The following is a 72,089-nucleotide window of genomic DNA, read 5'->3' on the forward strand; positions in this document are numbered from 1 at the left end:
GAAATTCAATTCCTTCGAGGGTTTCTAGAATGTAGGCATTACCAGGAGCCGATCGACTTATCCGATAAGGACCCTCCCAATTAGGAGACCACTTTCCAAACTTCGAACTTTTGGTCCCAATTGGTAAAATTACTTTCCATACCAAATCCCCATCGGCAAACTCTTTAGCCTTCACTTTCTTATCATACCATCTAGCAACTCTCTTCTTATTTTCTTCTATACTCATTAAAGCTTTTAACCGATGCCCTGCTAGATCATCCAATTCATCGGTCATCAAAGTGGCATAATCGTCGGAAGTTAATTGATCTTGAAAAGATAATCGCCTAGATCCAGCCTTAATTTCCCAAGGCAACACTGCATCATGTCCATACACCAATTGATAGGGTGATACCTTGGTCGATCCATGACAAGCCATCCGATAAGACCACAATGCTTCATTTAATAATGTATGCCACCGCCTAGGATTTTCTTCAATCTTTCGTTTAATAAGCTTGATAATTCCTTTGTTAGACGCTTCGGCCTGCCCATTGGCTTGAGCATAATAAGGAGAAGAATTCAACACTTTAATTCCCATACCGATTGCGAATTCATCGAACTCCCCTGATGTGAACATGGTGCCCTGATCGGTAGTAATCGTTTGGGGAATCCCAAATCGGTAAACAATATGCTCCTTCACAAAATCAATCATATTGGCCGATGTGACTTTCTTCAAAGGAATAGCTTCAACCCACTTAGTGAAATAGTCAGTGGCAACTAGAATGAACTTATGCCCTTTGCTAGATGGTGGATAAATCTGGCCGATCAGATCGATGGCCCATCCCCGGAACGGCCAAGGCTTTATTATAGGATTCATAGCCGATGCGGGTGCTCTCTGGATATTACCAAACTTTTGACAACCTTGACATCCCTTGAAATATTTAAAACAATCTTCAAGTATGGTCGGCCAGAAATATCCATTCCTTCGAATCATCCACTTCATCTTAAAAGCTGACTGATGCGCTCCACACACTCCTTCATGGATTTCCCCCATCAAACCTCTAGCTTCATCATCACCCAAGCATCGGAGAAGAATTCCGTCGATAGTTCGATAATACAATTCATTTTCAAGGAGCACATACTTGGTTGCTTGAAATCGAACCCGTCTTTCAACTTTTTTGGATGGATCTGTTAGATAATCAATAATTTCTTTCCTCCAATCACCGGCACCGACTGCCGATGTCGCATTAATCATTGGCTGATATCCCGAGGCATGCTGAGCTAACCGATTAGCGTCTTCATTATGCAATCGGGGAACATGCTCCAATCGGAAATCCTTGAATTCCTTTAACAGTTGCATACTTCTCTCGAAATAAGTTATGAGAACTTCACTTCGGCATTCATAGCTTCCGGCCAATTGATTTATAACCAACATAGAATCCCCGAATATTTCAACAGCATCAGCACGAACTTCTCTTAACAACTCCAATCCCTTGATCAGAGCCTGATACTCAGCCTGATTATTTGTTGATGTGGCAACAATCGGCAAGGAAAACTCATACTTCCTCCCCTTAGGGAAACTAATACAATGCCGATTCCTGCCCCCCGGTCACAGGTAGATCCATCAAAGAAGAGCGTCCAGGGTACAATCTCCAAGGTTTCCACTAGACCGCAATGCTGAGTCACAAAATCGGCCATAATCTGCCCTTTGACTGCCTTAGCCGATTCGTAACGCAAATCGAACTCCGACAGCGCTAAAATCCATTTACCGATCCTACCACTCATAATCGGCATAGATAGCATGTATCGGACCACGTCATCTTTGCAAACAACAGTGCATTCGGCCGATAGCAGGTAATGTCTCAGCTTGATACATGAAAAATATAAGCATAAGCATAGTTTCTCAATGGCCGAATACCTGGTTTCAGCATCAATCAACCTCCTACTCAAATAATAAATTACCCTTTCTTTCCCTTCAAATTCTTGAACTAAAGCTGAACCGATAACCGATCCATCGGTAGATAAATACAATCTGAAGGGCTTCCCTTGTTGAGGTGGAACTAGAACTGGAGGATTTACTAGATACTTCTTGATTTCATCCAGAGCCAACTGCTGTTCTTCTCCCCAAATAAACTCTTGATCGGCTTTCAATTTAAGAAGAGGACTGAAAGCACGAATCCTACCAGATAAATTCGATATAAATCTCCTGATAAAATTTACCTTGCCGATCAAGGATTGGAGCTCGGTTTTGTTGGTAGGGGCCACTATTTTATTGATGGCATCAATGGATCTTTGACTAATTTCAATACCCCTCTGATGTACCATGAAACCAAGAAACTGCCCTGCCGATACACCAAATGCACACTTGTTGGGATTCATCTTCAATCCATGCTTCCTTGTGCACTCTAACACTTTTTGTAAATCGGCAAGATGCTTTGAGAAATCTCCAGACTTAACCACCACATCATCAATATAAATCTCCACGAGCTTGCCGATGAACTCATGAAATATAAAATTCATAGCCCTTTGATAAGTAGCACCAGCATTCTTCAACTCAAAAGTCATGACTATCCACTCAAATAGCCCAACATGACCAGGACACCTGAATGCGGTTTTAGGAATATCCTCCTCCGCCATGAATATTTGATTGTAACCTGCATTACCATCCATGAAGCTGATGACCTGATGACCAGCCGCGGCATCAACCAGTAGATCGGCGACAGGCATTGGGTATCCATCCATCGGCGTAGCTTTATTGAGATTCCTGAAATCAATGCACACCCGAAGCTTCCCGTTCTTCTTGTAAACCGGAACAACATTGGAAATCCACTCGGCATACCGACACTGCCAAATAAACTTAGCTTCAATAAGTTTGGTGATTTCGGCCTTAATATCAGGTAGAATGTTAGGATTACATCGGCGGGCTGGTTGCTGATGTGGCCGAAATCCAGACTTGATGGGTAACCGATGTTCAACAATTGATCGGTCTAAACCAGGCATCTCAGTATAATCCCAAGCAAAGCAATCTTTATATTCCGTTAACAAACTAGTCAATTGTTGCTTACTCTCAGGATCTAATTTAGCACTAATAAAAGTAGGCCTAGGCTTATCACCACTACCTATATCTACTTCTACCAAATCATCGGCCGATGTGAATCCCTGGCCTAATTTTCCATCATCGGCGAATCTATCCATTAAAAACCGTCGTCAGAACCGACTGCTTGGATCGGTGGAATCTCATAATCGGCAACTTTGAGAAAATCTTTCTCCCAAACTTCTCCTGAAATGCACCTGGTCCTTTCGTAAGTATCCGCCTCTGCCGACGCGATAACATAAGAAGAATCTCCTGGGACAATCTCAATCTTGTCACCTACCCACTGAACCAAGCATTGATGCATTGTAGATGGGATACAACAATTGGCATGAATCCAATCTCTTCCCAATAATAAGTTGTAAGCACCTTTTCCGCTGATCACGAAAAAAGTTGTCGGCAAGGTTTTGCTGCCGATGGTCAACTCTGCACATATCGCCCCCTTGACTGGAGACACGTTTCCTTCAAAGTCTTTGAGCATCATATCGGTCTTGGTCAAATCTTGATCCTCTTTCCCAAGCTTCCGATATACTGCATACGGCATAATATTAATAGCAGCTCCACCATCAACTAGGATCTTGGTCATTGGCTGCCCATCAACCCTTCCTTTGAGGAACAGAGCTTTAAGATGCTGCCTCTCGTCATCGGCAGGTTTCTCAAAGATAGCTGTCATCGGATCCAGAGCCAACTGAGCTATCTGATCAGAAAATTCCAACTCATCATCACTGGCTGGTGCAAGAAACTCCATCAGCAACATGAAGACCATGTTGACGCCTGCCGATGGACCTTCCCTCTTAGTGTCTGACGGCTGCCGACTTCCAGAGTTCTCTCCCTTATTTAGCTCTTCCTGCCTTTCACGTTGCAATCTCCTTTTCTGTGTCTTGGTTAATCCTCCAGGGCACCATGGAGGAAGTGGCCTTTGCCTTGCCGTCGGGCGTCGGTTCTCCCTTGACTCCATACGATGCGTGTTAGCATCCCTGCAAAATATGAATTCATCGAGAACCCGCGCATCAGCCATTCCCTCGAGCTCTTCTTGGTTCCTGGGAAAATACTGGACACGGTCACTAAGTCTGTCGTGCCCACTAAATCTGCCCCCCAGCCGGTCATGAACTGACACCCTTCCTCTGATCGGCCCATTAAATCGCCGTTCATCATCATGATAATGCCGATCGATCCTGTCGTACCGATCATAACCGTTGCACTCAGGGCAGTCTCTGACAGTAGGAAGCTTGATATTTTCCTCCCAACAATGGATGAAGAATGGACAATTCCAATGATCCCTGTCCCGATTCCACTCCTGTCGGCGTCTTTCTTCTTCCCGTCGATAATCTTCCTGCTGGCGCCGATACCGATCTTCCCGTTGTTGCCATTTTTCTCGAGGCCTTCTATGAGTTATGACGATACCAGATCGAGGAAGCCTTCCTAAGCTAGTTCCTTCCTGGACCAAGCCTTTACTTCTTGCATCGGCAGTAGTAACTTGATGCTGAGGATCTACCGATGCACTCTTCTCGGCTGTCTCCGATGTTAAGACCTTAGCCTTCCCCTTAGCATCCAACATGTTTGTCGGGAAAGGATGTTGGTCTATCTTCATCGGCTTCTGGGCTTTGGAACTGTCAAACTTGATTCTCCCTGACTCTATAGCCGATTGCAGCTGCTGTCTGAATACTTTGCATTCGTTGGTGTCATGGGAAGTTGCATTATGCCACTTGCAATATCTCATCCTCTTCAACTCTTCTGCCGATGGGATCACATGGTTAGGTGACAGTTTGATCTGACCTTCCTGAAGTAGAAAGTCAAATATCCTATCAGCCTTAGCGGTGTCAAAAGCAAACTTCTATGGTTCCTTCTGCCCAAAAGGACAAGACATCGGCTTCTTGTTTTTTACCCACTCTGCCAAGCCGATTACTGGTTCTTCATCAGAATCTGAGCTTGTTGCTTCATCAACAAATGACACTTTCTTATTCCATGCCCTCTTAGGCTCGAAAGGCTTGATGTCTTGATCAGAAATCCTCTGCACCAAATGACTTAAACTTTCGAACTCCTGAGAGGCATACTTGTCCCTGATATGTGGCAACAAACCCTGGAAAGCCAAATCGGCTAGCTGCCGATCATACAGAACGAGGCTATAGCATTTATTCTTGACCTCTCGTATCCTCTGCACAAATCCCTCAACCGACTCATCATTACGTTGCCTCAACTTGACCAAGTCGGTGATCTTCTTCTCATGAACCCCCGAGAAGAAGTATTTGTGGAATTGCTTCTCTAGATCGGCCCAAGTAATTACTGAGTTGGGAGGTAACGATATGAACCAAGTAAAGGCCGATCCAGACAATGATGATGAAAATAGACGAACCCTCAATTCGTCCCTGTTACCAGCCTCTCCACATTGAATAATGAACCTGTTGACATGCTCCATGGTTGACGTGTCGTCCTGTCCGGAAAACTTTGTAAAATCCGGTACCTTGTACCGATGTGGAAGCGGGATCAAATCATACGCGGGAGGATACGGCGTCCGATAAGAGTAAGTGTTGACTTTGGGTTTTATCCCAAATTGTTCCCTCATTACTTCAGCAATCTTATCGGCCCAATATGCATCGGCATCTTGCCGATGAGGCGGCTGCGGATCTGGTACTTGGTGGCGAACCTCCACGTGTCTGTTGGGGACGTGATCTGCGCGGAACATTGTATTGATCACCTGTCCTCCAATCTGCGGACCACCGAACTGCTGTCCACCGATTGGCTGTCCTCCGAGTTGCTGTCCAAAATTCATTGGCTGGTTGGGAATCCCCTGACCTTGGAACCCGGGATAGACCTGCCCTTGCTGGAACCCTGTAGTCTGGTAACTCTGCTGGGGCGATTGTGGAAAGGCTTGCTGTCCAAGCCATCCATTATTAGCGTTCATCGGCATAGGTGCTGCCGATGATTGGTAATTGGGTACCGTCGTTGAATTGACATACCCCGACTGGGCCATAGGCCTCTGTTGCATCAGCATTGACTCTGCCGATGCGTTGTGCATCTGGAACATTGAATCTTGAGGATTTCCAGTGTGAGGCCTTGCAGTAGTAGTTGTGGTATACCGAGGACTCTGGTTCACCGGCACATTGGGAGGTGCCGATGTCATAGGAGTTTTGCCCCTCATGTCAGTTATCTGTGATGTTCCCGGCGTCAACTCTGGAGGCATACCGTAACCCCACCAGTTGGGAGCAAGAGTCAACCCTGACATTGCCGATGCCAACATATCTGTTGTCAGTTTATGCTGCCCAACTGAAATTTGTGGGTTGGTTGCCATCGGCATAGATAGTGCACCAGTAGTCCCCGATGTACTCGGAGGGACGGCAGATTGTGCACTTGCATTCGTCAAGGCAGCCGATGGAGCCGTGACCTCTGGTGCCGTTGGCTGATGATGGGAGGGGCCCACATAATCTGGTGGGATTTGTCCTTCCTTGAAAGTTCTTGCCACGGCATTGAAAACCGTATTAGACAGTACACCAGCTTGGTTAATCAACGCTCGATTGATGGCATTGTCAACCATATCTTGAAGCTTGCCAGGATTGGCGTCAAAGGTAACCTGCCGTGGTGCCGGCAGTGCATCTTTCTGGACCACTTCGCCGCTCCTGTTTATGCTGAAAGATCTCAGGCATTGCTGCTTGAACTCTTCCATGGCTTGGGCAATAGCTTGCTTCTGCTCATCCTTGAGGTTGGCCTCCGTCACGGGGATGACGTTTTCTTGATCGAGGTCAGAGATCGACATGTTGATCTTGATCTTGAATCTTGTCCCACCGAGCGTGCCAAAAGATGTGTTGATGCAAAACTGGTCTGCAAACACAAAGGGCTAATACCCGATTCAAACGTTAAGGCGTGCCAGCCGATTTGACCTTACTATCGGCAAAGGTGATAACTCGAATACTTTAGTCCTGACAACAGCGATGCGCCCGGTTGTCACGGCTAAGAGGTACTCACGCGGAACTTGAGAACACGCCGAGCTTAAGTCGACGAATTCCTAAGAACTCGTAACAAAAGGAAAAAGTATGACGAAGTCGTCGAAAAGTAAATGCTGGAATATGAGTAAAAACGTGTGTTTGATTTCTTGATTGATTATCTATTACAAGGCCCTAGGGTCTATATTTATACCCTGCTCAAAGAGCTACAACCAGACACGATTAGAATTCGAATTCCAAATTACACGGAATCCATATACAAAACGATGTAAATAATTAAGGAAACAACAAAACTATCCCTCGTGACAAACCGAAACTCCTCCACATAACGACCGGCAGTTTCCTGACTCCCTCTTTGCATCATCGGCAGACCCTTTGCCATAGTCATCGGCAGACTTTCTTATCTAGCCATCGGCACCATATTACTGTCTGTGGACTTAATCACGTTCAACCTCTCCCTCATCGGCAACCATCCTCATCGGCAACCCACTTTGTAAACATCGTACTGCCACCTTATCCTGCCATCCCAGACACGTGCCCAAAAACGGTGTCAACATGAGCCCTTGCCTCTTCTAGAGGGTCTAGCTATTTTCTGGTTTTTCGAGCTTTGCTAGTGGTGTTGAGCCCGTTGTCTCTTCTTGAGAGCTAGCTTTGTGGTTCTTGATCGTGTCGAGCCTTTGCCCATGTCTTTGGGGATCAAGTTTTGTTCATTTGAAATGACCCATTTCTGGCTTCTCTTTGGCTTTTGGTCGTTTCAGTGAACTCTTTGCTTTTCCCTTCTTTTTCTTTTCTTTTTCTCAAGCTGTTCGTGTGAGGATGTTGACAATGCACTCATCAAGGGGGAGATTGCGAACACAAGGTCGAGAAGTACCCTTGTGGTACGTTTTGTGATGAGTGATTGTCAACGTGATCCACGAATAGGCTGAGTTGGTGACTAACATTATCATGGCGAAAGCTATATGTGCGACATGTCTCTTGGCTTGTGGTGTTCAGCTGTGGAACTCGGAGGCGGTGGTCAACAGCGAGGTGAAGGTCAAGTAGACACGTGCCGTGCTGATGGACCTGGAGCGGTGAAGGACGGACCTGAGGCTTGGGCTGACGGACCAGGAGGCCGGGTGACCAGCCGTAGTGGCTGACATCTGGGACATCGACAAGTGCAAGTGTACATGGGAGTGACCGTGTTGACCAAGTCAAGACGGTGGACGCGAGTCGAGCGAGGCTCAGAAGGACTTGGCGGGCCGGCCGATCGAGGACGGCGGTGACACGTGTCGAGTGGCGCAGAAGCGTATGGAGAACGCTACTTGCGGCGGGTTTCACGGGTTTGGGCCTCAAACCTGGGCGGAGGTCCCGATGCGGACGGACGACACGTGGCGGCATCGGTGAGATCGCTTCGGAGCGAGGCTACCGGTGAGAAGGCGTGGTGGCTGTCGGATTTAGGTCATGTCGGGTTGGACTACAATGCCCCTGGGGCTAGCTAGTTCGCTCAAAAATATCTATGGACATTTGGGGAATATGTAATATGTCTAATAAATAAGCTGGGAGAGTCCCCCAACTCTCTCCAACTATCTCCACCCCTCTCTCTCATTCCAGTCACCTCTACCTGGGGTTAGTTTTTCCCCTTTCTCCTTAGTTCATGAGAGAGATCACTTGAACAAAGATTGATGGTTGTTTTCTGAGATTTTTGAAGTTGGGAATGGAGGCCCTAACCTCTTTTTTCCTCTGGACGTAGAGATCTGAGCAGAGTCGTTTTGCGTTCATGTTCCTTATTTTCGCGAGCTACTGTTCACCAGTTTTTTCCCCATCTTGATTCGTGCTTGTTTTGAGTTTTCTATTGGGATGTGTTTGGTCAGATTGATGCTTTGTTGAGTGATGAACAAGATCACCAAGTGATTTGAGCTAATTTCACTTGCGCATCAAGAACCAAGCAGATTTGCGTTTTAGGAGAAAAACTCGTTCTTGTCTATAATCTGAATATTTCACAAAGTTTGGGTTAATCCCAGGCAATAATTTTTTTGGGGAAAGGTTCGTAGCAAATTGAATTTCTTTTATAAATTTTCTGGAATCGTTTTATGGAGTTTTGAGTCAGTTTTTCTGTGGATTTCCTGTCCGTTCGTTTTTCTGTTCTTCAGTTCGTTTTTCTCTGCGTGACTGTGTTGAGCAGGAGCAGCTGTCCTGTAGTCAAATGTCAGCACTACCAACGCTTAGTGCTTAGACTTCAAGCGAGCTGCTTGTGGTTGGCTGTTTCATCCAGTAGTTTGTTATTTCTTCCGTTCGTTTTTGTGTGCCTACATTTGTTCTCAGATCTCTGTCTTTTTAGAATTGCAGAGTAGCAACACAGGAGCGCTGACAGTGTTTCTGCTTGGCCAAGCATCGAGCAGTGTTTCACTTGGGCCATTCACTCGTGATCAGCAGGGCAGCAGTACTGCTTGGGATTTTCTGTTGCCGATTGATTGCATCAGGCAGTTTGTGTCCATGCCAAGAGTTTTGTTGCCGTGTTCGGTGTCTCAAATTTTAAGGTGTCATTTTCAAGCTACAGTGCCCAATCATTGCTTGTACATTTGTATTCACGTTGAGCACAGGTAGCAAGAAATTGGAGGTTTGATCAGTGTTTAGCTATTCCTGTTGTTTTTGTCTCTCTGTTTGTTTCTGGCTTTGAGAACAATTTTTTTTTGGTGCCTGTTGTGATCGTTCCAGCAGCAGTGCTGCTAGGCCAATCAGCTATGCTATTTTTGTGTTGCAGCAGGTTCAGTACCAGTGATTTTCTTGTTGTTTTCCAGTGTTTTTCTTTAGCTCTGATTTCATGTTTCACTCCTAGTTTGGTCGTTTGAGCTTCGAATCTTGTTCCGTCTGTCGTGTTAGTTTTCTATCGTTGCGAGTAGTTGATCTAGGTACTCTCGTCACCGGTTGGCTTGAGTATTTTAGGTTCAACATTTTACTTGTGTTTAGGAGTGATTTTGGGACAGTAGCCAAATATTTTCCAGAGAAAATTTGAGGCTCCCATTCACCCTCCCTCTAGTCGCCGTTTTCGGTCCTTCACAATTCTTCCTTCTAGGTGATGGAGCTGCTAGCTAGTTGTCCCGTAGAGACAGAGCTCATCTGCTGGTTGGACGCCGGCAGCACAAGATGATAGAGTAAGAAAGAGTAAGCCAAATAAATGCACAGAGAATCCAAAGATGTGAGAGAGAAATAAAGGCCTTGTTTGGTTTACTTCGTAAAAGTTTTCGCTTTTAACCACGGTAGAACTTTCGTTTTTATTTGACAAACATTGTCCAATCATGGAGTAACTAGCCTCAAAAGATTCATCTCACAAATTACTGGTAAACTGTGCAATTAGTTTTTATTTTTATCTATATTTAATACTCCATGCATGCAACCAAAGATTCGATGTGAAGGAGAATCTTGAAAATTTTTGCGAACTAAACAAGGCCTTAGTTCAACCTAAAATCCAAACACTTTTCGAGATTCTCCGTCACATTGAATCTTGCAGCACGTGCATAACATTAAATATAGTCAAAAATAAAAAATAATTACACAATTTACCTATAAATCGCAACATAAATCTTTTGAACCTGGTTAGTCTATGATTGGACAATGATTGCTAAATAAAAATGAAAATGCTATAGTACCCAAAACAAAAAAATATGGGAACTCTAGTACACAATAATGCAATGGAAAATATAGTTTTTTGTTTGTTATCCTATGCTATAGAAACTGCCATGATTTCTTCCATTGAGACTGCCCTTAAGCATTTTGCTAATGTTAAAAGCAATTTTTTGAGAAGAGGGGAGGAAATGGTTTCTTAACAAGAAACCATGTCTACACGCATGGGCGGCGCCAAGGGTATGCCCCTATATTGCATGGAATACCCATGATTTTTGTGACAAACATAAATATATGTATACACACATGTATAATCAGCATATATGTTAGTTTGTTGAATGTTGCAAATATGTAGCCCATAAGAGCAACTCCAATAGTCTGGCTAAAATTAATTGTCAAATTCTATTGTTTAGCTATTTTGTCGAATAGAAAATTTCTAAAAAAAAGAAGAGATCTACAACAATCTTGTTATTTTACAAAGTCGTATAGTTAGCGTCTGTAATAAGCCGAAAATCAAGAGAAAACCAAATTCCTATTTTACAAAATTAGATAGCATATTAGTTGGAGTCTACTTTTTGCTATACAAATTCTGAAATAGTATAAACAATAAAAATAGTTAAACTCTTGAAGTTGCTCTAAGCCTAGTAGAACAACTAATAGCGGCAGCCGATGAACTCATCCGAAAGAAACCCCATCGACAGGATTCCTCTAGCGGCGGCGACGGTTAGTGGTCTTTGTAGGCTTTTACGGCTCCCCCTCAACGCCTTTCTCATATACGACCTTTATCATATACGGCTTGAAGCACATAAAGATCTCACATCTATTTTTTATTCTTCAAAGTAAGAATTGAAGGTTTCGTTTTCTTTTTTTTTATTGCGTTCTCATTTTTTTTAAAAAAATGTTGCATTGTTCTTGTAACATAGATAAAGAATTTATATATACTTTGATTATTACCAAGGGTGATACTAGGCTCACTTTGCCTGATGCCTTGTTACCAGGATAAATAAATATTTTATCTAGCATATATTTTAAAAAAATTATATGTACTACTTGAACTGTGCACCGGGATCAATTTTGTATTGATTTTGTCCCCTATTGCTATTGCACATATGCATTGAAATTTTTTATACGTGGAATACCTAGCTACGAAATCCTGGCTCCGCCACTGTCTGAAGGTATGATAGATAGATGAGAGTGAGAAGATGTGCGATTGAATAAAAGATTATTCTGTAGAAACTATCTATCGAAAATGTAGTTTTTATTATAGTGTCTACGTACATAGAAACTATACATGGTATCTAGCATTGGGATGCCGCACTAGCATATAGTCACTTCTTTTAGAAGGAAGAAACAAGGGTGCAACTGGATCCAAAGAAAACAATCTAACATTGATGACATTGATATGTGCTTCAATTGTAATTTGGCCACTATAAATGGGAGTTTTATTCTTATTTAATAGGGCGCTATGTAAGCAAATTTGACGAGATGGCAACGAATTAAATAAGGGAGAGATAAAATGAGTTTCATCTATATTAACAGAGGTGGTTTTACCATAGAGAATCCTATTTACTGATGTGAGACATACTTGGAGACAAGAAAATGAAAATATGCATTGAGATTGGCCTTGCCATAAAAAATTTGTCTGTTTTTGGTCATTCAATCAAATACTAGAATTTCTTAATACAAGCTTTCCATAATACAAATTAACCCTCTATGCATGAGTACAATATCTGCTTGTTGCAAACAGATCTACCGTATATGGATAGGCCGCATACATCTTTGCTGAAAACTTGGTTCCTTACTTCCTCTCGTTCTTGGAGTAGAATCTTAGGACCACATAGAAGATGAGTCGGTAGAGCACGCCCCAGGCAAGGAGAATTGCAACATCTATCCAGATGTTATCAATTGATATGTCCATGGTGTCAAGCACATCTTGGCCTACCAGTGGGCATGTCGTTGAGGTGGCATTCAGGTTACTGACTTGCCCCAGAGGTCCAGGTGAAAGTTGATTCTGTGTGCCAACATAGCAATGGTCTCCTTTGAACTCATTCACAAGCAATGCCTCAAATGGGTATTTTATCGCAGAGATATAGTGGAGCCACCTCCATGCCATAGGGATCTTCGTCCGCTTCAGGAAGAATCCACAAGTGATGAAGAAGAGTGCTGTTGTCGCAATCACGACAGCATATCCGGTGATGTAGCTTGGAACAAGTGCACTGACCAGCATCACATATGCATTGGTTGTTATAAGTGACGCAAACAGGATGATCCAGAAGTTAACCAGGTTGCTATGTAAATGGAGCATGTACTTTGTGATGACTGCAAAGGTGAACCCCTGAATGGCAAAGAAGGGGAGATAGACGATTAGAGAGGATATCACGTAGGATGATGCACGGTAAGCATTGTGGGATCTCTCACGGATGAAGATAAAGCGCTCCTGGATGAATGTGGGAACAGCATCATTGGAGGAGAAGAAGACAAGGCAGACTGCAAAGATGTAGAAATTGAGGAGGCGATTGATGGTTATGAAGTTGGAATCGCTGAGGCGATGGAACAACGTAGAAAGAATCAGTGCCATGACTGTGAGGACAATCTCCCTGGAGAGGAATAGCTCCGGCGTGCGCACCACGTTCAGAGCAGTACGCCATGAGAGCACAGCGACCTCCCTGAGCCATGGATTAGCAAACTTGGGGCCATCCTCAGGAGCATCCAGTGGTTCCAGCTCAAGCTGGTACTCATGATAGCTTGGCTCCTCTGGCTTGAAAACTGGTTCATGGGGGGATTGAGGAGGAGGTGCATGTTGCGGCGTAGCGAAACGGCTGCGCTGATGGTAGCTCGACATTGGGGTCCTAGCTGGCGTTCGAGCAGGAGTACTCCATGTAGGCTTACGGTGGGGCGTCCCTGTGACACCATGGTAAACCCAGACTGAGAAATCCTTGTAAAACTGTGATGCGAGCCTTGGATGGTAGGTTGAGGTTCCGGTATGCAACGGTGTATGTGACTTTCTTTCAAGAGAATTGTCGAATTCTTCCTCCTCGTCATCTATGTTGTAGGACTCGAAGTTTGAGAAGGTATTAGTAGCATGAGGTGTTCCGGTTGCGGCCGAGAACTGGTTGCTCTTGAGCTGCATCTGCCGGAACTGCACTGATTTCTGGTGTGGTGTTCTCGGTGTCTTGGGTATTGGTGTCTTGGCAGCCTCATCAGGTTTGCTGCCATCCCTCTGGTAGGCAACTAGAGGATCGAGTCCAAGCGTTGATTCATCGTACTCCTTGATGACATCCAGGAGGTACTCGATGCTGTTCTCACCATCAGGTACAGGTCTGCCAAATCCAGCAAGGTGTGCGGGGAGTGTGATAGGACTTCCTAGATAGATTAGCCTTCCTCTGCATGCATCAAGTATAGTAGGTAGTAAGAATAATGTCATAAGAAGTACAACATCTCCAACAGTTATGCAATTAGACTTTGCATTCTTGAAATTTGCCAAAAATCTTAAAAATTGCTCTCCAACAATTTTGCATTTGACTTATGCATTTTGACAAACTTGGCATTTGATGGACCAAACTTGGCATTTTTGCATAGACACAATGGCTTGGCAATTTTGATATCCTGATAATCTTGTACTCCTTGTCGTGCCCGTAATCCCCACGTCGCAGTAGATTCCCGCGAAACGACTCCTCCCCACGCGCGACTATTTTCTTTCCCCCGCGCGCCGCCTCCTTTTTTCTGCGCGCCGCCTCCTTTTTTCCTTGCGACCTGGATGCCGCGGTGCACCCTGGGACTGTTGCCTCGATCGGATCTCGACGACCTGGACCAAGCGGCGACGCGCGAGAGAATTGGCAGCGACGGGCGAAGGAATTGCGCGCGACGGGCGAGAAAATTTCCCGCGAAGATGAAAGATTCCCGGACAAAAATAGTTGGCTCCACTATTTTGGGATATGCCAAACACTTGGTGATGAATTTATTTTTCCTTTGGCAAAACGTTTAGGGACTTGGCAAACTCCAACAAATGGCAAATTCCAATTGCATAACTGTTGGAGATGCTCTTACTGTAGTACAGAACTGATGAGTAATTAAATGTGCTTTCAGAAATGTAGTTTTCCTCAAAGTAAAGGCTTTTTTTGTCTGTAATTACCTTGCGAGGATGACTATTCTGTCGAGAAGCATCTGAATCCTGAAAGACGGCTGATGAATTGTCATTAGCACAATGCTTCCCCCCTTTGCAATTTCTTTCACTTTCTCTACCACACTGTATGCACTGGTGGAGTCAAGGCCAGAGGTGGGTTCATCAAGAAACAGCAGAGATGGTTTATGGATTATGTCAGTGCCAATCGACACCCTACGGCGTTCCCCGCCAGAGACGCCTCGTATCCCTTCGTCCCCAATGTATGTGTGAGCTGTTGTCTGTTATTTTGACATTCAGAGCTTAATCAAAATCGTGAATTGTTTCCTCAAATGAAATTACAGCAGGGAAACAAATGAAATTATATTGTTGAGCAGTATATGAAGTCCATAGTGACAATTCACCAGTCGTTTGACTGCATATTGTCAATTTTGTACGATGAAAAATATGAGGTTGTGTAATTTCTGAACTAGTCCTGCCATATGGGATGTCTTCAGTTTGAATGGACGACCTACCAAATGCTACTGTACAATTTAATCTCCTTTTTTTTGGAAAAGAAAAAAAAAAGAAACGGATGCTAGAGGATAGAAGGGGTAACCTGTAAACCCAGCTGCTCAATGAGCTCCCAGACCCGTTTGAGCTTCTCAGCCCTGGAGAGCGACGGAGGCAGGCGAACCTCGGCCGCAAACCTCAGCGTCTCCAACACCGTGAGCATCGGGAACAGCTGATCATCTTGCATCACGTACGATGAAATCTGCTTCATGTAGCTCGTCGTCACCTGGATGAATGATCATCATCAGAAACCTCTCTTTTGTCCTCAATACAACACGCAACGCAACAGAACATCACTGTGACACGTCGCTCTTTACCGATCGCCCGTCGATGCTGACGGACCCCTCGAGGCTTCCCTTGGCGATCCTGCCGGCGAGCGCGTCGAGGAACGTCGACTTGCCGGCGCCGCTGGGCCCAAGGATGGCGGTGACCTGGCCGCGGAGCGCCTGGCCGGAGATGTCGTTGAGCAGGTACACCTCCTTCTTGACCTTCACACCGTCCTTCTTCTGCTTCTTGATGACGCTGTAGGACAGCTCCTTGAACTCCAGCCCCTGCCCGGGGAAGTTGATCACCTTCTCCCCCGGCACCGGCACTGGCCGTACGGGGACGTGGTGGCCACCGCCGCCGTCGCCGCCGCCGGCACGGTGGTGGTGGTGATGGTGCTGCTGCTGCTGCTGCCAACCGCGCGCGTCCCCGGCGGCACCGAGGAGGCTCTCGAGGCTCTTCTTGCGCTCCGTTGTCTGCCACGCTGGCATCTCTGCCGCCGCAGCTGCAGTCGTAGTCCTCCGAGCGTCGCCCGGGGCTCGTTCCGTGGCGTGATGGTGGTGGGTGGCATGCTGCATCTCGGCCCGCTCCACGCGGTGCCCGGCTGGCCTCTCTGCGCGCTCCGCGCGGTGGTGACCGCCGGCAACCGGCATCTCGGCCCGCTCCACGCGGTGCCCGGCTGGCCGCTCTGCCCGCTCCGCGCGGTGGTGACCGCCGGCGCCCGGCATCTCGGCCCGCTCCGTGCGGTGCCCGGCTGGCCGCTCTACCCGCTCCGCGCGGTGACCGCCAGCCGGCATCTCGGCCGCCGCTCTGTGGGCTCCGTTGGCATGTTCCCGGCCGGGCCTCCGAGCGCCCGTCGTCACCTCGTGCTGCTGCTGGCGATGCATGCTTGTGCTAGCTTAGCCTGCGCTGCAGCTGCTCCTCTGCTAGTATGCTCTGATCTTATAGGGGTTATTATATGTATGAAAATTGGTGCTAATAGCTAGCTTGCTTTCCCTGCGAACAAGGAGGTTTCTGAGTCTGCTATGTGGCGTTGGCCGCGGCCGAACACAGCCAAAACATGGGGTGTTTTGTCTAGTACTGCAGCATTGGAGGTGATGTTTCCGCTGGCCTTGGTTTTGCAGGAGCCTCTTGGTGCATAGCTCCGGATCGTTGGGATCTGCCACAATGTGCTTGGCCGCTTGTGGTTTTGTAACAGTTGTGATAGTTACTGCTACAGCTTTGGACTGGCCTTGTTTAGTCCAAAAAAAATTTGCAAAATTTTTCAGATTTCACGTCACATCGAATCTTTAGACGCATACATGGAGAATTAAATATAGATGAAAATAAAAACTAATTACACAGTTTGGTCGGAATTAACAAGACGAATCTTTTGAGTCTAGTAAGTCCATAATTGGACAATATTTGTATGCAAACGAAAGTGCTATAGTGTTGATTTTCTAAAATTTTTTGGAACAAAACAAGGCCTTGATTTTACTCTAGAAACGGTAGTGAGAGAATGTTTTAAATAGCGGTATATCTCTAAAACAGCTAATAACAGAGTTAAATTGGGCTATAGTGGGATATAGCGGCTAAATTGTATATGAACACAAATAGCAGCACTCTACTCTAAAAGGTTATATATAACGGGCTATAATGGTAGTTATAGCGGGAGATTTAAAACTATGAGCGAGACATCTGCGGCATGGATTTTTTTTTCTAGACGAACCCAATGCGGTTTCTTGGACGCACTCTGCATGCCTCGATGCCCCACTATTACGGCCACGGCAAAGGTGACTAAGGCCTTGTTTAGACGCAAAAAGTTTTTAGATTTTGACACTGTAGTATTTTTATTTTTATTTGACAAATATTGTCTAATTATGGAGTAATTAGGCTTAAAAGATTTGTCTCGTGATTTACAGGTAAACTGTGCAATTAATTATTCTTTTTATTTATATTTAATACTTCATGCATGTGCCGTAAGATTTGATGTGACAGGAAATCTTGTAAAGTTTTGGGTTTTTAGGTGTATCTAAACAAGGCCTACGATTGTAGTGTTTAAGCAACGCTGGAACACACTGCTGGAAGATGTCGAAGTAATTAAGCAATGCACTCACCCGTGCTGCTACGAAACAGCGTAGAGATGCAATGAAAAGACTGACGACATCACATCAGACACACTATGCCAAAACAGCACAAAGGAGACCTCAACAGTGACTCAAAACTGAAACGTGTCACTAATAAGTATACTAGTGACGCGGGTGAACGAAGTGCATCACTGCTAACTTTTTGCCCATACCCTAGGAACAAGACGCGTCACTAAAGAGAAGGTATCGGTGACTCTTCTCAATAAAATGCGTCACTAGTAATAGAAGTGACGCGTTTTAAGTAGGCACGTCACTGATATGTAGCTGTATTAGTGACTCTTCCTGACGAAACACGTCACTGGTAACAAAAGTGACGTATTTTACAAAGACGCGTCACTGATAATGAGAGATATTAGTGACTCGTCCCAACAAAACGTGTCACTGGTATTAAAAGTTACGTGTAATGTCCAAACACATCACTCATTTCATACATACCAATGACTCTTCCTGTTGAGCCACGTCACTGATTACCTAGCGAGAAAATTAACAAGATGAACGGTTGTCTTGCCGAGGGAATAGTTGCCTCGGCACGTCCTCCTGACAAGTTACCATCGGAGACATAAAAAACAGAAAAAATACATATAGACTACATGACATCGTATGTATATGTAAACGAAAAGGAAACATATTAAAAAGAAATTAGAAATTTATAAATCTTTTAAAAATAAAAAGATAAGTAAATAATAAAGAAAAAAAATTTAAGTAGAAGCAAGGAAAGGAAAAATTAAAATTAATTGAGTAAAATAAATATAGTAAAAGAACAAAGAAAATGAAACGAACCACAAAAAGTCCAAAAAAGGAAAAAGGAAAAAATTAATTGGTCAATTCTCTTTTTCTTCCGCACCCACGGCTACTCGTGCCTCCACCCGCGCCCCAGGCCGCCTCCACCCATGACGCTCTAGCCGTCTCCGCTCGCCTCCATGACCAACCATGGCCCCAACGCCGTCACGGAGTGCTCTCCTCACCTAGACCCGTTCGTCGTCGACACCGCCGTGGACGTGGGGGATGACAACAGGGCGGGGAACGCCTCTCCTCCTCCTCCGCCGCCGCCGCTTCCTCCCCCTCCTTCTGTGGCAGTGACGCAGTCCGCTACACCGGCATGGGCCTCGTCCCTCCCGATGGCGGCGGCTACACCGGTATGGCCGTATGCGCCTCGCCCCTCTCGACAGCACCAACCCAGCCGCAGCTCTCTCCAGATCCGCCCTCACCCGATTGGGCCTCGCCGCTGGCGCTGACTGAGTCCCCGACCTCGTCTCGCCTGGCTATCGCAACACCACCCTACCCTTCCCCGCCTGGCTGCTGCATTCAATTTTAGTATCTTCCTGTTATGCTTACCTGTGGATTTGTATACTATCTCAACCTGAGTTTTATTGTGCATTTATCAGATTCTGGACCGAATGTTGTAGGTGTATTTTTATCAATAAATATTATAGTGATACAGTACTTGCTTGTGGAATTAACATACATTTTTCTTACAGAGCGCACACTTGATTAACTTACAGACATCCTTTTTGGTGAGCTTGGCGGAGATGAATTTCTTCATGCTGGCTTCACAAGTGAACAAACAAGACCAAGCTTCCTACTATACTGCTATGCAGAAGAGAAATGTTTTTGGGTTTATATCAACTACTACACTAAGCTTGAGAAGGCTTGGAACACTAAAGAGAAGAGAGAAGGCCAAGTGAGCTCGAGATGATTCTGCTGGTTGTGGTGTGGGATTGAGCTCACATTGGGGTGCTATTTATAGGGGTAAAAGGGCATGGCAAGACCCCCATAGGGCAGGTCGGCCGACCGAGGTTCACCCCCTTTGAAGCATGCCTTCAACTTTAGACAGGGAACCTAGCCTCGTGCTTGCAAAAAGTCACCAAGTGAGACCAAAAGCTAGGTCGGTCGACCTTGACTTTTGCTCCCCACCACTTTATTCAGGCTATGTTGGGTTGTCTAGTAAAGATGGTGGTGGTGCTGACCTAAAGTTGCTGTTGGTTGCCTCGGATTCCCATGTTTAGTGTTTAGTGAAAGAGAAAAGGAGAAAGAAAAAGAGGGAACAAGCACCAAAGTGATTCCCATGGACCATGGGGACCCTTAAGCATACATTGTTGCTCCCTGTGGGGGTATAAACCCCTATACCCTTACGGCTAGACTCGGGCTAGGAGGCTTGGCCCACTACGAGACGAGCTCAAAGCTTGATCCGACAGCTTGGAGTTTCGTGCAAGGAAACAAGACGTGGAGATCGAGCAAGATTCTAGTCGGTTAGAATAGGAATTGATATCGAACTATCTATGGCAATTGTAACCGACTAGGATTAGTTTTCAGATCTGTAACCCTGCCCTCCAGACTATATAAGGAGGGGCAAGGGACCCCCCTAGGACATATTCTCTCAACACAAATCAATACAACCAGACGCAGGACGTAGGTATTACGCCAACTCGGCGGCCGAACCTGGATAAAAAGCTTGTCCGTGTCTTGCGTCACCATCGAGTTCGTAGTTTGCGCACCGTCTACCGATAAAATACTACCGTGGGTATACCCCAAGGTAGACTGCCGACTAGCTTTCGTCGACAGTGGCGCGCCAGGTAGGGGGTGTGTGTGCAACTTCTCCGGCGAACAAGATGGTCACGATTGTGCCTGAAGGCCTCACGATCACCGTCGGCCAGATCACGTGGACGACGTGCAGCGGCGGCCTCACGACCACGGTTCCGAAAGAAACTCAGATCCAATCTAAGAACACGTCGTCTTCGACCACTCGCGTGGCGGCATCGAGCGCCCGACCACCGTTCCCGCTCTACAAGGGAAAGAAGATTGGCTGCTCGGACCTTCTCCAAGCGCTTGATCGCGCTGATTCCAAGCTACTTGAAGCCTCCCAACTAGTAGACGGAATCCTGCGTCAGCCTGATCAAGCCGCTCCAACGGATTTTTTCAAATCCCGCCGGCCAACTCGTGTCGTTACACACGAACGGCTGGGAACGTCTCTGACGATAACCTCAACTCCCTCAGGACGATCTGTCAAGCTCAAGAAGGGATATTATCCTTGCGGCCTGAACAACTCGGCCTCTCTTTACTCACGGCACATCCAGTCCGTTTTCAGCAAGACGGGTTAGCCGCCGAAAAGGAACGGTCGTCACTACGTCAACATGGTGACAATCCGAGAACTGCGGGACGGCCAGGCCTCCAGCACCAACTCGAGCACCGGTTCCGTCCCCACCGAAGTTATAAACACCGAAGACGAGGACTACGACCTGGATTTGCCTTCACACCCTCCGGGTTTCCCTCGTTTCCCGGTATTTCCCCCCCGCCGAGGAGATATTGTTTTCAACGTCAGCGCCGACGAGCCGGTTGTTGATGGAGAAACGGATGAGCAGAGGCAACTCCGCGAGCAGCGCAACACCAATCGCGCCCGACGATGCGCAGACGAGCAACAACAAATTCCACCACATAATCTCAACGACGCCTTTGACATGGTCGGGGACCAGCCAGTCTACAAAACGCCAAGCGCCAACGTTGCTGTCGCAATGGCCAATCTAGATCGGCTCCCTGATACCCCTGAGTGCCAGGGAGTCCGGACCAGCATCCGAGCACACCTGATAGCTGCAATGGGACAGATGGCCACTCTGCTCAAGAGAGTCCAGGACGTCTCTTATACGGAAGCCACCTCCGACCAGACTAATCGTAGCCGGACCTCACCGCCTCCCAGCAGGCGTCACCGCAGTCGCTCTCCCGATAAACGTCGAAAAGATTCACGGCGTGACGATGGTGGTCGGGACCCTGACGGTCACTGCGAGCAGAACCGCAGACGCAGTCACGAAGTAAACCAGCACAGGGATCTCCGGCACAACATCCCTCCCAAAGATGCTCGGGACCACATCAACAGGCGCGCCACAGAGAGAGCAGTCCACGAAAACCTGCGCCGTATCGAGTACGATGCAACACATGGCCCCCCGGGCCTAAGACAGTTCTCCTCACATCTCCGCCAGGTCGTGTGGCCCCGCAATTTCAAGCTCGAAAAACTCGAAAAATACGATGGCAAGGAAAATCCAGAGAACTGGATCACTCTGTACGAAATCGCCGTCCGATCAGCAGCGGGAGATGAGCACGTCATGGCCAACTACTTCCCCGTAGTCCTCGACCAGGCTGGTCATCAGTGGCTTCTTGGCTTGCCCGAGGACTCCTTCGACTCTTGGGAAGAGCTACGCCAGGCTTTCATCGACAACTTCATCGCCACATGCGAGCAGCCTGGAAACAAGTATGACCTCGAAAGGATAAGGGACAGGAAGAACGAACCTCTGCGCGATTACATCCGACGATTTTCGGATATGCGCCTTAAGATCCCGAAGATTTCCCATGACGAGGCCATCTCAGCCTTCCTCAAGGGCCTGCGTTTCCACGAAGCGCTGAGGAACAAGCTGCTGCGTAAACGTCCAACAACGGTGGCGGAGCTCCTCACCACGGCCAAAAATTACGCCGATGCCGACGACGCAGAAAAACTAATCCGAGACGATGCGAGAGGTTCCGACCAGCCTCCCCGACGAGATGACGGTCGTGGTCGCTACGACAACAGGAACCACCGCCGCCCCGACAACCGCGATCACAGAGAAGGTTGGGATCGGCGGCGCGACAACCGCGACGATTTCAGAGGAAAGCGCCCCCGCGACTACGACCACGAAGTAAATACGGTCAAGCGTCCCAACGGGCGGCGAGACTACCAAGAAGACTACAACAAAACGTTGAAGGGACCGTGCCAACTACATCCAAAGTCTAATCATACCATGGAAGAGTGCCGCGTCCTCAAAAGCGTCTATACACGGCGGGCCGCCCAAGACGACTCCGCCAAGAAAAACAACAAGCGAGACGGGCACGACCACGAAGACGAGGATGAGGACCAAGATAGGGACCCCCGACACCAATACGTCAGCCCCACTGACATGGTCCACTCCATCTTCGGGGGCAAGGTCTCCATCGAATCTAAGCGAGAAAGAAAGCTATTAAGGAGAGCCTGCCTCAACATAGACAGCACGGACGGGCTGATCGCAGACCCAAAATTTCCCCCGTGGTCGCACAGGGAGATCTCATTCAGCAGGAAGGACCAGTGGGCCGCTATCCCAGAGCCAGGTCGTTTCCCTCTAATCCTGGACCCTTGCATCAACAGCATCAGATTCGAGCGAGTGCTCGTGGACGGGGGAAGCTCCATCGACATCCTCTTCCGCAACAGCCTGCCCGCCCTCAAGATATCTCCTGCACAACTAAAACCCTACGATGCCCAATTCTGGGGGGTTTTGCCAGGTCAGAGTTCAGTGCCCCTCGGACAGATAACATTGCCTGTCCAATTCGGCACACCCGACCACTTCCGGACAGAGTTCATCAACTTCGTGGTCGCGGACTTCGACGGGACCTACCACGCTATACTGGGCCGACCATCGCTGACAAAGTTCATGGCAGTCCCGCACTACTCATACCTGGTCCTTAAGATGCCTACGGAAAAGGGTGTCCTAACCGTCAGAGGCAATGTCTACACCGCGTATACCTGCGAAGAAGAGAGCTTCAAGATCACCGAAGCAATCGACCTCTCAATCCGCATGGCAGAAACAGCAACCCAAGCCGCGCGGTTGCCTCCCGACCAGCTCCGATTACCCGAGCAGGAGACAGCCAGGAAGAACTCAAAATCCAAGGAGTACAAAGAAGTACAGCTGGTCGACGGCAGCCCCGAGAAGACGGCCCTCATCGGGGCCAACCTGGATCCAAAATAGGAAGACGCCCTCGTCAGGTTTCTAAGGGACAACGTGAGCGTTTTCGCATGGAAACCCGCAGATATGCCCGGCGTCCCACGAAACCTGATCGAGCACTCCTTAAATGTCTCGAAGACCGCAAGACCAATCAAGCAAAAGTTGCGACTGTTCGCTCGTGACAAAAAGGAGGCTATTAGGACAGAAATAACATGGCTTCTAGCAGCCGGATACATAAAAGAAGTGTATCACCCCGATTGGCTCGCCAATCCGGTTCTTGTACGCAAAAAGAATAATGAATGGAGAATGTGCGTTGATTACACTGATCTCAATAAACACTGTCCTAAAGATCCTTTTGGTCTCCCTCGCATTGACGAGGTGGTCGACTCAACGGCCGGATGCGAACTCCTCTCTTTTCTAGATTGCTACTCTGGTTATCACCAGATCTCGCTAAAGGAAGACGATCAGATAAAAACATCCTTCATTACCCCTTTTGGCGCATACTGCTACACGACCATGTCATTCGGACTCAAAAACGCCGGAGCCACTTATCAACGGGCTATCCAGCAGTGCCTCCACGACGAGATTCGTGATGACCCCGTCGAGGCCTATGTGGACGACGTGGTCGTAAAAACAAGGGACGCGAGCACCCTAATTGACAACTTAGACCGAACTTTCAAGGCGCTTAATAGGTACAAGTGGAAGCTTAACCCCAAAAAGTGCATCTTTGGTGTTCCCTCTGGTCTACTGCTCGGCAACGTTGTCAGTCGTGACGGCATACGACCAAACCCTTCAAAAGTAAAAGCAGTACTTGACATGCGGCCATCCAAGAACGTCAAGGATATTCAGAAGCTTACCGGATGTATGGCCGCCCTCAGTCGCTTCATCTCAAGACTAGGAGAAAAAGGCTTCCCTTTCTTCAAACTCTTGAAAGCATCAGAAAAATTTTCTTGGATAGAGGAAGCCGACGCCGCATTCACTCAGCTTAAGACTTTTCTCACTTCACCACCTGTCCTTACAGCGCCTCAGCCCGATGAAGACCTACTCCTTTACATTGCTGCAACCGACAGGGTTGTTTCCACAGCAATAGTGGTCGAGCGAGATGAACCAGGTCACGCCTATAAGGTCCAGAGACCCGTTTACTTCATAAGTGAAGTCTTAAACGAGTCCAAGGCCAGGTACCCACAAATACAGAAGCTCATATACGCCATTCTAATAACATCAAGAAAGTTGAAGCACTACTTCGACGGCCATCGAGTCTTGGTAACCACCAGTTTCCCTCTCGGGGACATTCTGCGCAATAAAGACGCCAACGGCAGGATCGTGAAATGGGCGATGGAATTATGCCCATTTTCCCTGGAGTTCCAGAGCCGCACCACAGTCAAGTCTCAGGCCCTGGTCGATTTCATCGCTGAATGGACGGATCTCAACGAGCCTCCCGTTCCCGATGTCTCCGACCACTGGTCAATGTTCTTTGACGGATCCTTGAACATCAACGGTGCCGGCGCTGGGATACTGTTCGTGTCACCTAACAAGGACAAACTGCGTTACGTCCTTAGGATCCTTTTTCCGGCGTCAAACAATGTCGCCGAATACGAAGCATGCCTGCACGGCATAAGGTTAGCCGTTGAGCTGGGAGTCAAATGCCTCTATGTCTATGGCGACTCCGCTTTGGTTATCAACCAGCTCAACAAGGAGTGGGACGCAACCCACGAGAAGATGGACCTCTACTGCAAAGAAATCCGCAAATGGGAAACCAACTTCTACGGCATAGAGTACATCCACGTGGTCCGGGATAAGAACCAGGCAGCAGATGCGTTGTCGAAGTTAGGGTCATCTCGGGCCCGGATCCCGCGGGGTATTTTCGTTCAGGACATCCACGAGCCAAGCGTAGGCTCCACCCTGGTCGAAAGGCAACCCACTGAGGCAATGCTCATAGATGACGCCACTCCAACAACCGGTGGTCGTGATTGGCGTACCCCGTTCATCAAGTATATATCGGACGGGACAGGCTTTCCGGACAAAACAGAGAACGAGCGCCTCATTCGACGGTCAAAGAACTACATCGTGGTCGACGGTAAACTCATGCGAAAAAACGCAAGCTCCGAAGTACTGCTCAAGTGCATATCCCAAGATGACGGTATCAAGCTCCTAGAAGACATACATGCTGGATCCTGCGGCAATCACGCCGCATCCAGAACGTTGGTCGGAAAAGCCTTCCGGGCAGGTTTTTATTGGCCAACCGCGGTCAACGACGCAGAAAAACTGGTTCGACACTGCGAGGGATGTCAGTTTTTCGCTAAGAGGACCCACGTACCTGCTCACGAAATTCAAACCATCCCGTCGTCCCGGCCTTTCGCCTGCTGGGGGCTTGACATGATCGGGCCATTTAAACCAGCTCCCGGCAACTTCAAGTTTGTTTTCGTGTTAATCGACAAGTTCTCCAAATGGATCGAATACATGCCTCTGGTCAAAGCAACCTCCGAGAAGGCTGTAGAGTTCCTCAGTCAAATCATACACAGATTCGGCATCCCGAACAGCATAATCACCGACCTGGGTACTCAGTTTACTGGCACCACGTTTTGGGACTTCTGCGACGACAGGGGCATAGTCATAAAATATGTGTCAGTGGCTCATCCACGGGCCAATGGTCAAGTTGAACGCGCAAACGGAATGATCATTGACGCCCTAAAGAAAAGACTGTACACCGAAAACGACAGAGCACCCGGTCGATGGATGAAAGAGTTGCCGGCAGTGGTCTGGGGCCTCCGAACTCAGACCAGTCGGAACACAGGAGTGTCTCCCTACTTCATGGTTTACGGAACCGAGGCAGTCCTGCCGTCTGACATAACCTTCGGATCTCCTAGGATTGAACACTTCGACCAGGCGACAGCCGACAACGCCAGAGAACTCGAAATCAATTGCATGGAGGAAAAGCGTTTGAATTCTTGTCTCCGAACAGCAAAGTATCTCGCGGCAGTCAGGCGATACCACAACAGGAACGTCAAGGACCGTTCCTTCGTGGTCGGCGATTTGGTACTTAGGTGGAAGACAAGCCAAGAGGGAATGCACAAGCTATCCACTCCCTGGGAAGGACCCTTCGTGGTCGCCGAAGTCACACGACCCACGTCCTACAGATTGGCACACCCAGACGGAACACGCGTGCCTAACTCTTGGCACATAGATAAACTGCGACGATTTTATCCATAAGTTCTAATAACTTTCGCTTGTAAATATCTTATAATTGTCAATAATAAAGTTTTCTATTTTTTGCCTATACTTTGCTGCACGCAGAACTCGGCAAACCTTCTGCAACGGAAGCTCTTAGCGACTACAAAGTCAAGTACAGTGACACGTCACTCAGATAATTATACAGCGCTCCAAATAACAGTCATGACAAAAGCAAACTTTATTACAAACTTTGCATACAAAGTTTACAATAAATACCCTGACGAGCAGACACTAGTCTATTCCTACAGACTACCCTATCGGCCTAACTGATCGGGCTGATCACCCGGTTGGCCCTGCTGCCCGGACGAAGGGGTCGGGGCCACCGGCGCCTGGCTGGTCGAGACCGCAGGCGTCGACCGCCCATCTCCCGCAATGGACGCCCCTGACAGCTCCCTGGCCGACCTGTCTGAGCCCGGCTGGTCTGGGGGAGTGGCCGTTCCGCACAGATTGATGTCGCCGATCACCGTCGACGACAAGTCCAGCAGACCACCCCGAAGCTCGTCCGCCTCCTGCGGGCCGACCTCCTTGGGGTACCCCTTCTCCAGCCTGGACAAGTCGACCAGAGGGTAGTGGGCTCGCACCATGCTAAGGACATGCGCGCCAGCAAAATCCCCAGCGTCCTTCACGAATTGCTGGAGCCAGTCCCACGCCCGCTGCGCCTTCTCCACCGGAGTCAACTTCGGCGCGCGGGGCTGGCTCTCCGGGAGCTCGGGACTGATCAGATCCAGGACCGGGGATACTCCTTTCCAGATCTTACAACAATTGACCTTCCAGGAGTCCCGGTCCTTGACCAGCTCATCCAGGTGCTTCTTGGCGTTCACCTTGAGCACTGCAAATCAAGCAGAACGTTATTTTCGACATATCAAAAAACAAAGGGGGCCACAAGCGACAGATAACGAGGCGGCGCGTATTACGAGATAACTCCCGGTCCTTCCGACCCAACTCCTCTCCTCCTCGGCGCCCGGACTCCAGCGCACCAGCGAGCTCTTGGCTGAGCTGCTCCTTCTCCTGTCGGAGGCGCGCCACCTCCTCCTCCAAGTCTAAGTGAATCATAACCTGGTCAGTAAGGCAAATTACACAGCTACACAAAGCTGCTCGGAGCGTGTGACTAACCTTCTCGCTGCCGGTACTGGTTGGCCAAGCGACAGGCAAGCTCAAGACGATGCTCCTCCTGGGCATTCATCTCGGCCACCTTCTCCCCAACCTCTGACCGCAACCGGTCCACCTCCGCGGCCAGGGCCTTGTTCTCGGCCACGACGCTTTCTATCTGGTCGAAGCACCGTTTCTGGTACTTCGCCGTTTTCATCGCGCCCTACAAAGCAAACATATGTTGACCAAGCAAGACAACGCGCAGAATGTACAGCAGTACAAAGAATCGCTAACCTTGACTTCGTCGACGAGGCGTTTGGCCGCGCGCTCCACCCTGGCGGCCTCCTCGGTCTCGGCGAGCTCCTCATGCCCGATAAAGTGATCCCCGCGTTGGCGCCACACATACACATGTTGGCGGCCATCACGGGGACGACCTTCAATCTCCTCTACCTCGTCGTCGGAGGCCGCCTGGGTTTCCTCCTCCCTCGCTGCATTTCCCCCGTTAGTAGTCGCAGGCATTACTGGCCCCCGGACCAGACCCGGGGAGCCTGCGGTCGAAGCGGCCCCTGCTCGGGGCGGCGTGGGGACCTCACTATCCTCGACGGGAGGAGGGGTCGGGGCTCTGACCTCCCCTTCTGTGGCGTTAGCAGGGGGAGGTGTCCCCGTAGCCTCCTCAACCCTGGTCGGGCTGCTCGCCGTAGTCGGTGCCGCGGCCGGGAGCTCCTCGGTGCTCACAGGCACGGCTGCAGCCGTAGGCTGCTCTGTGGTCTGCGGCGCCACGTCTTCAGCAGCGCAGACAGGCTCACCCGTCCCCTGGCCGGCGGCATGGCCGGGGTTGACATCCGACGCCGCGCTAAAGGAACAAAAGTGCAATTAAAAAAAATCGCCGAAATGCGTAAGTCGAACACTTACAGGTCTGAGCGACGGTGGGTCACGGTGAACCTCCTGCTCGTCCGGCCAGTCGGCACCTGTGCCCCCGACTCTGCAACACGAGGCGCAGGAGGGTCGCCGGCCACACGATCAGCAGTGGCCGTCCCGCTGTCCGGACGGCTATGAGGCCTCCGGACCAACGACGGTACGGCTTCCTCGTCGTCGTCGTCGTCGTCGATCCGAACGAACCGACGTCGCTTTGGCGCTCGGCTGCTCTCTGCCGGCAGCGTCGGCGCCGGCGACGGATCCGCGGGCATTGGCCTTTTCCCCGCCACCTTATCCTCGGTGGTCGGGACGGGGTGGGCCTGGTCTTCCTCACTGCTGGTGTAACGAGTACACCGAGCAGCGTCCTCCTCTGGCGGATCTTCTCCCGCAGGATTCTCCATCCCCAGTGCCAGTGATACATACACTGTGCACCGGTCGACATCGCCGATCTGCAAAAGCAATAAAGATGAGCCAGCTGCAGACGATACACGAATGCTAAAACAAAATAATCTGTAACACACCTTTGGTGCTGGTTATCCCAACTTGAAGGCTTGCACCCGATCACTGCCACGGATGAAGCCTCCGTCCGCGAAGTTGAACAGCTCGTTCAACAGCTGCTGTACCTCCGCCTTCTCCAAAATCTCAGGTCGCATCCTGGTCGGGTCCACGCTTCCGGCATACTCGTATGCCGAGTGTACCCTCTTCTGGCAGGGCATCACCCGACGACAAATGAAGTTGCCGACCACGCCAAGCCCGTCCAGGCGCGACCAGTCGATCAGCTTCATGAGGTCCGCCACTTGACCATCGAACTCCGGGCGGTCGGTCCAGCTTACCCTCTTCTCAGGAATGTATCCCACGTCACAGAACGTGGAGCTGCCCGGTTCCTCCCTGATGTAGAACCACTTCCTGTACCATTCGGTCAAGGAAGTGTTCCATGGACAGTGCAAGTAGCGATTCTTCATTCCGTCACGAAGGTTGAGGTATACTCCACCTGCAACCTTGGAGCCTCCAACTGCTCCCTTCTTTCTTAAACAAAAAAGATAGCGGAAAAGGTCGAAGTGCGGCTCTATGCCAACATAAGCTTCGCACAAATGGATAAAAGTAGTAATAAGAAGGATTGAGTTCAGGTGCAGATTGCAAATCCCGATCTCATAATAAAGAAGAAGACCCTGAAGAAAGGTATGAACAGGAACCCCAAAACCCCTCTTAACGAAGTCTTCGAACACCACGATCTCACCGGCACGGGGGTCGGGGAAGCTCTCTCCTTCCGGCGCTCTCCAGCCGCCGAGCTCCGGGCCGTGTAGAAGCCCCATATCGACGAGGTCACCGAGAGACTTGGTGGTGCTGCGAGATTTCTTCCACTCCTTGGCCATCAGCTCAGCCCTCTTCTTGGAGTCGCTCTTCGCTATTGGTGGTGAGGAAGTGGATTTGAGTTAGGAAGATGCGGGTGATTGCAGGAGGCAAGAGTCGAAGGCTTGAATGCAATGGTAGGGTAAGCAGTACAGGCGGAACTGTCGAGCTCTTATAACCCGCAATTTCACCCGTCCCACTTCCCGCATTCTTGGGAAGTGGGCGAGCCATACGGCGGACGCGACGGTTCGGTTTTTAATGATTATCGACAATGAATGCGGCGGAGTTTTCGTACAAATTGATGGTTTCCTTTTCTCAAACCGCGCAAAGGGCGGCTGTACAGTTGCCAGGCGCAACTTTTCATGCATCCATCTGACATCCCGTCAGAAGGCCTCGTCACGTCAACTCTTTGTTGAAAAATTTTCAAAACAAGCAGACAAAACTGGTAGGGAGTCAACAACCCGGGGACTGCACCGACCACCGAGCACTTGACACTCGGGGACTGGTCGCCCAGATTATCGACTCGGAACTTCGAGGACTGCACCGACCACCGAGCACTTGATGCTCGGGGACTGGTCGCCCAGTTTATCGACTCGGAACTTCAAAGACTGCACCGACCACCGAGCACTTGATGCTCGGGGACTGGTCGCCTAGTCTATCGACTTGGAATTTTAAAGACTACACCGACCAACGAGCACTTGATGCTCGGGGACTGGTCGCCCAGTCTATCAGCCCGTAACTTCAAAATATTGCACCGACCACTGAACGCTCGACACTCGGGGACTGATCGATTAGTCTAGTCAATTGCAGACAGACTGGTAAATTTAATTTTTTAGACCTTGCTACAAGACTCATACTTCGCCTTCCAGCAAGCTCGGGGACTACATAGGTACGATGCATCTGACGATGCATCTCAGTTACAGAATCTCTTTGAGGACTTTTCTTTTGACCCTGGCACCACGTGCCTACGTCACCTACTACCAGGCTCGGGGACTAAGTGGGCACACTTCACCTTGCGGTGAATTTGCTTGCTTTTTTGAGGTTTTTACCTTTCAAAAAAGTAAAGTGGGCACACTTCACCAGGAAAGAAATCTTTTAAAATTTAGAGCACCATGCATTCTTCGAACAACCTGCTTCTTCGATGTCAATGTTGATCGACTATCTTTTGAGTTGGTCAAAGTGCCGTTGCAACTGTTTGGGCGATTTTCCTGTTTACTGGAGACGACGAGCCTCACTGATCGAGGAAGCTCAAGACAGCGTGTTACATCACAATACATGGTGCTCGGGGACTAGCTGTGGGGGTATAAACCCCTATACCCTTACGGCTAGACTCGGGTTAGGAGGCTTGGCCCACTACGAGACGAGCTCAAAGCTGGATCCGACAGCTTGGAGTTTCGTGCAAGGAAACAAGACGTGGAGATCGAGCAAGATTCTAGTCGGTTAGAATAGGAATTGATATCGAACTATCTATGGCAATTGTAACCGACTAGGATTAGTTTTCAGATTTGTAACCCTGCCCACCAGACTATATAAGGAGGGGCAAGGGACCCCCCTAGGACATATTCTCTCCACACAAATCAATACAATCAAACGCAGGACGTAGGTATTACGCCAACTCGGCGGCCGAACCTGGATAAAAAGTTTGTCCGTGTCTTGCGTCACCATCGAGTTCGTAGTTTGCGCACCGTCTACCGATAAACTACTACCGTGGGTATACCCCAAGGTAGACTGCCGACTAGCTTTCGTCGACACTCCCTATGCTAGCTTTGGCTATTGGAATGTTCCCTTAAAGCAGAGAAAATGGCTATTATAGGACTCCAATCATTGCGGCTTCTCTCAAATAGGACTCTAAATATTTGTTTCTCTCAAATAGGACTCTAAATATTGTTTGGAAGCTCTAATGACACTTTAATACAATTAACTATGTTTTTAATTCTTAAATACATGTATTTAACCATATAATGACTCCTTTACCCCTGGGCTTTACTAACGTGGTCTGGCTTGGCCGTGGCCGTGGCCTGGTCTCACTGTCGGGTCCCTGGCTGCTCCCTGGTAATGAATGGCTGCTCCTTTTGCCGTGGTTGTGGTCTGGTTAGGTCTGGTGATGAATCAACGTTCCCTGGGCTGGCTGGTCTGGCTGCCGTCCCTGGCCGTGGCCGTGGCCAGGGCTGGCCGGCCACCGCCTCGCCATGGAACCACGTATGTACAGCATCTTAAAAAAAACTCTACATATACAATATGCTATAATAAAAACTCCAGCATGTATACCATGAATTTTAGCACAAATATAAATCTAACAATTACAAGTTCATCTCACAAGACCATAATTTAGTTCCAAACAAGATCAGAGTCATAGAAAATAATTCATAAGTTTACATCTCATCCCAACTAAAATACTCCATCATCCAAGGTTTAGCTTCCTTCTTTTTGGAGTCATCTTTTTTTTTTGGCACCGGGGTAGGCATCCTCACTGGGCTAGATTTATCAGTTTGTGAAGATGTGCTCTCTCCAAGTAGCGTCGCTAGCATGCTGCACACAAGTATGATCGGTAATTAGATGTGTATATAAATCAATTATTGTGTACAGTCAATGTGTTAATATTTCTTACCTTCTAGTGATTCTTCCTGGACTATCGCGTAGGATTTCCTCCCTGGTTGGCCTTTGCGGGGTGCTAGGTTCTGCCATTCTTTCTTTTGTGACATTCTTCCTAGGTTGCCTACGCTTCCTACAAGTGATGAAATAAATTAATATTGACATTTGTAATCAAGTTTGTTGATAAAGAAAATCATCAATTACCCCTTTTTGGCGGTCCCATTTAATGGGCACTTGGAACTAGCTTGTCTATGACCTTTTCCTCCGCATCTTTTACAAGTCATAGGTCCTCTGATCATCTTCTGTCCCTTTGCATTTGTTGGAACAATTTTATTGTCACCTTCACCCTCATCCCATCGCTTGTCACCTTCATCCTCATTGGTAGATTTTCCTTTCTTCTTGTGTCCACCTTCATCCCATCCTTTGATTCTTAGTTTCCTCATTCTTCCAGCAGATAATTTAGTCAGAGGTGCACCAACACCAAATGGTAGGTCGACATGTGGCCACTGTGTTTTATCTGTCATTGGCTCAATCTCTCTACCATAAGCAGCTCTAAATCTATTCATAGAGTAGTACTCATGCACAAACTGTTCTAGATCCACCCCCCTTTTGCAGGTTACATAGGCCAATACATGTTGACATGGCTTACTAGTGTGCTGCCATTCTTGACAAGTACATGTCCGCTGCCGTAATTTGATAATATGCCTTATAGAAACGGCGCCGCTATGGTCCCACACCTCTGCACTCCAGTTTGAACATGGTACCACTTTCAAGTGTCCCAAACCTCTAGTGTTTGCCCTCAGCTGAATCATGATAGCTGGGAGTATCCTGCCTTCAGGTAGCCTATGTGCAATAATTCTTCTCTTGTTCCACAGTACCATGACCATTTCTCTTATCTTATCAGCAAGGTCAGCAACTGGTAAGTCCTTATGGTCTCTAATCCAGTTATTAAATGACTCAGCAATGTTACTAGTTATATAGTCACACTTGATTTCTGGATTAAAACCACACCTGTACCACAGTAGCTTATGATTGTTATGTAACCATTGCACAGCTGCAGGTGATTGACTTAGCATTTTTGCAATATTATCATAGAAAATCTCCTCTGTGTAAGCCCTTGCAGCAGGATATATCTGGCCAAACCCTCTATATCTCTTCTTGAAGTTTCTGACCATATGATAAAAGCATTCCCTTTGCTCTGCATGGGGGAATACATTCTTCACTGCATTTTCCAAACCCTTGCAAGCATCAGAACAAATAGCAAGGAGTGGAAGATCACCTATAGCTTTCTTTAATTGTTCCATAAACCAAGTCCAGTTGGCTGTTGTTTCCTGAGCTATGAAGCCATAAGCGACTGGATACATCCAATTATGACCATCAACTGCTACTGCTGCAGCCAAATGACCATTCCACCTCCCATTTAGTGCTGTAGCATCTACGCTCAAATGAGGCCTACAACCTTCTAGGAATCCATCAATGCATGGTTTGAAGGCACAGAAAAATCGGTGGAAATATATCTCACCATCTACCTCAAGAACATCAATCTCAACAACACTCCCAGGACTACGCTTCATCACCTCGGCCTTCCACCTAAACAATAGCTCAAAGCTATCTGACCATTTCCCATAAATCTCTTCAAGAGCTCGTCGTTTACCCCGACAAACAGTGTCATATCCAATTGTACACTTATGCAGTGGGTTTGTCTCCAACCTTGTTTTTAGTTCCTTGGTTCCTATGTTTGGTTCAACTCTAAGGATATCCACAGCTCTGTCAGCTACCCACTTGCAACTTGGAGTTGTAACCTCCATCCTCTGGCTAGAAACACATTCATGTTTATCAAATAATACGGTTACCTACAAAAACAAAAAATAATATTAAATTTCATAACAAGAAGAATGAATTAATTAATTCATACAAAAAATATTTTATGTGCCAAAAATTTTTGAGAGATTTCAGGCAACAATTAAGTACAACCAACCAGTACAATTAAAAGAATAACTCACAAGACACAACCATAATTTTTTTCTATAGTCAAGCAATAACAAAAAAACAGATACCTAAAATATAGGACAAGTGTATTAAAAAATATAATATTGTGGTGCCCACTAAATATAATGAGATCAGTTATAAAATTACTTTTGTAATAAATATAATTAGAGACATAAATATCAGATTTCATAACAAGATGAATGAATTAATTAATTCATACAAAAAATATTTTACCTCCACAGTGGAGCTGCCATTCAGTTTAGAACCATTTATCCTCCAAGGACAAGGGCCCGTTGATTCATCACCAGACCTGCAAAAACCTCTATACTTCTTCGTAGTTGACTTCTCTACTCCTAACTAGAACTCCTTCTTGATGGCATATGTCCGCACTGCCAGCTTGAACTCTTCCATTGTTGGATATTGTGTCCCAACCTCCATTGATGGGTTGTTCTTATCATATGAAATAACAATCTCACCCGGCACGACATCATTAGTAGGAATGGCAGCACCATCAATATCTTCCTCAAACTCGTTATCATTCCCTTGTTCATCCATTTGGCGAGGAAATCCTTGCCTATGTACATTTGTTGTGCCCTCATCCGTGAAGCCCAAAAGTTGACACATCTGATTCTCGCTCATAACCTCAATTCGTCCCTCATCATCATGTGTCTCCTCAATTTGTAATGTTGCCCAATCAACTATTTCAGCATTGACCTCATCATCTACTTGGGATTGGGACCTATAAAAAAGGGAGTAATGATCATTAACTATTGTCTCATACACAACTAGTATAGTAAATGTAATAGTCATTCTTAGTGTCTCGTAAACAACTGTACTAGCTAGAAAATGATAGCAATAAGCGATGGAGATCAGTACACATGAGGGCTAGCTGTGAAGTGCCATGAGGGCAATGGAGATCAGTACCTTTGCACATCCATCACTGGAACATTGTACTCTATTGTCGGATGATGAATAGGGGGCAGCAAGGACCTAGCTAGGGCCAGGGCATCAGCAGCCGCCGTGGCCATCGGCTGATCCTCCAGAGCCGGTTGTGGCTGCCCATCGGCTGATCCTCCAGGATCCGCGACCTGTCCACCATGAGCCGTCGTGGGTGACCCTCCACCAACCGTCATGGCCGGCCTTCCACCGGTCGCCCTGGCCGGCCCTCCACTAGACTCTCCAGGATCCACGGCCGAGGGAAGGAAGCATGGCCCAGGAAAGGAAGCAGGTTGGTCGCCGTGCATGGCCGAGGGGAGGAAGGGCGGAGGATCGTCATCCATGGCCGAGGGGAGGAAGAAGGCCGGCGGCGCAAGTTTGGCCTCGATTTGGCGGCGGCGTGAGTCTGGCCGCGGTGAGTTACGTACGTACGAGGGAGATCCGACTTACGTAACAAATCGTTGCTCCAGAGTCACACGTACAAGGGCAATATGGTCATATACGAAAATACATGTATTTGGGAGATGAGAAAAAATAGTTAATTATATTAAAATGTCATTAAAGCTTCCAAACAATGTTTAGAGTCCTATTTAGGAGAAACAAATATTTAGAGTCCTATTTGAGAGAAGCCGCAATGATTGGAGTCCTATAATAGCCATTTTCTCCTTAAAGCATCAAAATGCTTAAAGTAGCATCCTAAGCTAAAGTCATGAGCATTGGACCATCTCACCTCGAATTTTGGCTAGTGTGTTGAGCATGGGAACCTTTGACATCATCATTGGGAGTTAGCAGGATGCCTGGTGGCACAAAGCCCAGGTCGGTCGACCTGCCCTTGGGAGCCCCAGGGCATCCTTTGCTATTCCTAGGATTCCTACTTCTAGCTATAGTGGAGGGAGAGGTGGTGGACCCACAAAGCCAGGTCGGCCGACCTAGCAATGGTGGCCCCACCAGCTCACCTTTTCTCTAATCACTCTTCTCAAGTTTTATTATTTATATCTAAGTTATTTGGTCAAAGTAAAAGAATGCAATTTTTTTAAGTAAGCATGCAATTGAAAAGTAAATATAAATGCAGAAAATAAATATGAGATAACTACTGACATACATGGTCAGTGGAGGGCTCCATGTTTTAGGTCCATAGAGCAGGACCTCTCCGTCGGGTTTCATTCTGTCGACGCCTCGATCGGTCCCGGAGATGGGGACCGTGCAGGCATCTCCTTCTCCCGCCATTCCTTTTTGGAATGTTGTGCTTGCTTGGCGGGTTCCTCCTTCTGTTCGGCCTTTTTGGCCGACTTGCCTTTGTTGTACCTCCGGCGGGATTTGCCACGGGGTTTCTCCTTCGGTTTCGTGTCCTTCGGCTGCATGTTAGTTTTATAGCCATTGAAAGGACATTTGATCCTCTTACCTGTGAACTAGAGATGGATCTGGCTAGACCCAATGTAGATGACGGTGTTCACCGTGTTCAGGAATGGCCGTCCCAGGATGACGGGGACGTCGATGTTCGCCCCCATGTCGAGGATGACGAAATCGGCAGGGGCATATTCATCTTGGATTTTAATCAGGATGTCCTTAGCGACTCCCTCCGGGAACAGAATGGTTTGGTCCGCCATCTGCAATCTCATAAAGGTAGGGAGCAAAACGCACCATAATAGATTTTCATACATTACCATGGACATAATGTTGACGCTTGATCCAAGGTCGCAAAAGACGTTGTGGAAGAGCTGTGGTCCGATCTCACAAGTGATGGTCGGCATGCCTGGTCGTCCTTCTTTGTGATGAACTGGGGATCAAGGAGATATCCCCAATTTGAACGGACCAGAGGCTTACCATACCTCGTAGAGACTATTTTAACGGACTCAAGCGGGTCCTCAGGTTTCCCTAGGATCCTACCTTGCTCATATGATGGGACAGCTACAGCTAATTGAGCTAACTGTGTTTCTAGCATTTTATTAAAGCTCAATTGATTCTTAATGGTAGAACTAAAGCTGTCCATTTTCTCACTAAGGCTTTCTAGGATCTTGTCATTAGCCACAATTTTCTTATTGATACTATCATTGATTTTAGTTTGGCCTAGCACAAGATCTCTAAGAGAAGGTTGGTTACCAAAGGAATTACCAGAATTATTATTGTAACCCATACCTTGGCCTTGGTAGAAGGGGCGTGAACTCCATTGTTGTTGTTGGGGCCGGTTCCCGTTGTTGAAGTTGTTGTTGATGTAGTTCACCTCCTCCTGGGTTTCAGGGCAGTTATTGCCCGAGTGATCATCTCCTTCGCATACCTTGCACCATGGATCAGTTTCCACAGCACGAATAGTGGCAGGGGTCTGGATGGCCTCAATTCCCTTTTTAGAGGAAGATTTCTCTATTTTCTTCATAAGGAGGTCCATCTTGGCAGAGAGCATGTCCACCTCATTGAGGGCGTGGACACCTCTCTTCTTGGGCTGGAGGCGCTCCTCATTACATCCTTGGTTGATGACCATCTTTTCAATGAGGTCCTTGGCATCCTTAACATTTTTCTGCAAGAATGCCCCTCCAGCTGAGGCATCAAGGTGACTACAGGCCATGTCGGTCAGCCCGTGGTAGAAACCTTGAATGATGAGCCATTCGTCTATCCCATGACGAGGACAGGCGCGAATGTACTCATCGAGATGTTCCCATGCTTCAAGAATCGTCTCGTCGGACTGTTGTTGGAAGCTCAAAATCTTCCCACGCAGGGCACTGGTCTTGCCCGCTGGGAAGAACTTCTTGAGGAAAGCATTGGCACACTTGTCCCAAGTTGTCACTTCACTCTTGTTGGCATAGAACCACTGCTTCGCCTTCCCCAAGAGTGAAAGTGGGAAAAGGCGAAGGCGGATGGCGTCCGCCATGACGTTCTTGACGGTAAAAGTGTTGCACACCTCCAAAAAGTGTTGACGGTGGTCATTGGCATCCTCATGTGGCTTCCCACAGAATGGATTCGCTTGCACCATGTTGATCAGTGCAGGCTTGAGCTCAAAGGTCGCATTGCCCAAGTTCAGGTTCGGACCCATAGCGACAAAGTCAGCTGACGGGGACGAGAACTCAGTGATGGTCTTCTGGGCCATGACTGCCTCAACAACTAGTGCGGGACTTCCTTCCACGAGCAGTTCGGTCTCTAAGATGAACCTTTGAGGAGAAACCTGACAGTGTCTAGTTCTCCTCAACAATTTCTCAGGATCTTCAATGAAGTTTGGCGGCAATTGAAAACTGCTCATGCACTGTCTAGATTCACGATAACGCGAAACAAGACAAGTGAAGGGTAAGCCCCTAACACTAATGGATACTTAGATTTTAGAGTAGACCATAGATTCCAATTTATTAGAGATTCCTAGTACGACGCTTCCCCGGCAACGGCGCTAGAAATGCTTGTTGGCAAAAATCTTAACGCACACCGGCTAGAGTAAGATGTGACAAGTATCTAGAAATGGTGGCGCCTAACCAGCACTGCTTAAATGCAAGCCTGAGTTGTTACTAGGATATGGTGTTAGGCTACCCTAAGCAACGGCTCCAGAAATGCTAAGCAACGCTAAACTCTAGTGGTGACGCAAGATGTACCAAGGGTAACCCTACAAGCGCACAGGTACCTGTTGATATTTGGTAACGCAATCAGGAATTAATCCGCAAGCGCACGGATATCGGTGAGCACTTCACCCGGAATGTTATCCATAGTATCGTATTTATATTTTTACCACTAGGATAAAGTGTGCATCTGACTAACCAAATCTATTACTACTAACCTTTAGGCTACAACCACTATGATTCGATGTGAGTGATGTATAGAGAAGACTTCAACTGCACCCTCGTTCTAACCTTGGTAAGGATGATCTACTGCTCTGTTGGGGAGGCTCACGGAATCTAGACACCACAGAGGACGTTCGACCCGCACCTATAAACCCTATCGATCCTGCTAACGAGATTATGGGCTACAAAGGTAGCTCGGAAATGTCACGTTCCTCGCTACTACCACGGTCTGGCTAGACAGGGGATATCTATGAGTATTCTAGCCCAAACACCATGTTTACGCTAGAGATGATTACTCTAAACTCTACGCGAAGAGATCAAAGTAAACTCATAAACCAAAGAATAATAAAACAAAGAACTTACTAGAATTTAGAAGTCGAAATACTAAAGAATCCTAGGAGCAAGCCTCGGGTTAAGAGACTTGATCCCGCAGGTACAACCTTGGAGTAGACACCGACAGGCCGAGCTTCCTCCGATCTACACCTCCACTCTATCTCTCTCAATCTAGTAGAACTAATTCTACTCTCACATTGGATGCTAAGCCCTATGAGGTTGGAACCCTAAAGGAACCTCTCTCTCTCAATCCTCTCTAGAAAATATGCTAATGAATAATGGGATTGCCCTCCTCCAGGGGCCAGGGGTCCTGCTTATATAGTCCCCTCAAGTGAATCTGGGCCGTCGGATCAAACCGACCTTAATTGAATGGTTTTCCTTAATCCTCAGAGGCGGTGGAGCATAATCCTCGTGATGCACCCTGATTGGCCACCATAGGTGGGCGGGCGCCCTGTCTGTGGGCCCGCTCGGACTCCCGCTCGCTCATGTTGCTTCTGGACTCTTCTAGTTTGAGAAAAATTAGCGTCCAAGTTAATATCTCTATGTAAACCCGACGTGTGGGCCTTTCTTCCATATTTCCTGATAACCCCCTGCAGAAATAGATAAACAGCAAAACTCATGGAATTCTGTCAGATCAAACCCTAATTCTAGGTGTTGCTTGCATATAGGTCCTTTTCCTTATTTATTTGATGATTAAAATTGATACTTAAGAACCGTCAACAAACATCCCCATACTTTGGCTTTTACTCGTCCTCGAGAAAAGGATGGTTTAGAAAAATATCTGGGGTTAAAACATTGTAATGCATTCTTTTCATACCTTTCTTCTTCTTAACCCTGTCACTTGAAGTTTTTTATATTTTTGAAAAGAAATTTAGCATACCTTTATCCTCATAGGCTATCTCAGATCGCTCATTTATCTTTTGTATATCTCACTGAGGCTGATTTAATTTGTAGAAATTCTCAAGCATTCTTACCTTGCATTTATTGCCTAATCAAAACGGGATCCGAGGAGAGGAATGCTATACTCTTATATCAAAGACTTTGAAAATTAAAAACTTGTCAACTCTTACTGGCATATTGCTTATTAGAGGGACCATGGGCTATCATTTTCTTTTTTATCATATCTCATATTTTTCAGGTGGATACCGAGGTACCCCTAGTTATACACACTTGTCCATTTTTTCTACGAGGTTGTCGAGCACTTGCTCCTTTTTATTTCCTCGAAATATTCATATTTTTGCATAGCCCATGCTTTTAACGCAATAATACTTCAGAAGAGTGAATCTTTCTAAATAAATGTCTTGATCTTAGGAGCATGATAAATCTCTCAACAAGGGACTAACTCATTTTGAACAAACTCAATACAAAGCAGATAGCTTTTATAATTTATATTTTCAGGTTTAGTAGGCATTTAAAACACTGAGGATGAAAGCTAGAATTTTTGAAGATTTTAAAATAAATTCTCCAAGCGACAAAGATATCAAAAATAAGGTACTCATACTCTACCATCTCACATTCCACAGTGACTTAAGTAACACAGGGTTTTTAAAATGATTTTTAATAATTGCAGGTTTTCAGGAAATATCACAGAGTGAGATCGATTATGATTAGAAGTATTTTTATCTTTTTAATTTATCATGTTAGAGACAATATTCTGAACGAACCAAGATATATGTGTATGTGTATGTGTAAAGCGTGCAGAGTATGTACCTGAATCGTGGAGTGGTGCAGTCGAAGTGTGTTAGGCATGTCGGGGGATCTCCCCCATACTTGTTTTCTACTTTCTTGCATAAAAATAAAATAGAGACACACAAGACATAATAATAATAGTAATCTTTATTAATCTCGAGGCATTTATTACAACTGACTAATAAATAATGAACTGAATCTAATAATAGATCTAAGCCAAATCTAATGATGAATAACTAAGATACACTGCCTCAAGATCTAATCTAGATAACTTAGCGGCGCTCTAACTCCCTAATCTTCTTATTAGCACTAGCAAGATCACGATTAAGACCTAGTATAATGGTGTTCTGGTTAGAGAGCTGCCTATTGATGGAGTTAACCGAGGACTGGAGCTCTATGATGACCTTGTCTAGCCTACGAACGTCCTCATCTGCATCTGCTATAGTCTTGCGGCGCTTAGGAGGTGTCTCGAGAGCGTTGAGGGCGTGCTTCGGGGCTTTCTTTGTTGAGGTCGTAGGGGACGACTTCCCAATCGTCGTGGAACTTGTCGGCCATTAGAGCAGCGAGGAACTAAGAAAGCTCTAATTGAGGAAGCAGAGAAGGCTTGAATGAATTGGTGTTGAAAGCTGACGTCAGGGGTCTATTTATATAGAGGTCAAAAAGTGCCTCTAGGGTTTGCTCGGGTTACTCCCGCCGCCATGCGTGCGTAACAAACCATACGCGTGATTATTTGGATAACCATAGATGAGTTTATCACGACGGAGGAGACCGGGGCCGAGGGGAGACAGGGGCTGGGCGCCCGCCCTCATCCTTAGGGCGCCCGCCCTGTGTCTGGCCCATCTATGGGCCCGCCTCCTCGAGCGTGTTTCTAGATGCATTTTTTGTTCCGAAAATATATACGTGGTCCAAAAACGTCAGATTAAAAAGGTCGGGCTCTAATTCTCCATGGGAAGGTAAAAATGGATCACGTCTATTTCTTCTAATTCTTTATTGGGCTCTAAAAATAATTTAAGACGTTGATCATTTACCTTGAATAACGTACCTTCGTCATTTTGAAGTGTGATAGCTCCGTGGCATGATGAATTGATTACCTTGAATGGTCTTTCCTGCCCGAAGAGCTTCACCCTAGAATTAAAAAGTAATACCTTATCTCCGGGTGCGAACTCCTTCTTCTTGATCCTCTTGTCATGCCACCTTTTGACTCTTTCTTTGTAGATCTTCGAATTGTGATATGTTTTCTCTCGCCATTCTTCCAATTCTGATAGTTACATTCTTCTATGATCTCCAGCGACATCTAGGTCCATATTTCATCTCCTTATGGCCCAGTGTGCTTTGAACTCTAGTTCAACAGGCAGGTGGCAAGTCTTCCCGTACACCAATTGGTATGGGGACATTCCAATTGGTGTCTTGTATGCTGTCCGGTATGCCCAGAGTGCATTGGGTAACTTGTCCTTCCATGTCATTCCCATCTCGTTGACTGTCTTCTGAAGAATATTCTTGATTTGCTTGTTGGAAGTCTCTGCTTGGCCACTTGTCTGAGGATGATAGGGGGTAGCGACGTTGTGACGGATTCCATGTTTTGATAGATAGTGCTCGAAGCATTTGTCGATGAAGTGTGTTCCTCAATCACTTATCACTACTCTGGGGACTCCAAATCTTGGAAATATGATTTCTTGAAACATCATCTTTGAACTGATGTTGTCGGCGTGTTTGCAAGGTAGTGCATCTACCCACTTGGAGACGTAGTCAACTGCCACCAAGATGAACTCACACTTCTTTGATGGGGGAAATGGACCCATGTAGTCTATTCCCTAGACATCAAAGAGCTCAACCTGAAGGTTGTTGGTGAGTGGCATGGCATCTCTTGTGTTTATGTTTCCGTGCCTTTGACATGACCCACATCTTCTAATATATTGCTTCGTGTCTTCATACATTGTAGGCCAGTAGAATCCACAATGCCAGATCTTTGAATGTGTACGGAATGCTCCATAATGACCTCCATATGGTGATGAATGACATCTGTCGATGATCTTACATCCTTCCTCAGTGGTCACACATCTCTTGAGTAAGCCGTCAGAGCATACTCGGAAGAGGTATGGCTCATCCCATATATATGAACGACTTTCTTGAATAAGCTTCTTCTTGTTCGCTCCTGGTGGTAGGTACCCTGAAACCATAAAATTAACAATATCTGCATACCAGGGTCAGACCTATTAATCCCGTAGAGCATGTCATCCCGGAGTGAATCATTAATGGGGGTTTCTTGTGGATTCTTAAAATGCATTCTAGACAAGTGATCAACAACAGAATTTTCTACTCCCTTTTTATCTTTTATTTCTAAGTCAAATTCTTGAAGTAATAAGATCCATCTAATCATGCGAGGTTTAGCATCTTTTTTAGTGAGCAGATATTTTAGTGCAGCATGATCAGTGTAAACAATTATATTAGCTCCAACTAAATATGATCTAAATTTATCAATGGTAAAGACAACAGCCAGAAGCTCTTTTTTAGTGGTTGCATAATTAAGTTGAGCTCTTATCGAAGTTTTACTGGCATAAGCAATTGCATGATTCTTCTTATTTTTAGTTTGTCCCAAAACTGCCCCCCATAGCATAATCACTAGCATCACACATAATTTCAAAAGGCAACGACCAATCAGGGGGTTGAATGATTGGTGTAGAGATGAGTGCATTCTTTAATAAATTGAAAGATGTTAGGCATGCATCATCAAATTCGAAAGGAGCATTCTTGGCTAGCAAAAGAGTAAGTGGTCTAGCAATAAATGAAAAATCTTTTATGAATCTGCGATAAAAACCAGCATGGCCAAGAAAGCTTCGAATTCCTTTTATATTCAAAGGTGGAGGTAGTTGTTCAATTACTACAATTTTAGCTTTGTCTACCTCAATATCTCTTTCAGACACTAGGTGTCCCAGCACTATTCCTTCCCTAACCATAAAATGACATTCTACGGTAGCTTTCCATAATCTCTTCAATCATATCAGAAAATATAGACATCATGCATCTTTGAAAAGAAGTTGGTGCATTACATAACCCAAAAGACATTCTACGGTCAGCATAAGTTCCGTATGAGCATGTAAAAGTGGTTTTGCTTTGATCATCGGGATGGATCGGGATCTGGTGATACCCTGAATATCCATCTAAGAAACAAAAGAACGAATGGTTCGCTAATCGCTCTAGCATCTCATCTATGAAAGGTAAAGGAAAATGATCCTTTTTCATGGCTTTGTTCAGTTTTCTATAGTCTATGCATATCCGCCACCCTATGACAGTGCGTTGCGGAATTAGCTTGTTCTTTTCATTTGTAACAACAGTCATGCCTCCCTTTTTAGGCACAACTTGAACTAGGCTCACCCACTCACTATGCGGCACAGGATATATAATCCCTGCATGCAGCAACTTTATAAATTCCTTTTTAACTACCTCTCTCATTGCGTTGTTAAGTCTACGTTGGGGTTCTCGAGAAGGTGAAACAGAAGAATCTGTCAGAATACGATGGGTACAAATCATAGGACTGATTCCTGTAAGATCTTGCAGTGAGTAGCCGAAAACTGTGTGATGTTTCTCAAGAATGGTCATCAATCACAGAGTTTGCTCCTGAGTGAGTTTATCACTAATGATCACAGGAAACTCTGGATTATTGTTTAGGAATGCATTGGTAAGACCGGGTGGTAAAGTTTTAAGCTCTATGGGAGGTCTAGGTGTTTCTGCAAACTCGTCTAAGGGTTCAAATTCAGAAGGTTCGGCCTCTTCTTCTATGAAGAAAGGGGCTTCTTCTTCTAAGTCTAATTCATCTAAAAGCTCTAGAGATGCAGCCTTTACCTCCTCCATAGGATCGGGCAAAAGTTATGACTCGGTCTTATTATTTAAGGAGTGAGAAATCGTTATTGGAAATTTGAAATCTTTTCCAAAAGAAATGTGTAGCTTTCTAGTTTGACCTTCATAAAGGAGTCTTCTAAAAGGTTGTCCTATCAACAGGTCGAAGTCCCATGTATCAAAGATATAAAAGTTCAAATGAACCATGGAGCCTTCTACCATAAAGGGTATGACATTAATAATTCCAAGACTAGGGACTAATTGTCCTGAAGATTCCTTTATGACCTTTGTTGTGGGGGTTAAGACCAGTTTTCCAAAAAATTTAAGTGCAAAAGCTTCAGACATGATATTGATCCCCACAACAGGATTATAGAGAGCATCAAATTGATCAGAATCATAAGCACAACGTATAGTTATAGGCGGTGTGTCCAAACGGATCACATCAGAGGAAAGCTCTGACTCCTCCAACCATTCGCTACTGATGACTGAGATAAGCTCTCTCAATTAATGTTCACTTGGCAAACAAATGCTAAAATGGCCGTTTTGGGGTCTGTCTATAGAATGGTAGTTTGAAATGTTTCCCAAAATCGGCAAAAAGATCATATTCTATATCCAGCATGAAATCAGGTGGTGGAATTTCTTCCTTTTGTGGCTCAGAACTTGGGATAGCTAAAGTAGATGGAGAATTTGGCAGAGTGTCTACTTTGGCTTCGTGGGTTTCATCATGAAGGGTATTATCCATCTCAGCTTCTAGGATTCTATCCTGGATCGCTCTAGCGTCATCAGTAGGGATGTGAAAGAAAGAACCTCTAGACATTGTATGTAGCATTTGTTTATGATCTTTCTGAAGACCTCAAAAAAAGTGAAATAAAAGAACAGGGTCTTCAAGATTAAGTTTTGGACCAGATTCTAAAAGATCAAAAAAACGTTTCGAGGATTTTCCCAAAGTTTCATTATCTTTTTGTTTAAAAGATAGGACTTCGAGTCTAAGGTTGGTGATATGGTCGAGGGAATAAAAATCTAGACAAAAGTTGGCACGTAAAACTCCTCATTCACCTCGTTGTTGACTTACCTTCTGACTATACCATCGTCTAGCTTCTCCCCTTAGAGAAAAAGGAAAAAACTTCCAACGTAAAGTTTTACCAGAAATGCCTTCAATGCGAAGACAAACACATGTTTGCTCAAAATCTCTAATATGAAGGTAAGGGTTTTCGTCTTCCTTTCCCAAAAAAAGATATGTTTTGAATCATGGCAATCAACCTGGAACTTATACTGGGATGTTTGGATAGGCTGTGATGATTCCCGTGGTAAAAGGTCAATTACTGAAGGTGTTGCAGATTCATGGATTGATTTAGAATTTTGGTTTTCCATAAGGTAAAAGTAAAGAAAAATAATATATATATATAGATATAAGATAAGTAAAAGGATAAAAGTATAGATACAAGCTAGTAGTAAGACTCAAGGTTATCTTAGCAAACCGTCTTTCTCCCCGGCAACGGCGCCAGAAATGCATGTTGATATTTGGTAACGCAATCAGGAATTAATCCGCAAGCACACAGATATCGGTGAGCACATCACCCGGGATGTTATCCAGAGTATTGTTGACGGTCCTTAAGTATCAAATTTAATTATCAAATAAATAAAGAAAAGGATCCAAATGAAATCAAGATCTAGACTTAGGGTTTTATCTGACAGAATTCCACGAGTTTTGGTGTTTGTCTATTTCTGCAGGGGGTTATCAGGAAATATGGAAGAAAGGCCCACATGTCAGGATTACGTAAAGATATTAACGTGCTGCGCAATTATCTTACATCTAGAAGACTCCAGAAGCCACGAGACCGAAGCGGAGGCGAAACGGGGCCTGACCCTGGGCGGCCGCCCAGTTGGTCAGGGCGCCCGCCCTGCCCCTGAGTCCAATCAGGACTCTGCTTTGCGGGAGATCTCCACCGACCTAAAGGATGAATCTAAACCGTACAATCTATGTCGGTTTGATCCAAGGGCCCATATTCACTTGGAGGGACTATAAAACCAGACCCCCTGGCCCCTGGAGGAGAGAGCCTCTCAACCCTAATTCATTGTTCCATCAAGGGAGAAGAAGCCTCTGATTAAGATTAGAGCCACCACATCAATTAGATATCTAGATTAGCATAGCTACATAGGATTAGAACTAGAAGGAGTCAATCTTCGATTGGTTTCCGGATCTGTCAAGAGGATTCTTGGTAATTCTCTAATTGTGCTTCTAATTGCTTTCTAATTATCTTTGTTCTTCAATATTATGAATATGACTTTGTTCTACTTTAATATATTGCTTATGACTTTGCTCTACTTGTTTATATTCAAGATTATATTGTTCTTAGTTTATCATGGTTATGTACTTGGCTTAGTTAGATTCGATCTATATACATGCTTAGGATCGTATAGAGTTTATCCATCGGATCCATGGGTAAATGATAGATATTGTGTAGGCGTGGTGCTTATACCGTATTTATCTACGATTGTACCCAATATGCCAGATCGTGGGGTGGTTCGTGATAGTGGCAGCTTCATTGATTCTTATATAGTCCCCCTCTCGTGTATTGGGCTGGCAGAGCAACATTATTACAGGGGAGTGATTGCTATGTTTCTCATATTCCTTGCTAATATCACTATGCATGGGCGTAGTCTTGTCTCGCAATGATTGCTAAGTATGCTTGCACTAACTATGATAATGCTAGACTATATAGTTGAGAATAACTTAGGTAATATTCTTGTAGTTCGTTCTAATACCATGCTAATGACTTTCTAGAGTATCTAATTGAGGTGCTTATCATATTTATTATGTGGCTAGATCAGATTAGTTATCCTTGTCACTATTATTATTTCATATATCTTTTATGTGACACTTATCCCTGTATGAAGAGTTAGATATAATGTTCTCAATTATACATGCAATGATAGATGCTCAATCTCATATTCTATTCTGTAATCAATATTGATGATTGCTAATCCCTTCCCAGTGGTAAAAATATAAATAACGATACCTGGAATACTTCCCGGTTAAAATGTTGTATCGGTATTAATCTGTGCGCTTGCAGATCCCATTCATTATTTATTTAGAAGAGCAATTGCATATTTCAATACCGCGTCTCTCATGTCATGCTGGGGATGACAACTTGGCTTAAGTGGTGTGAGGGATAGGTTTGGCATTTTTGGCACTGTTGCTAGATTTAGAACTTAGTCTACTTTTAGTAATGATGTTAAGAATACCCAACAAGCATTTTTGGCGCCGTTGCCGGGGAAGGTTGATTACTAATCAGGAATGGAATAAAGGATTTTGAGTTATCATTCGCATCACTAATATGATTGAGCTTATCTATTCTCTCATACAGTTTTACCCCGATATTTTTCTATTTTATCTTATGCAGGGGAATGTATGAATAGAAGACATCTTCCAGGAAATTTTGTTGACAATCCTGAAGCATTATTCAAGAAGACGAGAGCCAAGCTAAAGAAATCATCAACACTTCAGCAAGAAGCTTCATCCAATCAAGAAGATCACCGGAACTTGTCTTCAGAGTTCGAGGCCATGGCGAACAAATCAATCCGCGAGTTCTCAGCTCCCACTACGGACAACATCCGCACTGGACCTGCTGCAGAGATCGATGGCAACTTTGAGCTCAAGCCTGGACTTATTAACATGGTGCAATCCAATCAGTTCTGTGGGAAGGCACACGAAGATGCTAGTGCTCATTTACAACACTTCCTGGAGATTTGCAACATATTCACCATACAAGGAGTTTCCAAAGATGCTATACTACTTCGCCTCTTCCCATTCTCACTGTTAGGAAGAGCGAAGCAGTGGTTCTACGCTACAAAGGAGAAGAATACTACGTGGGCACTCTGCTCAACAAACTTCCTGGCAAAGTTCTTTCCCATGGGCAAGACTAATGCTCTCCGTGGGAAGATTACGAGTTTTCAGCAACAAAATGATGAATCTGTTCCAGAAGCATGGGAGCGCTTTCAAGACTACATCCTAGAATGTCCCCATCATGGAATGGAGAGTTGGCTATTGATGCAGACGTTTTATCATGGGCTTGGCAACAGTGCCCGAGAAACCATGGATGCTGCAGCTGGAGGAGCATTCTTATCACTTACTATACCACAAGCCACAGCTCTTGTGGAGAAGATGGCGTCCAATCAAAGCTGGAATGAAGAGAGGAGCCAGACACGCAAGAGAGGTGGAGGTATGCATCAGCTGAAGGAGGTAGACATGTTGTCTGCAAAGCTAGACCTGCTCATGAAGAAGCTCGATGATAGAGCTGGAGACAAGAAAGAAGTTATGCACATCTACGACTCTCACATGACTTGTGAGAAGTGTGGAGACACTGGACACTCAGGCAATCACTGCCCTGAGATACTTGAGGATGTGAACTACATCAACAACAACAACTACTACTACTACAACCGTCCTCAACAAAATCAAGGTTGGAATCAACAGAGGCCTAACTACTCAGGTAATTATCAAGGTAACAATTCTTACAACAATAACAATAATTTTCCACCTTTGAGAGAGTTAGTATCTTATCAAGGAAAGCTAATGGATAACCTATCTAAGAAATTGGCATCTAATGATAAAATGCTAGAAAATATAAATAATAGAATGGATAATTTCTCTACTGCCATCAAGAATCAAATTAGCTTTAATAAAATGATTGAATCTCAGTTAAATCAAATAGCTGCTGCTGTTCCTACTACTAACCCCGGTATACCATCACAACCGGAAGGATTAGAATCTGCAAATCTTGTAGACGTGTTTGATGCAGGTAATTGGAGTAACCCCGTCAATGAATTTTCTACTGACCTTCTGTCGGTCAAGAGAGGCGATCCAGGACGCCCCGTCATCCCGATCTCCATCGGCATGGTGGACTTCCCAGAAGCACTCTGTGACTTTGGCTCCAGTGTCAACATTATACCCAGGGTACTCTATGAAAAATTCTTTACATATCCTTTATTAGAAACAACCATGTGTTTGCAGTTTGCAGATCAGACGATAACTTTTCCAAAAGGAATAGTGAGGAACCTTTGTGTCCGAGTTGGTACCTTGTATGCCCCAGCAGACTTCATAGTGGTAGAGACCGGAAATGACGAGAGAGCATCTATCATCCTAGAGAGGCCATTTCTGAACACCACGGGAGCTATCATCTACGCCAGTGCTGCCAAGATCAGTTTCTACGTCAAAGGGAAGAAGGAGACATTTTTCTTCAAGAACAAGACTACACAAATTCAAGATCAATCCAGACGTGAATCAAGGAAGAGGACCAACAGGAGAAACAGGAACAAGCAAGTGTGGACCGAGTCAGCTAAGATGGTCACTGTAGCCCATGGAGGCCAAGATCACCAACTTAAGTCACCGTTTTTGACCAAGAAGGACGACCCAGGAATGCCAAGCATCTACTGCTCCATAAATGGATATAACTTCTACAAGACGATTTGCGACACCGGATCAGGCGTCAACATAATGGCCGCAGTCACTTATCGGCTCTTGTTCGGGACCATGCCACTAAGACCAACATACATTAAGCTCCAGATGGCAGATCAGACATTTCGAGAAGTTAAAGGAATAGTAACTGATGTCCCAGTCAAAATAGACGATCACTTTGTCTACACAGACTTTCAAGTTGTTGACATGGGAGAAGATGAGTACGATCCACCCATCATCCTTGGAAGACCGTTCCTCAGCACCGTTAAAGCAATTATCTACATTGGAACCGGAGAAGTCCATATGCACTTCCCCTCAGAGAAGGTACGCCGTTATTTTACTGACCCTGACTATATCGTTGAAGAATCTAAGCAGGTCAGAAAGAGACGCAACCGCAACCAGAGGAGGCAGATCATCAAGGACGGATGGGCAGACTATGAAGGAGAAGTTGTAAGGTCAGAAGACGTTGAATTTAAACAGAATTATCCAGAGGAGATTGAAGCACCGAGTCAGGTATGGAAAATGAAGATAACTATACAAGAAGAGGAGGCGCTGCCGGAAGTACTGACTACGCCACCCAACGAACCTCAGGACGATTAAGAAATTAGAGAGTCCCGTTCGGAGGACTTAAAAACACCGAACGCTTTGCCAAGAGGTAAACTTGGTAGTTACCCTTTCCCTTTCAGTTATTTCAAATAGTTTACTTAGTTAATCATATTCACACTATCTTAAAAAGAAAATAAAAATGTTAAAAACTATAAGCCCCATGTGAGTAGACGAGTGGCATAAAACCCATAAGTACATTCACTGTGGTGGCATAAAAATAAAATAAATATTTTTCTGCTTTATAAAACAAAAATATAAAAACAGGGAGTAACATTTATTAAGGAGTCTCAACATAATAAAGGCTAGATATTTATGCTAACACTTAATCAGTTCCACAAGCTTTGTTGTCTATTTGAGCTCCACAGAAATTTAAGAATCAAGAAGACTGGCAGACGGAGGACATTCTAATCGCTGTCAGAATGCTGCTGACTTTCAAATACACCTCTACCACCTGCTAGCTACACCAAGAGAAATTACGTCAAATTTCAGCTTGGGGGAGAGCACCCCCATTTATCACGATAAGTATTTCTATCTATCTTTATACTTATATTATTTTAGAATATTAAAATACACATAAACTATGGGAAAACCAAATAAAGATTTTATGCTTATATATATATCTTTTGCTTAGTGTGTTTAATAAATAAATAAAGTGGCTATGCTAATCTGTAAGCATGGATATGATAAATAGTTGCTCTGCCTAATTTGCAAATTTTAAGTTCTCTCTCAAGTTTAGATATAACTGTTATAATTTAAAGCTTGCTCTAGACCTAAACTTGTGGGATGAAAACTTGATCTGAAGTCTAAGTTGTTAACGGATATGATATGGGAAGGTTGAGCTGCTGTTTATCTGTTCCTAGAGATGCTAGAATTCTGGAGAATTTTATCTTTGAAAATCTTTAAAATGTTGCATGATGAGTTCCTGTATGATGAGAGTTTAAATTCCTACCACAGCCATATATACATGCTTGCTAGACTTTGAGCCATACATTTAATATTTACTGCTTATGAGCATTGAGTGTGGTCAAGCTGTGTAGACCCTTAGGAGCTTGTCATGTGGTTAAATCAAGATTCACTTGCACGTTCACTCATATATGCTACTTCTACTCCGGAAGTACCATCCACATATATCCATTCATTTCCATCTCCAGAACCACCTAAAAATATTCTACTCCTAATCCGGGAGAGAATAACCAAAAATATTTCTATTTTCCCCTTGTGAAATAAATGCTCAAGTTATCTTGTTACTACCACTTGTTATATTATCTCAAGAGATGAGTGCTCTAAAAAAAATATACGAGGAAATAAAAAGGAGCAAGTGCTCGGAACCTCGAAAGAAAAGAAAAAGTGAGACGAGAGGTAAAAATGGACAAGTGTCCGACAGTAGAATTAGGGGTGCAAGATACCCACCTGAGAAAAAAAAAGAGAAAGAAGAAGAAGAGCATCTCATTCTCCTCATAAAGTTTCAAAAGCAAGGAAGGTATGTATCCCCTCAAAAGAGCAAAAGTAGAATTAGACTTCCACCACCATTGTTTTCACCATTGTTATCACCATCATCACCATACACCATTCATTCGCCACACATGCACATCTTGATTTGGCTTATTGATTTGTTTCTTTGGATCCATGGTTTGACTATGCAATAAATATCTTGTAAGTATGTATACTTTATCTCCCACCTATGAGCTCCAGATATTAAAGCCTTATTAGAGTAGGGTGAGAGAGAAGGCAATGTCACTATGCCTCATACCACAAATACTACATATCTTGAGAGAAGGCATATACCATCAATGCCTTGGTAAGGATCCAAAAATACCACAAAAGAGAGACCTGAGAGAATCATACAAGGAATTTCTGAGTTTTATTTGAAAATCTGCAAAAAACCCCAGAGCTATAGCTGATCAAGAATAAGAGACATGGCACTTGGCTAGACTGTTCTATCTTTTAACCACTCAAGACAGAAGTGACGGTTACAAGTCCCATGGTGTAGGTAAAGTAAGTAAGTTTTAAGTCTTGACAGTTTACTCTAACTCAGAGATGAGATCTTATTTAAAAGCATATGTACCGTCAAATTTTTTTTAAAAAAATATTGCAACAACTTATGATCCATAGATGAGTCTATCTTTGCTCAGGGACGAGCAAGAGGTAAGCTTGGGGGAGTTTGTTGACGGTCCTTAAGTATCAAATTTAATTATCAAATAAATAAAGAAAAGGATCCAAATGAAATCAAGATCTAGACTTAGGGTTTTATTTGACAGAATTCCATGAGTTTTGGTGTTTGTCTATTTCTGCAGGGGGTTATCAGGAAATATGGAAGAAAGGCCCACATGTCAGGATTACGTAAAGATATTAACGTGCTGCGCAATTATCTTACATCTAGAAGACTCCAGAAGCCACGAGACCGAAGCGGAGGCGAAACGGGGCCTGACCCTGGGCGGCCGCCCAGTTGGTCAGGGCGCCCGCCCTGCCCCTGAGTCCAATCAGGACTCTGCTTTGCGGGAGATCTCCACCGACCTAAAGGATGAATCTAAACCGTACAATCTATGTCGGTTTGATCCAAGGGCCCATATTCACTTGGAGGGACTATAAAACCAGACCCCCTGGCCCCTGGAGGAGAGAGCCTCTCAACCCTAATTCATTGTTCCATCAAGGGAGAAGAAGCCTCTGATCAAGATTAGAGCCACCACATCAATTAGATATCTAGATTAGCATAGCTACATAGGATTAGAACTAGAAGGAGTCAATCTTCGATTGGTTTCCGGATCTGTCAAGAGGATTCTTGGTAATTCTCTAATTGTGCTTCTAATTGCTTTCTAATTATCTTTGTTCTTCAATATTATGAATATGACTTTGTTCTACTTCAATATATTGCTTATGACTTTGCTCTACTTGTTTATATTCAAGATTATATTGTTCTTAGTTTATCATGGTTATGTACTTGGCTTAGTTAGATTCGATCTATATACATGCTTAGGATCGTATAGTGTTTATCCATCGGATCCATGGGTAAATGATAGATATTGTGTAGGCGTGGTGCTTATACCGTATTTATCTGCGATTGTACCCAATATGCCAGATCGTGGGGTGGTTCGTGATAGTGACAGCTTCATTGATTCTTATATAGTCCCCCTCTTGTGTATTGGGCTGGCAGAGCAACATTATTACAGGGGAGTGATTGCTATGTTTCTCATATTCCTTGCTAATATCACTATGCATGGGTGTAGTCTTGTCTCGCAATGATTGCTAAGTATGCTTGCACTAACTATGATAATGCTAGACTATATAGTTGAGAATAACTTAGGGAATATTCTTGTAGTTCATTCTAATACCATGCTAATGACTTTCTAGAGTATCTAATTGAGGTGCTTATCATATTTATTATGTGGCTAGATCAGATTAGTTATCCTTGTCACTATTATTATTTCATATATCTTTTATGTGACACTTATCCCTGTATGATGAGTTAGATATAATGTTCTCAATTATACATGCAATGATAGATGCTCAATCTCATATTCTATTCTGTAATCAATATTGATGATTGCTAATCTCTTCCCAGTGGTAAAAATATAAATAACGGTACCTGGAATACTTCCCGGTTAAAATGCTGCATCGGTATTAATCTGTGCGCTTGCAGATCCCATTCATTATTTATTTAGAAGAGCAATTGCATATTTCAATACCGCGTCTCTCATGTCATGCTGGGGATGACAACTTGGCTTAAGTGGTGTGAGGGATAGGTTTGGCATTTTTGGCACCGTTGCTAGATTTAGAACTTAGTCTACTTTTAGTAATGATGTTAAGAATACCCAACAAGTATCGTATTTATATTTTTACCATTAGGAGAAAGCGTGCATCTGACTAACCAAATCTATTACTACTAACCTTTAGGCTACAACCACTATGATTCGATGTGAGTGTTGTATAGAGAAGACTTCAACTGCACCCTCGTTCTAACCTTGGTAAGGATGATCTACTGCTCTGTTGGGGAGGCTCACGGAATCTAGACACCACAGAGGATGTTCGACCCGCACCTATAAACCCTATCGATCTTGCTAATGGGATTATGGGCTACAAAGGTAGCTCGGAAATGTCACGTTCCTCGCTACTACCACAGTCCGGCTAGACAGGGGATATCTATGAGTATCCTAGCCCAAACACCACGTTTACGCTAGAGATGATTACTCTAAACTCTACGCGAAGAGATCAAAGTAAACTCATAAACCAAAGAACAATAAAACAAAGAACTTATTAGAATTTAGAAGTCAAAATACTGAAGAATTCTAGGAGCAAGCCTCGGGTTAAGAGACTTTATCTCGTAGGTACAACCTCGGAGTAGACACCGACAGGTCGGGCTTCCTCCGATCTACACCTCCACTCTATCTCTCTCAATCTAGTAGAACTAATTCTACTCTCACATTGGATGCTAAGCCCTATGAGGTTGGAACCCTAAAGGAACCTCTCTCTCTGAATCCTCTCTAGAAAATATGCTAATGAATAATGGGATTGCCCTCCTCCAGGGGCCAAGGGTCCTGCTTATATAGTCCCCTCAAGTGAATCTGGGTCGTTGGATCAAACCGACCGATTTGAATGGTTTTCCTTAAACCTCAGAGGCGGTGGAGCATAATCCTCGTGATGCACCCTGATTGGCCACCATAGGTGGGCGGGCGCCTAGGGGGGCAGGGCGGGCGCCCTATCTGTGGGCCCGGTCGGCCTCCCGCTCGCTCGTGTTGCTTCTGAACTCTTCTAGTTTGACGAAAATTAGCGCCCAAGTTAATATCTCTATGTAAACCCGACGTGTGGGCCTTTCTTCCATATTTCGTGATAACCCCCTACAGAAATAGATAAACAACAAAACTCGTGGAATTCTGTCAGATCAAACCCTAATTCTAGGTGTTGCTTGCATATAGGTCCTTTTCCTTATTTATTTGATGATTAAAATTGATACTTAAGAACCGTCAACAGTACCGCTGTAGCACTTCAACCGTGGTGAGTATCCGCGGTGTCGTAATTTATAGTTCGCTCACAGGAAGTGGACTAAGACTCTCTAATAAATATATGGATGGATATCCATGGTTTGTGTCTACTCAATCTAAGTTCACTGCTAATAAGGGGGTAAGAATAGCAAGATAGAATAATAGATAAGTCAGATAAAGGTAAGTAAAGATAACTGGTAGTGAGCTAGCTAGGTGGGAGGACAACGAGTGAGTAAGGACTCCTATGTATCTAACTCTACTTCTGTGTTCTAATCCTAATCAATGTAAATGACTCAACTAGACTAGTATCCAAACAGTATTGTGTGGTGGGAAGTCGACTGCAATTGGAGGACGAAACTCCTATCCAAGCGGACCTTTGTCTTATGGGTGCCTACAAACCGTACCCGACGTGAATAGAACCTACTAGGAAGCAGAGGCCTGTCACGCTTCGCCGCCGCCCGCTAACACGTTTGATACGGTGGCATCCACTAATAAACGCTAGCCTAAGCACCTCGCTTACACTAGTCTTATAACTTCAACTATCACATAAATAGCCAAAGCCCCTAATGATAGTGGAACACACACAAGGTGTTGAAGACATAATCTAACTAAGGCAACTACACTAATAAGACTAAGACACAACACTACTACAGGTATAGTAATGCACTAAGCAATACTCAAAGTAAAGACTTGAAGTAAATACTTAGTAAAGTAAAGAAAGACTATATAAATAATGTAATATAAGAGAAAAGGAACAAGAGCTATACCAGACTCTCCAGAAGACAGCTCCGGAGACCCGAGCTTCGCTCGACTCGACTCTAACTCCCACTCTAGACTAGACTACACTACACTTGATCTCCCAAGTGGGATTTGGAAATGAAATGATAGTTGGAAGATGTGAGATGTGAGATGGAGGACCCCTCCTTATATAGGGGTGAGAGAGGGGGTGCCACGTCAGCGATCCGCGTGCTCCTTCCTTCTCCACCCTTGGATGCACCGACCTCCCAACCGTCTTAGATGGACGGTTGAAGCATTGCCACACATGAGGAAGGTCGGTGGGAGTGAACCGACTCCAGATGGGGCCCACATGTAGGTCGGTTGACCTGCCCTGTGGCTGACAGTGGGTCCCACTAACCTTCTGGAATGTCTTTAAGTCGGTGGGAGGTTGGGCCAGGTGGCATCACCCAATTGGAAGGTCGGCCGACCGACCTTTGGGGCCCCTGGCCCACCACTGGCCTCCTAGTGGTGTCCCCACTTATCATGTGAAGTGTTGTCCAAAATTGAGTCTAGTTGCACACTTGCTTGCTTCCATATGGGCCCAAGGATCCATGTGCTAAGTGTTTGAACCGTTGAGGGCATGCACACTTGGATCCAAGGGTTAGGATTGACTCCTTGGAGTATGCCATGGCTCATGCCATGGAGGAGAGCCCCTGGTGGGCCCAAACCCCGGTCGGTCGACCTAGGTTATGGGGCCCATAGGGCTCATTTCCTTCTTCCCTGCATTGAACAAGCTAAGAGTACAAGTGGAACTTTATTAGTGATAAATATGTTTATGTGATGCTTATCTTCCTTCAATCGAGGACAGTTGATAGGCTTTTGAGTATATAGAACTAGGTCTTATTTCCCGTCAACAGGGGCGCCGATCGGCCCCACATAGGCACTGGCTAGCCCAACCAGGGGCCCACCTCAGGTGCCCTTCTGCGTGGTGCCTTTAGACTCTTCCTATTTTCTGTTAGATATGTTTTCGGATAAAATTTTGTACCAAAATAAATAGAGCTTAATATGTTGGCAATTGGATGAATTCTATTTCATCAACTACTCTTGAATCAAATGGTTCTAAATAAAGTTTAAGTCGGTGTCCATTTACCTTGAATAACGTACCTTCGCTTGATTGTAGAGTTACCGCTCCGTGTGGTGATGAATTCATGACTATGAAGGGTCCTTCCCATTTGCTCCTCAATTTTCCAAGCCTGGATAATTTGAACCTGGAATTAAAAAGTAATACCTTATCTCCTGGTGCAAATTCCTTCTTCTTGATCCTCTTATCATGCCATCTCTTCGTTCATTCTTTGTAGATCTTCGAATTGTGATACGTCTTTTCTCTCCATTCTTCTAATTCTGATAATTGCATTTTTCTTCTCTCTCCAGCGGCTTATAAATCCATATTCCATCTTTTGATAGCCCAGTGAGCTTTATGTTCTAGTTCGACCAGTAAGTGATAGGTCTCACTATATACCAGTTGATATGGTGACATACCCAAAGGTGTTTTATATGTTGTCCGGTATGCCCGTAGTGCATCTGGTAACCGATCCTTCCATTGAGTTCCCATCTCATTTACTTTTTTCTAGAGAATGTTTTTGATTTGTTTATTTGAGGTTTCTGCCTGGCCACTTGTCGGAGGATGATATGGAGTAGCGACATTATGTCATATTCCATGAGCTTGTAGGTATGAGTGAAACTTCTTATCAATGAAATGTGTTCCTCCATCACTTATAACCATCCTAGGTGTTCCAAATCTTGGAAATATAACCTCTTCAAAAATCTTCTTCGAGTGTCTTGAATTAGCCTTCTTGGATGGCATGGCTTCTACCCCACTTGGATACATAGTCAATTGCCACCAAAATGTACTCATAATCCCATGATTTCACAAATGGTCCCATGTAATCAATTCCCCAGACGTCAAAGAGTTCTATCTGAAGATTGATGGTGAGTGGCATAACATCTCTAGCAATGATATTTCCGTGCCTCTGACATGACCCACATCTTTGGATGAAATCTTTGGTGTCTTCATACATGGTTGGCCAGAAGAAACCACTCTGCCAAATTTTGCATGAGTGCGGAATACCCCATAATGACCTCCATATGGTGATGAATGGCATTTTTGAATGATATGCATGTCTTCCTCCACTGGTACACATCTTCTCAGCAACCCATCTGAGCATACCCGAAAGAGGTAGGGTGGATATGTGGAGACAACTTTCATAAATGAGCCTCTTCTTATTTTATCCTGGTGGTACGTATCCTGCAACCATAAAGTTGACAATATTCGCGTACCAAGGATCTATCTTGGTCACTTTAAACAGCATGTCATCTCTTAATGAGTCATTAATAGGTCATTCCTGATGATTTTTTAAATACATCCTAGACAAATGATCAAAAATAGGGTTTTCTATTCCTTTTCTATCATTAATTTCCAAATCAAATTCTTGAAGTAATAAAATCCACCTTATCAATCATTGTTTAGCATTTTTCTTAGTGAGCAAATATTTAAGAGTAGCATGGTCAGAATAAACAATTATTTAAGCTCCTACTAAGTAAGATCTAAATTTATCAATAGCAAAAACAACAACTAAAAGTTCTTTTTCAGTGGTTGCATAATTTAATTGTGCTTCTATAATTATTTTGCTAGCATAAGCAATTGCATGATGTATTTTATCCTTTGTTTGTCCTAAGACTGCTCCTACAGCATAATCACTAGCATCACACAGAATTTCAAAACGTAAAGACCAATCAGGGGGTTGAATGATTGGTGTTGACGTAAGTGCTTCTTTAAGAATATTAAATGATTCTAAGCATTCATCATCAAATTCAAAGGGTACATCCTTAGCTAATAATCTAGTTATTGGCGTAGCAGTTTGCGAGAAATTTCTTATAAATCTACGATAAAAACCACAATGATCAAGAAAGCTTCGGATTCCTTTTATATTAACGGGTGGAGGTAGTTGTTTAATTACTTCAATTTTAGCTTTATCTACCTCTATACCTCTTTCTCACACTAAGTGTCCTATCACTATTCCTTCTCTAACCATAAAATGACATTTCTCCCAATTGAGGACTAAGTGTTTTTCTTCACATCTCTGCAAAACCTTATCTAAATTTTCTAAGCAATCATTAAAAGTTTTTCCATAAACTGAAAAATCATCCAAAAAACTTCTATAATTTCTTCTATCATATTAGAAAAAATAGACATCATGCATCTTTGAAAAGAAGTGGGTGCATTACATAACCCAAAAAGTCATTCTATGATAGGGACATGTAAATGTGGTTTTGCTTTGATCATCAGGGTGGATAGGGATTTGGTGATATCCTGAATAACCATCAAGGAAACAAAAGACAGAATGATTGGCTAAACGCTCTAGCATCTCATCAATGAAAGGTAGAGGAAAATGATCTTTCTTTGTTGCCTTGTTGAGTTTTCTATAATCTATACACATTTGCCATCTAGTGACAGTTCTCTGGGGTATTAATTCATTTTTATCATTTTGGACAACTATCATTCCTCCCTTTTTAGGTACAACTTGCAAAGGACTTACCCACTCACTATGTGGTATAGGATATATAATCCCTGCATGTAAAAGCTTTAAGACCTCTTTCTTTACTAGCTCTCTCATTGTATTCTGGAGTCTACGCTGAGGCTCTCTTGAATGTGTAATTTCTGGATTGGTTGGTATGCGACGAGTGCAAAGGACAGGGCTAATCCCTTTTAGGTCTTAGAGTGAATAACCAAAAGTAGCTCGGTGTTTTTCTAAAACAGTTATTAGTTTATAAGTATCTTCATCTGAGAGTTTATCACTTATAATTATAGGATATTTTTTATCATTATTTAGAAAAAACATATTTAAGCCCAGAAGGTAGTGGTTTAAGCTCAATAGGAGGTTTAAGTGGCTCTAGTAATACATCAAGAGGTTCAGGATCGATAGGGTCCTCTTCCTCTTCATCGATGAAGAACTAGTTATCATCTTCTAAATCTGGTTGATAAAATTATCGAATTCTGATGTCTTAACCTCTTCTATTGGATCTAATTTAGGAAGGGGTTCTGCTTTAACTTTTACTGCATGAGTTATATGTATTGAAAAACTAAATCCTTTCCCAAATTTAATGTTTAATTTACCATTACAACCTTCTTGAAGAAGTTTTATTATGGGTACTCCAATCATTACATCGAAATCCCACACATCAAATATATAGAAATTTCGCAAAATGTGGAAATCATTAATAACAATAGGAAGTGCACTCAAAACTCCTAAGCTAGGAGTAATGTGTCCTGAACAATTCTTTAATAATTTATTTGTAGGAATTAATGGCATGTCTCTCCAGAATTCTTTAGCAAAAGTATATGACATAATGTTGACTCCTACAACTGGGTTGTATAAAGCTTCAAAAGGATATGAATCTACTTGCAACTTTATAGCAACAGAGGGTGAATTAAAACAAATTACTTCAGGCGATTGCTCAGATTCTATCAACCAATCATCACCCAAAATAAAGATTAATTCTCTTATAATTTATCTAAGAAATTTTAAATCATTAGGATGTGAGAAATTAGGATTAAAATCTCTAGATTGCTGGGGTTGAATAATCTTACGATAAAATGTAGTATTATCATAATCATCAAAGAAATCATCCTCAATTTCAAACATCCATTCAGAATTTGGAGTTATCTCCTTCTCATTAGCTAGTTCAACTATAGATTGAGATGAATCAGGTAAAAGTTTATTTTCAGCTAACAGAGACTCTTCTTCTAACAACTCTTCTTTTTCTTTGGGGAGATCATTTAGAATATTAGTAAGAATATTTTTAGCATGATCAACAGTAATATGCATAAATGCTCCTCCCAAGGCCAAATTAAGGTATTCTTGATTTCTATCATTAAGGCCTAAAAAGAAATTGTAACACCCAAAATTTGATTTTCAATTAATTGGATTTAATATGATTTATTTAAGTATTTTTTTGTGAGCATTTAACTTAGTAAAATAAAACAAAATTGTTGAAATTACAAATTTATCATAAGGTTGGAAACTTGTTTATGTATTCATGCTAGAGCATATTTTATTTTGTGTGGTTGGTTTTTTTGTTTGAATTTATTTGATTCAAATTCTAATTGAAAAAATGCTTTAGAAAAGAAAATGAAAAAACAAACAAAACCTCACCTTCTCCCTGTTTCGGCCTGGCGGCCCAGAGCCGCGCGAGGCCCAACTCCCACTCCCTCGGCTCCCCGACCCAAGCGCGTGCCTCCCTCCTCTCTACCCTCTCGCGAACGGGCCCTGCCCTTTCTTTCACTGACACCCCGGTCCCACATGGCAGCGCCCCATCCCTCCTCCACCCTTCCTCTTTCCTAGTCGAAACCACGCTGTGTCTTCTAAGTTGGAAACCAAATCCCTACAACTTTAGGATTTTGGTGCTTTTCGCGCTCAACCGACCCTATTTAGCAGTTGGCCCTTCCCTGCAACTTTCTTTTGCCATCTTTAGCGCCTCGGGAACCCTAGATGTCGTTCTTCGCCGAGTTCGGGATCTTGCTGAGCTTTGAGTCGAGCTGCCTTCATCGCGAGCTCTCCTCATCCCTTTCCAGTCCGAGAAAACCTCCTACGAGAGTTCGGGGTAAGCTCCTCTCTCCCCTGGTAGTTTCCTTTCATCCAGAGAGGCTAGGAATCGCGAGATTCAATTTCTCCAGCGAGCTTCTGGGGCCGTGGCCGTGGCGCCGCCATGGTGAGCCACGCCGCCGCCGACTGGAACCCCCTGGACGAATCTGAGCCGTAGGATCCTAGATCAATGCACTAGATTAGAAGATAACCCTTCAGGGTAACTTTTGCTAAAGAGTCACTGCTCTTTCCTCGAATCAACCCGCCGTCCCTTGGCGCCCTCGTGAAATATGTTTTCTATCTGTTGAAAACGTAAACAGCTCGTCTTAAGTTCAGAAATACGTTTTCACAAATTACAAGTTTGCCACTGAAATTGATTAGCTTATAAAATGCTCATTATAACTCTGATTTGACCCATTCAAATTCCGTTAGGTTTGTCTTTGCGAGCTCCACATGTTTGTGTCACTGTAGTTTCGGTTTCTAACATTTTAATTTTGTGGTACTATTTAATTAATTATTTTTCTATAGGAAATCTTAGAAAATTCAAAACTTCTCCATTTTAATTCTGATTTTTGTGATCTTTACGTTTGTGTGATCGTAGCGCTGCGTAGAATATTTTTATAAACTTTTACATTAGTTTCACCACTGTTGGTGTATTGTTCTTATTATAGCTTGTTTGCTTTGTGTATGATTGTCTCCATTGGAATGCGTTTTGTTGATTGATGATTGAGTATAGACGGTGAGCAGTACGTTGGTGATCAAGGCCAATCTTTTGATGACCAGCAAGAGCAACGGCAAAGATTTGATCAAGGCAAGTATAACTTGGGATCATCCTTGTTACCTACACACCTTAATACATATATCATATGCATGTGTCCACCTTGACAACCCTAGTGAAATCATAGGTACTTGTTATCTTGAACTCCTTGATACCTACTTGATTATGCATTGGGTAGCTTTTGCTAGTGCTTGACTTAATCCATGATCTTGTAAGATGATTAATGACTATGCAATGAACGTTAAAAGATGACGTATAACTAATGAGATCTTGTCTGTACATGATCACCCGGGATAATAGTGCAACCATGAGGGCTATAATGGCTCTGGCTTTAGCTTAGTATGAGGACCTTTTTCTAGCTTGTTAGCGGTTACCTTAAATAGCGTAAGAATGGCTAGACACGTTAGGTATAGTGCGGCCTCTGTCCGTGTGTATAGGCTACGTGTTATGTGCCATGGAAGGGGGCTCTATACCTTCCTGCCGAGTGAATCTAATGGCCCTAACTTGTTAGACGAAACCTTTGAAAGGCTTCATAGTGAACCCTACCAGCTTTCCTTGGAAGTGAGCTAAGAGGTCGACGGGCCTCGTGGGTAAAGATGTACAACCTCTGTAGAGTGTTAAAAAACTAGTATACTAGCCGAGCTCACGGTCAGAAGCGGCCTTGGGGACATCTATACTAAGATGATGACACTTGTTATGTTATTATGATCATTTACTTATCATTTATGTTTAGTATTAATTATGCTTACATTTGATCATGTGGTTATGGGATTAATTATGCTACCTTGATATTTGCTATTCAATGATAAATATGCTATATACATATAAAAGCTAAATGCAGTCAAACCAGTGTTAGCTTATTGAGCCTCGTAAACCCATGGTTATACTTGTTGAGTATGACATGTGCTCACTCTTGCTATTTCACAAACACCTTAGGATATTCTGATGAAGATGACTGGAATGAGGACTACTGTTATGAGTACTAGGCTTGGGGTCAACCAGTCGACAGTGTCCCTGTGTGGTGCTTCCGTCGAGAGTATCTTTATTTGTTTAAGACTATGTAATGATTACTATTCCGCTATGTAATAAACATTGTGATGGTACAATTTGAGGTTTGTCAACTTATGTGTGCGACTGTTTCTCGGGCGCACATAAGCCTTTATGCACTCTATTTCGTTCTTGAAATTTGGGTGTGACAAATTGGTATCAAAGCTTTGTTGACTATCGAATGCAAGCCTAGTTAGAAATTGGCCGTCCTAAAGTTTTAAAATTGCTATAAAATCCTTGTTCTATAAACCTTGGTACTTTTCTCTACACTATATCCTTTCCATTGCTATTCATCTTTACCTTGATGCTTATTTTAAAAGACTTGTTCTCACCCTCACTCCTTGCTTTAATATGCTTTCAGAACTTTCTCTTACCACTTTCTGGCGTCAATGAAATAGGAGTTTTAGGATCTTTACCCTTAATATGAAGAGAACGATAGTACCGCAAGTTGAGTCAATGCTTGAAGTGTGAACCTTTTATGCTTGGTTTGGTCTATCATTATGCTTATGCTTGATTTGGATCTTTGTAATGAGTGTAATGATCTTGTGGATTTTCTCCACAATTTCATTTAGTTTATAAGACTAAGGCATAAGGATTAATGAACTAAATAGTTGGGTTTGGTTAAATTCTGTTTCTGTCCTTTGCTGATTTTTGGAGCAGTATGCAATGACTCTGGTATTTCTCAAATTATGTTTGTGCAAAGTTTATCAAATTTTTCTGGGAATAACTAGACTTCTTTATCTTTCCAACGCCACAAGAACGACATTATTATCTATTATGAGCTGTGAGGTATAACTGTTCAAAGTTGAGGTTTCTGTGCAGTCTGGAATTCTGAAACAGTTTTGGTTATGCACAGTTATGACTAATTTATTGACAGAATCTGTTAACATGATCTAAAGTAAAACTGTAGGTAAGTTCTTTATATTTCCGACGGTATAAAGAACATATCTTTTTGACATCTGGAACTCGAGATATGACTGTTTTTCAGAACTGCTGATGTTGGACTTCGCCCAGAAAATTCAGATTTACTTATCTCTTATAATTATCATGTTGAATAATGCTGAGAGTTGTTTCTGTGCTTTGGAATACAGATGGCAGCAAGGGGAAGAGGCAGAGGCAGAGGCAGAGGCCGTGGTAGGGGTGCTAATGCCCCAATTTCTGTGGAAGAACTTATGCATACACATAACAAGATGATGCATGCGTTCATACAACATCTTCAGCACTAGTCTGCAGCTCCACCACCACCACCACCATCAGTTCATGTGAGGGATAAGCGTGGCCAGTTTATGCAAGGACAACCTCTAGTGTTCACTCATTCTGCTGACCCTATGGAAGTAGATGATTGGTTGTGTGCTGTGGAAAAACAGTTAAACATAGCTCAATGCAATGATCTGGAGAAGGTGTTATATGCTTCTGGACAGCTACAGGGAGCAGCTTAGACTTGGTGGGAATCATACCAAGCTGCTCGTCCTAATAATGTTTCCGCTGTTACTTGGCAGGAATTCTGCAGGGATTTCAAGGCATGTCACATCAATGAAGGAATGATAGAGATAAAGCAAGAGGAGTTTAGATCACTCAGAATGGGCTCTATGACTGTTGCAGAGTATCATGATACCTTCGAACAGCTGGCTCGCTATGCTCCTAATGAGGTCAGGGAAGATGTTGATAAACAACGTCTATTTATGAAAGGGCTTTACTATGATCTTAGATTCTAGTTGGCTGGAAACACTTATCCTACTTTCCAAGCTTTAGTGAACCATGCCATTGTACTTGATAATATGCGCAAGAGTCAGGATCGGAAGAGGAGAATGCAAGGACAAAGTTCGGGTAGTAATAACCGCTAGTGCTTCGGCTCTCAACAGGGTTCCCATCAGAGTTACTAGGGACCAGTTAGCCAATGGAACCGTGATCAGTATCCTCAACAATTCCAGAATCAATAGCAGAGTGGGAATCAGCGCTTTCATTTTCAGCAGCGTAACTCTTATCAGCAGCAGGATGGTCGACAGACACCTCAATCAAGGAATTCTAATGCCACCCCAATGAAGAATAGTGCTCCCAACACTCCTAATAGGTGTTTCCGCTATGGAAAGGAGGGACATATGTCTTATAATTGTCCAGAGAACCTCAACCCACAGAATTTCCAAGGCCAAAATAGCAACCAGAAGAATAATCGGACACCTAACACTGGAAAAGTAAATCATGTGTCTGCAGTGACAGTTGTGGAGGAACCTAAAGTTATGATTGGTACGTTTGATGTCCATTCCACTCCCGCTACCATTCTTTTTTATTCTAGAACTTCGCATACATTCGTTTCACAAGCGTTCATTAGAACACATAATATACTTGCTTGTGCCATGAAAAGCCCCATAACTGTAAATTCACCAAAAGGGACTATACTCGCTTCACATTGTTGCTTTCCAATTAATTTGACTTTAAGGGGAGGTAGACTTTAAAGTGAGCCCCATAGTACCGAGGACAACTAGAGTTGATCTCATATTGGGTACTGATTGGATGATGCAACAAAATGCAAAGATTAAGTGTGAAGGGAAGGTAATGGAATTAATATCACCAACTGGAGACCGACTCAAGGTTGGGGTTAAGGGGCAGAAACAAAAGACAGCCATAGTGGACCAGTTGGATGATGATGCTAATCCTCAGGACTGTGTTGTGAATAAATTTCCAAATGTATTTCCAGATGAATTGCCGAGTATGCCACCTGATCGTGACATTGAGTTTATAATTGAATTATTACCTACTACTACACCCATAGCTAAAAGACCATATAGAATGGGGGTTAATGAACTAGAAGAACTTAAGAAACAAATAAAGGAATTGCAAGATAAAGGGTTCATTCGTCCTAGTTCTTCACCATGGCGTGCACCAGTTATCTTTGTTGATAAGAAGGATGGTAGTCAGAGAATGTGTGTTGATTATCGGTCACTTAATGAGGTCACTATCAAGAATAAGTATCCCTTGCCTAGAATTGATGACTTATTTGATCAGTTAAGACGTCAATAGTGTCCCTGTGTGGTGCTTCCGTCGAGAGTATCTTTATTTGTTTAAGACTATATAATGATTACTATTCCGCTATGTAATAAACATTGTGATGGTACTATTTGATGTTTGTCAACTTATATGTGCGACTGTTTCTGGGGTGCACATAAGCCTTTATGCACTCTATTTCATTCTTGAAATTTGGGTGTGACAGAAATGTTGTAAAAGCATGGGTTCTGGTAAAGTAAGATTAGGTCCACAATTTACAAAGCCATCAAAATGATCCTAAGCCTTGCCTAGCGATTCATTGTCTAATTGTTTGAATCCTATAATTTTAAACCAAAGTTTAGCAACCTTTTCTACTAGGAAGAATTTAAGGCAAAAGTCTTTTCGTAATATATCCTAGTCTCCTTGAATATTCCCAACATGGATATTATACCATTTCTTGGCTCGACCCATTAATGAAAATGGAAAGAGTTTCCATCTTAAAGTCTCATCGGCCATGCCCTTAATACTCAGACATGAACATGTCTACTCAAAATCGGCTAAGTGGGAATAGGGGTTTTCGCTAGAAGTACCACAAAAAATATGTTCTTGAACTAATTTAATTAGTCTTAGGCGTAGCTCATAGCCAGATGATGTGATACGTTTAGAAGATTCCTTTGGCTAGAGGTACGATCCCTGTGCTCCATATTGATATAAAAGTTGAGATTCAATTTTTGTTATATATTTTTATATTTTTAATATTTTTTTAAGGATAACTATAGACTAAGATAGACTAATGTCAAAATCAACAAGCCATTCCCCGCGGCGCCAGAAATGCTTGTTGTTATAAATTAACTACACCCTAATAATGATTATAATCAAACTTTCCGCAAGCGCACAGATATATACTGGTCAGCACTTCACCAAGATCAACTCGGTTTTAAGGAACAGTAGGTGATTTATGACCTAGTCTATAATTCTTAATCTAAGGGGGTACAATCAATTTAGAAAACTATTGAGAATGAGGAAATAGCTAATGTACTGTGGTTATAATAACCGGTAAGCTTTGTATAATATTGTCTTATCGGGCAAGTAACCCGAATAGGAGAAGAAACAGAGTAATCTCCTATCAGGCACCTATAAGCCTATCAGTCCTATCAACGGGAAGTGGAACACAGAGGATTCAATGTAGCTTTAAAGTCACCTACGCAAGCTACCACTGTCCGGCTGATTAGGGGACATCTACAAGCAACCATAGCCCAGACACCACGTCTATGCTACGAATCACTACTCCGACCTAGGAGCTACCCAAATCGAAGTACTCAATATAATATGAGTTGCAAACTAAAGAACGAATAAGAACAAGTTGCTTACTTGAATCAGAATGGTAAATACAAAAGTACCTCAGAACGCAGCTCTGGGCGAGGGAGCCGAATCCAGACGAATACAGCTCTTGAGGAAGCTCCGACAGGCCATGACTCCTTCAAATCTCTACTCCTCTAATCTATCTCTCTAATCTCTATCTTGATGGCTAGCCTAGATCTAGTGGATCTCTATCTAATGCTCTGACTCTTCATCTCTTGATCTGGCCACCTCTAAGGAGAGGTCTAGCCTTCTATTTATAGCCCGGTGAGATGGATCAAACCGACTTAACAAGCGGCCGAGATGGCTCCTCGGAGGTGGTGGAGGAAGGTTCCAGAAGGGGGGCCAAAACCCTAACAGGGGGGCACCGGTTGGCGCTAGGGTGCGGCCGGCCAGCCCCACCTGGCGGCCTCTGGCCTCCCAGCTCTTCGGGTGTCTTCCAGAGTCTTCCCACATCTCGTTGGCGGTGTTGTTGCGTCGCGGATAAGTTTCGTGTTTATTTTGCACTTGAATCCCTCTTTTCAGCTCTTTCTAGAATAAACCCTAGAAAACACAGAATATACAAAACTCGTGGAAATTGTTAGTAATAACCCTATTCTAGTATATATTCATATCTGGTGGAGAAATAAATGCTAACAAATTTTGTGAGTTAACAGGTGTCAACAAGAACCACCCATTCTACCACCCCTAGTTCGAGGACGGCATCAAACTCTAGATGTAGAGGTGGGAGCGTGACTACCGCAGCTGAAGCGTGCAACCTCCGACCCTCAAGGGCTTCTGAACCCCTCCTGCACCTCCACTCTTCGACGACATGTCCGCCGTGAAAAGGTGGAGCCAGAGGTTCCAGTGAGGAGGGGTCCCCAGATACCCCTCACACACATGGGGCACAGACAACCGCTTGTGTGATGGAGTTGGGGTTAAAGTTATGGAGCTCCACCCCATAGTAGTGGGTGAGAGCCCGCATAAACTGGCTAGCTGAAATGTCGAAACCCCGGTCGAGGAACGCGAGGAAGCAAACCACATAGCCCTCTAGCCGGTTCGGCTCCCTCGCGTTCACTGGAGGAACGATCCATTCTGGCGTCTTCTCATCCAATACAGGACAGAGAAGGCCATCCTCGACATGGGCCTTGAGCACAGCCTCGGTGACATTGCACACTGGCCACACATCAGGGGCAATCTTGGCCGCCATTCTCTCTTTTTCTCTTTAGAGTAGGAGGCGAGAAAGGAAAGAGCGGGAGCTTGGAGGCAAAGATGGGAGCTTGAAGGCAAAGGCAGATGGAAGCGAGTGCGGAAGGAAAGAACCAGAGCACCCCCACCCTTATTTATATAGGAGAAGCACTGGAGTCCATCTGTCGCAAATCAAATGGGTGAAAAGGTGAACCGTTCGCCCTGGCATTAATCACGCACGGTATCCCAACCGCCCACTTCCCCTGTTTCCTCGCTAACTACACGCACACATGCATTAAATTCGGCATGTGAGCCGTCCCATCTAGGTGTGGTAAAACGGCGGGGCCATTCTGACTCTCCTGAGGAAACCGTCTCAAAAGGAGCGCCCGACCCCCCAAGCTCGGACGATACCTTCCAAGGTTAGGAAATCCAGGCCATGGCCTCTTACGGTCCAAGGGTTGCAAGACTGGCCTACAAGTTGGGTTCAAACAGTCACCTGAGGAAAATAGAGTGAGGCATGACTAAGGACGAGCCCCAAAGAGGCCACGGTCCGAGCCCAACAAAGGCTCGGCTTGTCCTTACAAGTTGTGTTCGAGATCCATGCGGGTGTCATGTGAGTGGAATCCCATCGAGGGAGGCATTGAGCCCTCGGAACCTATCGAATGGTACCGACATCCACCGAGACCACCCTCGGGTATCTTGAGATGTGCCTAGGCCGCAAGTCGACCCCTATCGAATGGGGCTCAGACATCCACTTGGACTTACCCTCTAGCAACTCAATGGGAATGCCATAGCTCGCCCATTGAGGGTAGCATAGTGCCTCCTACCCCTCCTTCGAACGAAAGGATGAATGAGGGACAAAAACAAAATCAGGAGGTCCTTGATCGACCTTTGCTTACGGGTAAAGGCTCAGGGGCTATACCTGCGCCGAGGTAACGAGCGTTGCATACATAGAACATGAACCCTCTCCCTCAAAGCTCCCACGTGCCACACGAATAAAAGCCCTTAAAGGAATGAAATCATTCCTTCAAGGCCTCGGGGGCTACACACGAGGGGTGCGCTCGCGCGCACCCCTTGGAAGTAAGCTAAGGCTTTTTAGGCAAAGAAGCCGGATCTCAAAAATACTTGTGTACCGTTGAAGAACCTCTGTAGAGTACTCAGACTCCTCCACAGGCTTGGGGGCTACTGTCGGGTACCATTAACCGGGATACCCTAATCAAAGGGGGGAAACAGCAAAAGGAGGCCTCGAGATTAACCGAACCAGCTTCTTCTAGGTCCGACAAGGAGGCCCAGCCATGCGGAGCATGACCCGCGACTCACCCGAGCCCTGGTCTTGAGTGAGTTCAACGGCTCGCCCGAGCCCTGGTCTCGAGCGTATTTGACGCCTCGCTCGAGCCCCGATCTCGAGCGGAATCAACGCCTCTCCCGATCCCCGATCTCGAGCAGAAATACCGCCTTGCCCGAGCCCCAGTCTTGAGCGGAATTAACGCCTCGCCTGAGCCCCGGTCCGGCGCCAGGCTTCCCACGCACGACGACTGTACTGTGGACGTGACGTAAACCATGCCTCCATCTATACTGCAGCAGAAATGACTCCCACTGTTCTAACAACTCCCATCCCTGTTATGCCTTACCTACGCCACTATGAGTACGGCCGCACAAAGGAAGGGATGGGAGATGTTAAATCACAGTGTTGTTGCCACAACCAAGTAGTCACTATTCCTCGACGCAGGACAGGGGACAAGGCCTCGGAAAGGATTGCCACGACCCAAAACAGGGCTCGGCAAGGCGAGAAGATCCATAGTACAAAGGATGACCCCCATGATCAACAGGGACAACCACGCCGCTGCCATTACCTCAAGGACGCGACGACCAGCAACTACAGTTCCGACGTCATAATCCCTCTATGAACTAAGACTTACTCATGTAAAACCCACCTCCCCTTGCGGCTATAAAAGGGAGGCAGTGCACCGTCTAGAGACAGATCTAACAAGTCCAACACAACCAACCCACAAACCACAACACTCAAGAGAACTCACATGAGCACTCTGCCACCAACAAAGCCGAGACCTAGGATTACTTCCCTCTCTCACCACTTGCTTGTACCCCCTACTATAAGCACCCTAGGTGCAAGATAATACAAGATCCGACCCCCACACTGGACGTAGGGCAGCGTTAGCCCGAACCAGTATAAATCTCTTGTGTTCTTCTTGCATCACCATCTAAGTTTAGGGGCACACAGACTCGTTACTCGTTAGTGTCT

At 44.8% G+C, this 72,089-nt stretch overlaps 2 protein-coding genes across 2 annotated transcripts; both read right to left on the reverse strand.

Moving 5' to 3' along the window:
- Positions 12,254-16,032, reverse strand: LOC8067959 (ABC transporter G family member 17). Its single transcript, XM_002445281.2, has 4 exons — positions 15,595-16,032; positions 15,324-15,503; positions 14,738-15,006; positions 12,254-13,988 (listed from the first exon to the last, which is right to left on the reverse strand). Exons 1-4 carry the CDS (start codon positions 16,030-16,032, stop codon positions 12,404-12,406), a joined length of 2,472 nt encoding a protein of 823 aa, XP_002445326.2. The 3' UTR covers positions 12,254-12,403.
- On the reverse strand, positions 21,402-34,369 carry LOC110437233. Its single transcript, XM_021465610.1, has 2 exons — positions 33,346-34,369; positions 21,402-21,439 (listed from the first exon to the last, which is right to left on the reverse strand). Exons 1-2 carry the CDS (start codon positions 34,367-34,369, stop codon positions 21,402-21,404), a joined length of 1,062 nt encoding a protein of 353 aa, XP_021321285.1.

The sequence above is a fragment of the Sorghum bicolor genome, chromosome 7 (assembly GCF_000003195.3).
Source record: "Sorghum bicolor cultivar BTx623 chromosome 7, Sorghum_bicolor_NCBIv3, whole genome shotgun sequence".
Classification (NCBI taxonomy): Eukaryota; Viridiplantae; Streptophyta; class Magnoliopsida; order Poales; family Poaceae; genus Sorghum; species Sorghum bicolor.

Bases quoted from the DNA above. Each gene is read 5' to 3' on its own strand.
- LOC8067959 (XM_002445281.2), bottom strand. From the start codon at position 16,032: ATGCCAGCGTGGCAGACAACGGAGCGCAAGAAGAGCCTCGAGAGCCTC. The intron at 15,504-15,594 runs GTAAAGAGCGAC...TCATTCATCCAG, and splicing joins TCAGCATCGACGGGCGATCG to GTGACGACGAGCTACATGAA. The intron at 15,007-15,323 runs GTTACCCCTTCT...TCAAAATAACAG, and splicing joins TTGAGCAGCTGGGTTTACAG to ACAACAGCTCACACATACAT.
- LOC110437233 (XM_021465610.1), bottom strand. From the start codon at position 34,369: ATGGAGGTTACAACTCCAAGTTGCAAGTGGGTAGCTGACAGAGCTGTG. The intron at 21,440-33,345 runs GTTTGGGACACT...TTCTGCTCGCAG, and splicing joins GCTGAGGGCAAACACTAGAG to TGACCGTCAGGGTCCCGACC.